This window comes from Heptranchias perlo, unplaced genomic scaffold, assembly GCF_035084215.1.
Source record: "Heptranchias perlo isolate sHepPer1 unplaced genomic scaffold, sHepPer1.hap1 HAP1_SCAFFOLD_169, whole genome shotgun sequence".
Taxonomy (NCBI): domain Eukaryota; kingdom Metazoa; phylum Chordata; class Chondrichthyes; order Hexanchiformes; family Hexanchidae; genus Heptranchias; species Heptranchias perlo.
Genome location: NW_027138958.1, coordinates 57198 through 129286, shown reverse-complemented (window position 1 = coordinate 129286; position 72089 = coordinate 57198). Strand labels below are relative to the sequence as shown.

General features: G+C 51.9%; 1 long non-coding RNA gene across 1 annotated transcript; it reads right to left on the bottom strand.

Moving 5' to 3' along the window:
* Window positions 1–22569: 22569 nt before the first annotated feature.
* LOC137309566 (uncharacterized) lies at window positions 22570–66075 on the bottom strand. Its single transcript, XR_010959895.1, has 3 exons — window positions 65998–66075; window positions 26832–26874; window positions 22570–22899 (listed from the first exon to the last, which is right to left on the bottom strand). It is a non-coding gene; the product is annotated as an uncharacterized lncRNA (long non-coding RNA).
* Between the last annotated feature and the right edge of the window lie 6014 nt (window positions 66076–72089).

The following is a 72089-nucleotide window of genomic DNA, read 5'->3' as shown; positions in this document are numbered from 1 at the left end:
CGGTACAGGGGCCCTTTGACCAATGGTGGTGATCTCACCCTCCAATACACACGGTACAGGGGCCCTTTGACCAATGGTGGTGGTCTCACCCTCCAATACACACGGAACAGGGGCCCTTTGACCAATGGTGATGATCTCACCCTCCAATACACACGGTACAGGGGCCCTTTGACCAATGGTGATGATCTCACCCTCCAATACACACGGTACAGGGGCCCTTTGACCAATGACGGTGGTGATCTCACCCTCCAATACACACGGTACAGGGGCCCTTTGACCAATGACGGTGGTGATCTCACCCTCCAATACACACGGTACAGGGGCCCTTTGACCAATGGTGGTGATCTCACCCTCCAATACACACGGTACAGGGGCCCTTTGACCAATGACGGTGATCTCACCCTCCAATACACACGGTACAGGGACCCTTTGACCAATGGTGGTGATCTCACCCTCCAATACACACGGTACAGGGGCCCTTTGACCAATGACGGTGATCTCACCCTCCAATACACACGGTACAGGGGCCCTTTGACCAATGACGGTGGTGATCTCACCCTCCAATACACACTGTACAGGGGCCCTTTGACCAATGACGGTGATGATCTCACCCTCCAATACACACGGTACAGGGGCCCTTTGACCAATGACGGTGGTGATCTCACCCTCCAATACACACGGTACAGGGGCCCTTTGACCAATGGTGGTGATCTCACCCTCCAATACACACTGTACAGGGACCCTTTGACCAATGGTGATGATCTCACCCTCCAATACACACGGTACAGGGACCCTTTGACCAATGGTGGTGATCTCACCCTCCAATACACACGGTACAGGGGCCCTTTGACCAATGACGGTGATGATCTCACCCTCCAATACACACGGTACAGGGGCCCTTTGACCAATGGTGATGATCTCACCCTCCAATACACACGGTACAGGGACCCTTTGACCAATGGTGGTGATCTCACCCTCCAATACACACGGTACAGGGGCCCTTTGACCAATGACGGTGATCTCACCCTCCAATACACACGGTACAGGGGCCCTTTGACCAATGGTGGTGATCTCACCCTCCAATACACACGGTACAGGGGCCCTTTGACCAATGACGGTGGTGATCTCACCCTCCAATACACACGGTACAGGGGCCCTTTGACCAATGGTGGTGATCTCACCCTCCAATACACACGGTACAGGGGCCCTTTGACCAATGACGGTGGTGATCTCACCCTCCAATACACACGGTACAGGGGCCCTTTGACCAATGACGGTGATCTCACCCTCCAATACACACGGTACAGGGGCCCTTTGACCAATGACGGTGATCTCACCCTCCAATACACACGGTACAGGGACCCTTTGACCAATGGTGGTGATCTCACCCTCCAATACACACGGTACAGGGGCCCTTTGACCAATGACGGTGGTGATCTCACCCTCCAATACACACGGTACAGGGGCCCCTTGACCAATGACGGTGATCACACCCTCCAATACACACGGTACAGGGGCCCTTTGACCAATGGTGGTGATCTCACCCTCCAATACACACGGTACAGGGGCCCTTTGACCAATGGTGGTGGTCTCACCCTCCAATACACACGGTACAGGGGCCCTTTGACCAATGGTGATGATCTCACCCTCCAATACACACGGTACAGGGGCCCTTTGACCAATGGTGATGATCTCACCCTCCAATACACACGGTACAGGGGCCCTTTGACCAATGACGGTGGTGATCTCACCCTCCAATACACACGGTACAGGGGCCCTTTGACCAATGACGGTGGTGATCTCACCCTCCAATACACACTGTACAGGGGCCCTTTGACCAATGGTGGTGATCTCACCCTCCAATACACACGGTACAGGGGCCCTTTGACCAATGGTGGTGATCTCACCCTCCAATACACACGGTACAGGGGCCCTTTGACCAATGACGGTGATCTCACCCTCCAATACACACGGTACAGGGACCCTTTGACCAATGGTGGTGATCTCACCCTCCAATACACACGGTACAGGGGCCCTTTGACCAATGGTGGTGATCTCACCCTCCAATACACACGGTACAGGGGCCCTTTGACCAATGACGGTGATCTCACCCTCCAATACACACGGTACAGGGGCCCTTTGACCAATGGTGGTGATCTCACCCTCCAATACACACGGTACAGGGGCCCTTTGACCAATGGTGGTGATCTCACCCTCCAATACACACGGTACAGGGGCCCTTTGACCAATGACGGTGATCTCACCCTCCAATACACACGGTACAGGGGCCCTTTGACCAATGACGGTGGTGATCTCACCCTCCAATACACACTGTACAGGGGCCCTTTGACCAATGACGGTGATGATCTCACCCTCCAATACACACGGTACAGGGGCCCTTTGACCAATGGTGATGATCTCACCCTCCAATACACACGGTACAGGGACCCTTTGACCAATGGTGGTGATCTCACCCTCCAATACACACGGTACAGGGGCCCTTTGACCAATGACGGTGATCTCACCCTCCAATACACACGGTACAGGGGCCCTTTGACCAATGGTGGTGATCTCACCCTCCAATACACACGGTACAGGGGCCCTTTGACCAATGGTGGTGATCTCACCCTCCAATACACACGGTACAGGGGCCCTTTGACCAATGACGGTGGTGATCTCACCCTCCAATACACACGGTACAGGGGCCCTTTGACCAATGACGGTGATCTCACCCTCCAATACACACGGTACAGGGGCCCTTTGACCAATGACGGTGATCTCACCCTCCAATACACACGGTACAGGGGCCCTTTGACCAATGGTGGTGATCTCACCCTCCAATACACACTGTACAGGGGCCCTTTGACCAATGGTGATGATCTCACCCTCCAATACACACGGTACAGGGACCCTTTGACCAATGGTGGTGATCTCACCCTCCAATACACACGGTACAGGGGCCCTTTGACCAATGGTGGTGATCTCACCCTCCGATACACACGGTACAGGGGCCCTTTGACCAATGACGGTGGTGATCTCACCCTCCAATACACACGGTACAGGGGCCCCTTGACCAATGACGGTGATCACACCCTCCAATACACACGGTACAGGGGCCCTTTGACCAATGGTGGTGATCTCACCCTCCAATACACACGGTACAGGGGCCCTTTGACCAATGGTGGTGATCTCACCCTCCAATACACACGGTACAGGGGCCCTTTGACCAATGGTGGTGGTCTCACCCTCCAATACACACGGTACAGGGGCCCTTTGACCAATGGTGATGATCTCACCCTCCAATACACACGGTACAGGGACCCTTTGACCAATGGTGGTGATCTCACCCTCCAATACACACGGTACAGGGGCCCTTTGACCAATGACGGTGGTGATCTCACCCTCCAATACACACGGTACAGGGGCCCTTTGACCAATGACGGTGGTGATCTCACCCTCCAATACACACTGTACAGGGGCCCTTTGACCAATGGTGGTGATCTCACCCTCCAATACACACGGTACAGGGGCCCTTTGACCAATGACGGTGATCTCACCCTCCAATACACACGGTACAGGGACCCTTTGACCAATGACGGTGGTGATCTCACCCTCCAATACACACGGTACAGGGGCCCTTTGACCAATGGTGGTGATCTCACCCTCCAATACACACGGTACAGGGGCCCTTTGACCAATGACGGTGATCTCACCCTCCAATACACACGGTACAGGGACCCTTTGACCAATGGTGGTGATCTCACCCTCCAATACACACGGTACAGGGGCCCTTTGACCAATGACGGTGATCTCACCCTCCAATACACACGGTACAGGGGCCCTTTGACCAATGACGGTGGTGATCTCACCCTCCAATACACACTGTACAGGGGCCCTTTGACCAATGACGGTGATGATCTCACCCTCCAATACACACGGTACAGGGGCCCTTTGACCAATGGTGATGATCTCACCCTCCAATACACACGGTACAGGGACCCTTTGACCAATGGTGGTGATCTCACCCTCCAATACACACGGTACAGGGGCCCTTTGACCAATGGTGGTGATCTCACCCTCCAATACACACGGTACAGGGGCCCTTTGACCAATGACGGTGATCTCACCCTCCAATACACACGGTACAGGGGCCCTTTGACCAATGATGGTGATCTCACCCTCCAATACACACGGTACAGGGACCCTTTGACCAATGGTGGTGATCTCACCCTCCAATACACACGGTACAGGGGCCCTTTGACCAATGGTGGTGATCTCACCCTCCGATACACACGGTACAGGGGCCCTTTGACCTATGACGGTGGTGATCTCACCCTCCAATACACACGGTACAGGGGCCCTTTGACCAATGACGGTGATCTCACCCTCCAATACACACGGTACAGGGGCCCTTTGACCAATGGTGGTGATCTCACCCTCCAATACACACGGTACAGGGGCCCTTATACCAATGGTGGTGATCTCACCCTCCAATACACACGGTACAGGGGCCCTTTGACCAATGACGGTGGTGATCTCACCCTCCAATACACACCTACAAACTGACGTGCTGCAGTCAGAAGCTGACTCAGCTGACAGAGCATTTACAGATCGTGATGTTCCAATTGAGTTCACCCAATGGGAAAGCTGAGTGGAAATGAAGCTACAGAGCTCGTGAACATGGTACAAATTTGCTTTCTAACTCAACGTATTAGGCCCAGCTGGAGGTGGCCTGCATCTGACAAGTGATGAGAATAATGTTGTGCAAGTTTAATCGTACTGCAGTCCCTGGAGGCAGCAATATCGATGGTGGTAATCCATTGAATATAGGTCGATTGGAAAATCCAAGCTAATGTGTTTAACCGCAAAAGAATAATGAAGGAATTAACTGAGTTTGCCATGGTACTGCAGGCCTGGAAGCAAATGCCATATGAAGGTTTAAGAATGGTCGCATATCAGACCCTGGCAAGTGCAAGCCATTCTCTGAATGTCACCAACGGACAAACTAAGGCGTTGTCTGGAGGAGGACCTGAGGTGTGGGAACAGTCAATGTGGAATTGTCAAGCAGGATCGTCCCCTTCAAAACTACCTTAATTTCTTGGAGGATGTTACATATATATATAGGAGCAAACCCTGTCGTATCATTTCAGCAGGAGATTTGCAAGTGGAATACTGTGAGCAGATATGGGAAACTTTAATTAAACTGAGAGCCACAGGAATGCAGGGGTTGTGTAAGAGGCGGCCACAGAGAGCGGTCTGTGACAGCTGTTCAGTGTACTGTCATTTTTAAAAATTCATTCTCTGGACGTGGGCGTCGCTGGCGAGGTTGACATTTATTGCCCATCCTTAATTGCCCTCGAGAAGGTGGTGGTGAGCCGCCTTCTTGAACCGCTGCAGTCCGTGTGGTGAAGGTTCTCCCACAGTGCTGTTAGGAAGGGAGTTCCAGGATTTTGACCCAGCGACAATGAAGGAACGGCGATATATTTCCAAGTCAGGAAGGTGTGTGACTTGGAGGGGAACGTGCAGGTGGTGTTGTTCCCATGTGCCTGCTGATCTTGTCCTTCTAGGTGGTAGAGGTCGCGAGTTTGGGAGGTGCTGTCGAAGAAGCCTTGGCGAGTTGCTGCAGTGCATCCTGTGGATGGTACACACTGCAGCCACAGTGCGCCGGTGGTGAAGGGAGTGGATGTTTAAGGTTTTGGATGGGACATTTCTCAATGTTAAAGGCACCACATAAATGTAAGTTGTTGTTGTGGCAATCCGATGGAGTTCCGCAGGCTCAGTGATTGGATTTCTATTGCTTCGAATCCACCTGAATGACCTTGAAGCCAACACCGAATGTAACCTTGTGAAATTTGCTGATGATACTAAAATAGGGAGAGCAGTGGAGAGAGGGGATGCAGATTTGCAGGAAGATCTCGATCAGTTGTACAGACAAGCAGCAACTTTGCAGCTATCAATGTTAAATTTCAAGTGTTACACATTGCCTATTGTTTAAGCAATGACTGGAATCAGCAGAGGGAGATTGAGGGCATGAAATCGCCCCCTTAGTACATCACTGGCACAGGGGGCACTTTGCACCATGGGGGCACTGAGATGTCTCTGCATTAGCTACGCTGCCAGCACACTTTGCCTGGCTCATAGGGAGCACAGAGTCGAGTGGTGGGTGGGATTCTGGAGCAGAACCATAAAAGTGCAGGTTAAGCAGAGTAAGCGTCCTGTGGGGCATGGGGGTTGGTATGAAGATAGTGTTGGAAAATGTGTCCAAAGTCTGTCAATTCGCAGGGTACAGAAAGGAATGCTCCCTTTACTGAGAGGAGCTCAGAAAGGAAGGAGTGACAGCCGAGGAGACTTGCCCTTCTTCATCAAAATATGGCTGGATGGGAGGAGGTGGTGGAGCAGGTGAGGACATTTTTCCCCTTGATAGAAGAAAATCCCCTCCAGAAATTGGCCTTCTGTTTGTAGTGGTCTGCAATGCCATGACTGAGCCATGTGCACGTCTACCTTCACCAGCTCAATCACCTGGAATAGGTTCCCATCTTTACACATCCCTTGGTTGGAACCCTGTCACTGTTTACCCATTAAAAAATCCCTCACTGCTTACTAGTGTCAGCCTAGTATCAGTGGTAGCACTCTCACCTCTGGGTCTGAAGGTTGTGGGTGCAAATCCCACTCCATGAGACTTGAGCACAAAATCCAGGCTGACACTTCAGTGCAGTACTGAGGCAGTGCTGCACTGTCGGAGGTGCCATCTTTTGGATGAGACTTAAACTGAGGCCCCATCTGCCCCCTCAGATGGACGTAAAGATCCCATGGCACTATTTCAAATAAGACCAGGGGAGTTATCCCCAGTATCCTGGTCCATATTTATTCCTCAACCAACATCACGAACAGATTATCTGGTCATTAACACGTTGCTGTTTGTGGGTCCTTGCTGTGAGCAAATTGGCTGCTGTGATTCCGACATTACAACAGTGACTACACTTCAAAAAAAATACTTCATTGGTTGTAAAGCGCTTTGGGACAGCCTAAGGTCATGAAAGACGCTAAATGAATGCAAGTCTTTCTTTACCCTTTTGCACGCTGTCTGTTCTTGCAATCCTGACGAGCGCAGCACACTGCCCAATTGAATAGCACTGAGCCCCCTCAGAAAACAGTCACTCATTCAGTATTAATTTACAGGCTGTGTGTCGGAGGGTGAGATCACCAACAGGAGACAGCAGGAGATGTGACAGAAAGTTTGGTTGAAGAGATTGCTTTTGAGGTTTTTAAAAGGCAGTGTGGTCCACAGGGACCGTCCAAGAGAGTGTAGGACCCAGACGACTGAAGGGGAGGGGAAAGATTGGAAGGTTTGAATCAGAGCAACGGTGGGGTTATAGGGCTCGAGGAGCTATAGGGTGGGGCCAGGCTGTGGAAGGATTTATAGTTGTGGACAAGGAGCCAGTGAAGGTCAGTGAGGATGAATGGCAGGTCAAGACATGAGCAGCAGAGTTTTGGGCAGTTTGAGGTCATGGATGGTGGAGGATGGCAGGCCAGTAAGGATGGCATTGGAGTTAGTTGAAGTGACAAAGCAAGTATAAGGGTTTCAATGGTGGAGGGGCTGAGATAGGCAAAAAATGTTGCAGAGGTGATAGTAAGTGGATCTTGATGATGGATAGGATGTGGGTTTTAAAGCTAGCTCAGGGTCGAATGCCAAGATTGAGGACTGTTTGGTCCAGCGTGAGAGAGTGGCTGGGGCGTAGGATGGAGTCAGTAGCACGAGAGCAGAGTTTATAGTGAGTGTCAAAGACGATTGTTTTGTTCTTCCCAACATTGAGCTGGAGGAAGTTAAGCCTCATCCAGTACCTGATGTCGGGCAAGCAATTGAGGAGTTGAGGGAGGTGAAAATGATGCAGAGCTGGGTATCATCGGCAAACTCCATATCTAAAGATAATGTCGCAGGGGGGGCAGCATACAAATCCTGGGGAGGAAGATGGCTGAGGTTAAGCCTTTTGGGGAACTCTAGAGGTGACAGTGTGAGGCAGGGAAGAGAAGTCTTTGTTGGAGATGTGCCGGCTGCATTCGGATGGATAGGAATGGAACCAGACAAGGGCAGTCCCACGGAGCTGGAGGACAGAGGCAAGGTGTTGGATGAACCATGTCAAATACCGCAGATGGGTCCAGAAGGAAAAGGAGAGATAATGCACTCCAATCACAGAGGATATCATTCATCACTTTGACAAGAGCCATTTCAGTGCAATGAGAGGAGCAGAAGACAGAACAAAGAGGTTTGAATAGAGTTTCAGGGGAGATGGGCACAGAGCTGGAAAGTGACAATACCGTCAAGGACTTAACAAGGAAAGGGATGTTGGAGATGGGAGAGAACGGATGAGGCACGAGTGGGGTGTTTGAGGAGGGGAGAGTTGATGGCAGTTTGGAAAGGGAGAGGGTGCCTGAGGAAAGGGGAACATTGACTATATGGCATGGGGACTAGGAAGGAGAGGGGATTGTCTCACTAGGAGGTGGGTCTCCTGGGGAATGGGTTTGGAGAAGGTGAGGGAAGATCAAGGGGAAACTGCAGTGTTAAAATGGACAGGATATTGTGGGAGATCTTAAGGGCTGGGGTCATGGGGTGGAGGAAGTGGTAGAAACAGCTGCAAGGACAGTCTCAATTTTAAATATGAAGGAATCGATGAGCTCTCTGCACTTGGGGTTAGTTGTGACGGGTAGGAGTGGGAAAGTGGGGGCGGGGGGTGGAGTTTAAGGAGGAGGCTGGTCATTGAAAAATGGAGCCTAGCATTGTCTTTACCCTCGGAGATCCTGGAGTAGTATGTAGTTTGCGCCGAGGAGATCGAGCCATGGTGACGATGGACATGGTCAAGAAGCCAGATGTGGCGGCTGATGACTAGGCCAGTAGTGTGCCACAAACATTCAAGTTGGTGCCTCTTGGTCTTGCAGGTGCGTGGGTGGGGGCTGCATGGTAGCAGGGATGGGAAACAGTGCTGGGAAGAGGGGTGCTGTGGAGGAGAAGGAGCAGTTAAGCAATCAAGCAGCAGCAGCAGAGATATGAAGATGGATGGAGAGCCAAAGGCATGGAGGTTAGAGAGTGAGTTTGTGAAGGAACTGCAAGAGAGTTTTCTCCAGAGACGGGTGATGAGGAAAATGGAAGTGAGGGAGGGTAGGGAAAATGAATGGAGAGACAAGACGTGGTTGACGATCAGAGTCTCGGAAACAAGAGGTCGCGAGAGAGGACAAGGTCAAGAGGAGGATCAAAGATATGTGTGGGGATATATGAAGGGGGAGGTTGAGGGAAGACAGGAGACCATTTAAGTGAGAGGAGGGGGCTATGGGAATTAAGGTGTAGGTTGAAATCACTGAGATAGAAGTTGCTCAGCGCAGCAGCTAAGGGAAGAGAGAAGGGAAGAGAGAAGGGAAGAGATGTATGGAAGGAAGTTATTAATAGAATTGGGAGGGTGGTAAATGGTGAGGAGTTTAAATGAGAGAAATGAGAGATGGATAATGGGGATTTGTTCAAAGGAGGAGCAGGTGTGGGCAGGAGGTGACAAGGTGGGGCTTGCCTAATGGCCATACCCGCACGGGATGATTAAGGCGGGGCGAATGGTGGGAAGTATAGCCAGGCAGGAAAGCTTCTGTGAATGCAAAGAAATTGATGGATTTATCCATGATGAGATTGTGAATGACAAGGACCTTATTCACAAGTGAGTGAATGCTCAGGAGCAGAGGAGGGATGTTTGCAGATCTGCTGTGGGGTCTGGGTAGGCAGCAATTACAGAGGTGAGCATGGAGGGGAGGAGGTTGGTGGAATCTGCTCCTGAGGTACACTTCAGGCAAGCTGATTGGTAAAATCCACAAGATGCTTGTATTTGAATTGATTGCTTCACTCCTCCACGTCACAATGTCTGTACTCTGGCTATTGTATGAAAACAAGCTGATCCATTTTCTGGGAAACTGGACCCCCTCGTGGTGGGGCCACCATTGTTTGATGGCCGAGTTGGCAGGAAGACCCCTTGGCCAGGATAGGAAGGGCCTTCTGAAAAGTACAGACTACCAGGGCTTGCCTGTAGTGCTCACTGTGTCAACGGCTGCTTTGGGAACTGGCGCTCTGTTTTCGTCCTGTTCGTTTAAGCTTGTTGCAAACATGTCCCCTAACAGAATCCAGAGTGCTAATGTCAGTCGAATGTATCAATCTCCCCACCCAACCCTACTCCCCCCATCCACACAGGACGGCAAACAGCAACTGACCACTCGGCCTCGGGCTGCCCAGCACTCACAGACAGTCAGCCAGCGGACGACAGGTCTATCCAGAACAAATCCCAGCACAATGTCAATCACAGACTGTAGCAGGCGAGCTCTCAGTCTTTCGGCTTTAGTCAGCACCCCGATAAGATTCTCCACGGGCAATTGCAGCAGCTGTACAAAGTCCTCAGGACGATAAAACCCTAAACAAATCACAAAGTAATTGACAGAAATCTCCCTGTCCTTATTGCAGTCATTGCAGGTAACGAGCAAGCTCTGTAGTGGGGCATCAGAGCCCTGTGGGATAATGGAAAGTGACCCTTACTTGTTCTCCGTTAAAACAGGCAGTCAGGTTAATTAGACAGCACGGTCTGATTCTCAATCTGTTTATCTGCTCCTCGTACTAAATTCGGCCCAATTGCTAACACTTTGGCTTTGACATTTGGTAAAGTCTTGACAGTAAATAAGAATGCAAGGGGGAGGGGGAAAAATCTAGCCCTTGAATCAGTCCTGGATTGCAACGAATTCCCTTGCTTTGAAGCAGTAGGAGTGAGGAATCCCAGTCACACATCAAGTTCAGATAGCACAGAGCACTCACCTGGGAGTCAATGATGAAAAGGGATAGATTCCCGCTGCTCCCGGCTGGTTTAAATTTACTGCACCTTCTGATCCTGTTGTGATGTTTCCTAATAGAGTTAGAAGGAAAGAAGTCTGACTGCCAAGAGTTTAATTATTGGCCTGCACGCTTTCCTAATAATCATGAATAACCCAGAGTGTGGAAAGATAAGACGAGTCACAGGCGGGAAAAGGCTGTTAGGTACCGGAGGGCTGAGCTTTGAAGAAACTAACTTCTGCATCCAACTGTATTTAAACAAAACATCCCTACAGGCCTGCCTGGTAAATTCAATCTTAAACTGAAGTTCTTTTGATATGCTCAGATTGGTGTAAACATCCCCTGGTCCCCTTCGCTGCCTGCTCCACTCATCGGTAAAGGACGGGGGCCGCATCATGACCTTATAATTGCACCACAGTGAAAAACACCAACTAATGGCCTGTGTATCTGAACTCCACATTTCAGCTCCAGACGTCAAACAAGACCATGCCCAACAAAAGCAGTGTTTGGTACGGTGCAGGGTGGAGTCATTGATAAAGAAGGGGCAAAGCGGCACGCACATGAAATGTTTACATTGTACGCGGGGTGAGACTCCTGCCCAGCCAGCACTGCTCTCCCTGTTTCTCTCTTACAGTCGCTGTTGGGCTTGTGGGAGAGACAATAGGACGGGGGCCTGCCTATCAGACTGCCTGTGGCATCCAGGACCTAGATATTCATGGTCCCCGAAAGGAACAATTAGACACATGGAGTGCAGCTCATTTATATTGTCGGGCTTCGTAGGATAATAACAGACTTCAGGACATAGACAGACTGGTGAAATGGGCAGACACGTGGCAGATGCAATTTAACGCAGAGAAGTGTGAAGTGATACATTTTGGTAGGAAGTATGAGGAGAGACTATATAAACTAAAAGGTACAATTTTAAAGGGGGTGCAGGAACAGAAATCTTTGAAGGTGATAGGACAAGTTGAGAAGGCTGTTAAAAAGCATAAGGGATCCCGGGCTTTATAAATAGAGGCATAGAGTACAAAAACAAGGAAGTTATGCTAACCCTTTATAGAACACTGGTTAGGCCTCAGCTGGAGTATTGTGTTCAATTCTGGGCATCACACTTTAAGAAGGATGTCAAGGCCTTGAAGAGGGTGCAGAGGAGATTTACTAGAATGATACCAGGGATGAGGGACTTCAGTTGTGTGGAGAGACTGGAGAAGCTGGGATTATTCTCCTCAGAGCAGAGAAGGTTAAGGGGAGATTTAATAAAGGTGTACAAAATCATGAAGGGTTTTGATAGAGTAAATAAGGAGAAACTGTTTCCAGTGGCAGAAGGGCCGATAACCAGAGGACACTGATTTAAGGTAATTGGCAAAAGAGCCAGAGGCGACATGAAGAATTTTTTTTTTAAGTAGCGAGTTGTTATGATCTGGAATTCACTACCTGATTTTTAAAAGGGAATTGGATAAATATTGAAGGGGAAAAATTTGCAGGGCAATGGGGAAAGAGTAGGGAGTGGGACTAATTGAACAGCTCTTTCAAAGAGCCAGCACTGTGCTGTATCATTCTATGATTCAAGGTGATGTTACCATGAGAATATCTCCTGACCTAATAAACAGGTGCTTTCTTGATCGCACTCCCACCCTTCTGTGCAAGTCAATACACACAGTGAACTCTGTTAATGCACTCTCTGGCCCTCTCTCCTCAGTCTGTCTCTACATTGACTCCAGGTCCAGCAACAGCTCGATTTAAAAATTCTCATTCTTGTTTTCAAATCCCTCCATGATCTCGCCCCTCCCTATCTCTGTAACCTCCTCCAGACCTATAACCCTCCAAGATCTCTGGGCTCCTCCAATTCTGGCCCCTTGTGCATCCCCGATTTTCATCGCTCCACCATTGGCGGTCGTGTCTTCAGCTGCCTAGACCCTAAGCTCTGGAATTCCCTCCTTAAACCTCTCCACATTTGAGAAGCTCCTTACAAACACTTTGACCAAGCTTTTGGTCACCTGTCCTAACATCGCCTCGGTGTCAAATTTTGTCTGATAACGTTTCTGTGAAGTGCCTCGGGATGTTTTACTGTGTTAAAGGCACTAGATAAATGCAAGTTGTTGTCTCAGCCAGAGTCTCCATCTCTCCACTCCCCTCAATGCCGGGATCGTCCACACACCCTCTCCCCTCATCTCCCAGTGCCATCTTTCTTGTTCAATGTTGGTAACACAAACAAACAGTGGTGTTCCTCTCAATCTTCCACCTACTTTTACCTCCATTTTCTTTCTCTTTCCCAAAATGCACTACTGCACAGGACTGCTTTCAGTCACAGTGACCATGAAGCTGTCGGATTGTCGTAAAAACCCAACTGGTTCATTAATGTCCTTTCGGGAAGGAAACTACCATCCTTACCCGGTCTGGTCTATATGTGACTCCATTCCCACACCAACGTGACTGACTCTTAACTGCCCTCTGAAGTGGCCTAACAAACCACTCAGTTGTATCAAATCAGGGCAACTAGGGATGGGCAATAAATGCTGGCCTTGCCGGCAACGCCCACATCCCGAGAATGAATTTTTAAAAAATCCTGAGTTGAGAAGACTCAGCCAACTAGAACAGGCAAAGAATTAAACATAAACGGAAGACTGAATCTGGAGACACGCAATAGGTCAGGCAGCACCTGGAGAGGAAACACCAGTCAGCTGATGTTTCAAGTACAAACCCTTCCTCAGAAATGATATTGCGGAATGAAACCCAACGCTTTGGGAGTCCCACTGACCTCAGGCATCCAACACCATGTAGATAAAGACGCGGTCCCCTTTCTGGAAATATTTGACCTATCTTTGCTCCAGTTGGTTTTGTACTTGAAGAGAGGGGATGCCACCTTGATCCTGAGCCCGACCTCCCGCCCAGGTTCTGGTTGGAATACCCCAGGAAGTGCTTGTGCTATCTATACGAATGCCTCACGCTTCACAACCAATGGCAGTCACTGTTGTTATGTAGGCAAACGTGGCAGCCAGATCCCAGATCAGCACAGCAAGATCCCATAAGCAGCGAATGAAATAAACGGTCAGCCTATCTGTTTGTGGTGGTGATGGTTGAGGGGGAATGTTGGCCAGGACACCAGTACTTCCAAATAGCGCCAGGTGGCTTTTAAACATTCACCCGCAACACCGGAATAAGGCAGACAGGGTCAGATTATAGTCTCACTTCATAGACATTTCAATAGCAAGGATATACAAGCAATGGAAAGGGCAGAGTATCGAACTACTAGAATGGTACTGGGGATAATGGGTTAGACGTGAAGAGACTGGAGAGGTTGGGGCTATTTAACTGGAGTGGAGAAGGTTAAGGTGACCTGATATGAAAGGTTAAAATATGGTAACTAGTGATAGATTTCTCATTATCTCATCAACAAGTGGAAGTAGAAGGCACAGTGTAAGAATCACAAGAATTAAAGGGGAGGTTTAAGACTGGGTATAATTTACCCCGAACTGTGTTGAAGCAGAGTCAATATAAATTCTTTTAACAAAGAATTAGCTATTACTTGACAATAAGGAATATTAAAGGATATGGGGAGTGAGCTGGAGCGTGGGATCATACTGGGTGGGATATTAAAGGGTACGGGGAGCGAGCTGATGCTGGTATTATACTGGATGGGATATTAAAGGGTACGGGGAGCGAGCTGATGCGTGGGATTATACTGGGTGGGATATTAAAGGGTACGGGGAGCGAGCTGATGCGTGGGATTATACTGGGTGGGATATTAAAGGGTACGGGGAATGAGCTGATGCTGGGATTATACTGGGTGGGATATTAAAGGGTACGGGGAGTGAGCTGATGCTGGTACTATAGTGGGTGGGATATTAAAGGGTATAGGGAATGAGCTGGAGCGTGGGATTATACTGGGTGGGATATCAAAGGGTACGGGGAGTGAGCTGGAGCGTGGGATTATACTGGGTGGGATATTAAAGGGTACGGGGAGTGAGCTGATGCTGGGATTATACTGGGTGGGATATTAAAGGGTACGGGGAGTGAGCTGGAGCGTGGGATCATACTGGGTGGGATATTAAAGGGTGCGGGGATTGAGCTGATGCTGGTATTACACTGGGTGGGATATTAAAGGGTACGGGGAATGATCTGATGCTGGTATTATACTGGGTGGGATATTAAAGGGTACGGGGAGTGAGCTGATGCTGGGATTATACTGGGTGGGATATTAAAGGGTACGGGGATTGAGCTGATGCTGGTATTACACTGGGTGGGATATTAAAGGGTACGGGGAATGATCTGATGCTGGTATTATACTGGGTGGGATATTAAAGGGTACGGGGAGTGAGCTGATGCTGGGATTATACTGGGTGGGATATTAAAGGGTACGGGGAATGAGCTGATGCTGGTATTATACTGGGTGGGATATTAAAGGGTACGGGGAATGATCTGATGCTGGTATTATACTGGGTGGGATATTAAAGGGTACGGGGAGTGAGCTGATGCTGGGATTATGCTGGGTGGGATATTAAAGGGTACGGGGAATGATCTGATGCTGGTATTATACTGGGTGGGATATTAAAGGGTACGGGGAGTGAGCTGATGCTGGGATTATGCTGGGTGGGATATTAAAGGGTACGGGGAATGAGCTGATGCTGGTATTATACTGGGTGGGATATTAAAGGGTACGGGGAATGAGCTGATGCTGGTATTATACTGGGTGGGATATTAAAGGGTACGGGGAATGAGCTGATGCTGGGATGATACTGGGTGGGATATTAAAGGGTACGGGGAATGAGCTGATGCTGGGTTGATACTGGGTGGGATATTAAAGGGTACGGGGAATGAGCTGATGCGTGGGATTATACTGGGTGGGATATTAAAGGGTACGGGGATTGAGCTGATGCTGGTACTATAGTGGGTGGGATACTAAAGGGTACAGGGAGTGAGCTGATGCGTGGGATTATACTGGGTGGGATATCAAAGGGTACGGGGAGTGAGCTGATGCTGGTATTATACTGGGTGGGATATTAAAGGGTACGGGGAGTGAGCTGATGCTGGTATTATACTGGGTGGGATATTAAAGGGTACGGGGAATGAGCTGATGCTGGTATTATACTGGGTGGGATATTAAAGGGTACGGGGAATGAGCTGATGCTGGTATTATACTGGGTGGGATATTAAAGGGTACGGGGAATGAGCTGATGCTGGGATGATACTGGGTGGGATATTAAAGGGTACGGGGAATGAGCTGATGCTGGGTTGATACTGGGTGGGATATTAAAGGGTATAGGGAGTGGGCTGGAGCGTGGGATTATACTGGGTGGGATATTAAAGGGTACGGGGATTGAGCTGATGCGTGGGATTATACTGGGTGGGATATTAAAGGGTACGGGGAATGAGCTGATGCTGGGATTATACTGGGTGGGATATTAAAGGGTACGGGGAATGAGCTGATGCTGGGATTATACTGAGTGGGATATTAAAGGGTATAGGGAGTGAGCTGGAGCGTGGGATTATACTGGGTGGGATATTAAAGGGTACGGGGATTGAGCTGATGCTGGTATTATACTGGGTGGGATATTAAAGGGTACGGGGATTGATCTGATGCGTGGGATTATACTGGGTGGGATATTAAAGGGTACGGGGAATGAGCTGATGCTGGGATTATACTGGGTGGGATATTAAAGGGTACGGGGAATGAGCTGATGCTGGTACTATAGTGGGTGGGATATTAAAGGGCACAGGGAGTGAGCTGATGCTGGTATTATACTGGGTGGGATATTAAAGGGTACGGGGAATGAGCTGATGCTGGTATTATACTGGGTGGGATATTAAAGGGTACGGGGAGCGAGCTGATGCTGGGATTATACTGAGTGGGATATTAAAGGGTACGGGGAATGAGCTGATGCTGGGATTATACTGAGTGGGATATTAAAGGGTACGGGGATTGAGCTGATGCTGGTATTATACTGGGTGGGATATTAAAGGGTACGGGGAGTGAGCTGATGCTGGTATTATACTGGGTGGGATATTAAAATGCACGGGGAGTGAGCTGGAGCGTGGGATCATACTGGGTGGGATATTAAAGGGTACGGGGAATGATCTGATGCTGGGATTATACTGGGTGGGATATTAAAGGGCACGGGGAATGAGCTGATGCTGGGATTATACTGGGTGGGATATTAAAGGGCACGGGGAGTGAGCTGATGCTGGGATTATACTGGGTGGGACATTAAAGGGTACGGGGAGTGAGCTGATGCTGGGATTATACTGGGTGGGATATTAAAGGGCACAGGGAGTGAGCTGATGCTGGTATTATACTGGGTGGGATATTAAAGGGCACAGGGAGTGAGCTGATGCTGGTATTATACTGGGTGGGATATTAAAGGGCACAGGGAGTGAGCTGATGCTGGTATTATACTGGGTGGGATATTAAAGGGCACAGGGAGTGAGCTGATGCTGGGATTATACTGGGTGGGATATTAAAGGGTACGGGGAAGTGAGCTGGAGCGTGGGATTATACTGGGTGGGATATTAAAGGGTACGGGGAGTGAGCTGATGCTGGTATTATACTGGATGGGATATTAAAGGGCACAGTGAGTGAGCTGATGCTGGAATTATACTGGGTGGGATATTAAAGGGCACAGGGAGTGAGCTGATGCTGGAATTATACTGGGTGGGATATTAAAGGGCACAGGGAGTGAGCTGATGCGTGGGATTATACTGGGTGGGATATTAAAGGGCACAGGGAGTGATCTGATGCTGGGATTATACTGGGTGGGATATTAAAGGGTCCAGGGAGTGAGCTGATGCGTGGGATTATACTGGGTGGGATATTAAAGGGTACGGGGATTGAGCTGATGCTGGTATTATACTGGGTGGGATATTAAAGGGTACGGGGAGTGAGCTGATGCTGGGATTATACTGGGTGGGATATTAAAGGGTACGGGGAGTGAGCTGATGCTGGTACTATAGTGGGTGGGATATTAAAGGGTATAGGGAATGAGGTGGAGCGTGGGATTATACTGGGTGGGATATTAAAGGGTACGGGGATTGAGCTGATGCTGGGATTATACTGGGTGGGATATTAAAGGGTACGGGGAGTGAGCTGATGCTGGGATTATACTGGGTGGGACATTAAAGGGTACGGGGAGTGAGCTGATGTGTGGGATTATGCTGGGTGGGATATTAAAGGGCACCGGGAGTGAGCTGATGCTGGTATTATACTGGGTGGGATATTAAAGGGCACAGGGAGTGAGCTGATGCTGGGATTATACTGGGTGGGATATTAAAGGGCACAGGGAGTGAGCTGATGCTGGGATTATACTGGGTGGGATATTAAAGGGCACAGGGAGTGAGCTGATGCTGGGATTATACTGGGTGGGATATTAAAGGGTACAGGGAATGAGCTGATGCTGAGATTATACTGGGTGGGATATTAAAGGGTACGGGGAATGAGCTGATGCTGGGATTATACAGGGTGGGATATTAAAGGGTACGGGGAGTGAGCTGATGCTGGTATTATACTGGGTGGGATATTAAAATGCACGGGGAGTGAGCTGGAGCGTGGGATTATACTGGGTGGGATATTAAAGGGTACGGGGAATGAGCTGATGCTGGGATTATACTGGGTGGGATATTAAAGGGCACGGGGAATGAGCTGATGCTGGTATTATACTGGGTGGGATATTAAAGGGCACGGGGAGTGAGCTGATGCTGGGATTATACTGGGTGGGACATTAAAGGGTACGGGGAGTGAGCTGATGCTGGGATTATACTGGGTGGGATATTAAAGGGCACAGGGAGTGAGCTGATGCTGGTATTATACTGGGTGGGATATTAAAGGGCACAGGGAGTGAGCTGATGCTGGTATTATACTGGGTGGGATATTAAAGGGCACAGGGAGTGAGCTGATGCTGGTATTATACTGGGTGGGATATTAAAGGGCACAGGGAGTGAGCTGATGCTGGTATTATACTGGGTGGGATATTAAAGGGCACAGGGAGTGAGCTGATGCTGGGATTATACTGGGTGGGATATTAAAGGGTACGGGGAAGTGAGCTGGAGCGTGGGATTATACTGGGTGGGATATTAAAGGGTACGGGGAGTGAGCTGATGCTGGTATTATACTGGATGGGATATTAAAGGGCACAGGGAGTGAGCTGATGCTGGAATTATACTGGGTGGGATATTAAAGGACACAGGGAGTGAGCTGATGCTGGAATTATACTGGGTGGGATATTAAAGGGCACAGGGAGTGAGCTGATGCTGGTATTATACTGGGTGGGATATTAAAGGGCACAGGGAGTGAGCTGATGCTGGGATTATACTGGGTGGGATATTAAAGGGTCCAGGGAGTGAGCTGATGCGTGGGATTATACTGGGTGGGATATTAAAGGGTACGGGGATTGAGCTGATGCTGGTATTATACTGGGTGGGATATTAAAGGGTACGGGGAGTGAGCTGATGCTGGGATTATACTTGGTGGGATATTAAAGGGTACGGGGAGTGAGCTGATGCTGGTACTATAGTGGGTGGGATATTAAAGGGTATAGGGAATGAGGTGGAGCGTGGGATTATACTGGGTGGGATATTAAAGGGTACGGGGATTGAGCTGATGCTGGGATTATACTGGGTGGGATATTAAAGGGTACGGGGAGTGAGCTGATGCTGGGATTATACTGGGTGGGACATTAAAGGGTACGGGGAGTGAGCTGATGTGTGGGATTATGCTGGGTGGGATATTAAAGGGCACAGGGAGTGAGCTGATGCTGGTATTATACTGGGTGGGATATTAAAGGGCACAGGGAGTGAGCTGATGCTGGGATTATACTGGGTGGGATATTAAAGGGCACAGGGAGTGAGCTGATGCTGGGATTATACTGGGTGGGATATTAAAGGGCACAGGGAGTGAGCTGATGCTGGGATTATACTGGGTGGGATATTAAAGGGTACAGGGAATGAGCTGATGCTGAGATTATACTGGGTGGGATATTAAAGGGTACGGGGAATGAGCTGATGCTGGGATTATACAGGGTGGGATATTAAAGGGTACGGGGAGTGATCTGATGCTGGGATTATACTGGGTGGGATATTAAAGGGTACGGGGAAGTGAGCTGGAGCGTGGGATTATACTGGGTGGGATATTAAAGGGTACGGGGAGTGAGCTGACGCGTGGGATTATACTGGGTGGGATATTGAAGGGCACAGGGAGTGAGCTGATGCTGGAATTATACTGGGTGGGATATTAAAGGGCACAGGGAGTGAGCTGATGCGTGGGATTATACTGGGTGGGATATTAAAGGGCACAGGGAGTGATCTGATGCGTGGGATTTTACTGGGTGGGATATTAAAGGGCACAGGGAGTGAGCTGATGCTGGGATCATACTGGGTGGGATATTAAAGGGTACGGGGATTGAGCTGATGCTGGTATTACACTGGGTGGGATATTAAAGGGTACGGGGAATGATCTGATGCTGGTATTATACTGGGTGGGATATTAAAGGGTACGGGGAGTGAGCTGATGCTGGTACTATCGTGGGTGGGATATTAAAGGGTATTGGGAGTGAGCTGGAGCGTGGGATTATACTGAGTGGGATATTAAAGGGTACAGGGAATGATCTGATGCTGGTATTATACTGGGTGGGATATTAAAGGGTACGGGGAGTGAGCTGATGCTGGTACTATAGTGGGTGGGATATTAAAGGGTATTAGGAGTGAGCTGGAGCGTGGGATTATACTGAGTGGGATATTAAAGGGTATGGGGATTGAGCTGATGCTGGTATTATACTGGGTGGGATATTAAAGGGTACGGGGATTGAGCTGATGCTGGGATTATACTGGGTGGGATATTAAAGGGTACGGGGATTGAGCTGATGCTGGGATTATACTGGGTGGGATATTAAAGGGTACGGGGAATGAGCTGATGCTGGGATTATACTGGGTGGGATATTAAAATGCACGGGGAGTGAGCTGATGCTGGGATTATACTGGGTGGGATATTAAAGGGTACGGGGAGTGAGCTGATGCTGGGATTATACTGGGTGGGACATTAAAGGGTACGGGGAGTGAGCTGATGTGTGGGATTATGCTGGGTGGGATATTAAAGGGCACAGGGAGTGAGCTGATGCTGGTATTATACTGGGCGTGATATTAAAGGGTACGGGGAGTGAGCTGATGCTGGGATTATACTGGGTGGGATATTAAAGGGAACGGGGAGTGAGCTGATGCTGGTATTATACTGGGTGGGATATTAAAGGGCACAGGGAGTGAGCTGATGCTGGGATTATACTGGGTGGGATATTAAAGGGCACAGGGAGTGAGCTGATGCTGGAATTATACTGGGTGGGATATTAAAGGGCACAGGGAGTGAGCTGATGCTGGGATTATACTGGGTGGGATATTAAAGGGCACAGGGAGTGAGCTGATGCTGGTATTATGCTGGGTGGGATATTAAAGGGTACAGGGAGTGAGCTGATGCTGGGATTATACTGGGTGGGATATTAAAGGGCACAGGGAGTGAGCTGATGCTGGAATTATACTGGGTGGGATATTAAAGGGCACAGGGAGTGAGCTGATGCGTGGGATTATACTGGGTGGGATATTAAAGGGCACAGGGAGTGAGCTGATGCTGGAATTATACTGGGTGGGATATTAAAGGGCACAGGGAGTGAGCTGATGCGTGGGATTATACTGGGTGGGATATTAAAGGGCACAGGGAGTGAGCTGATGCTGGGATTATACTGGGTGGGATATTAAAGGGCACAGGGAGTGAGCTGATGCGTGGGATTATGCTGGGTGGGATATTAAAGGGCACAGGGAGTGAGCTGATGCTGGGATTATACTGGGTGGGATATTAAAGGGCACAGGGAGTGAGCTGATGCGTGGGATTATGCTGGGTGGGATATTAAAGGGCACAGGGAGTGAGCTGATGCTGGGATTATACTGGGTGGGATATTAAAGGGCACAGGGAGTGAGCTGATGCTGGGATTATACTGGGTAGGATATTAAAGGGTACGGGGAGTGAGCTGATGCTGGGATTATACTGGGTGGGATATTAAAGGGTACGGGGAGTGAGCTGATGCTGGCATTATACTGGGTGGCCCATGTGGAGGGAAACACTAGCACAGACCTGATGCGCCAAACGGCCACTTTCTGTGCTGCAATGTTCCACAATGTGCCACACACTAAATGCTGCAGTAAGGTGTCGGACATGGAACAAAGTTAGCACAAGTCCTGGAAATGGGACTTGAACTCACAACGTGCCAACAGAGGCGGGAGTGCAGCCAACTGAGCCAAGGAGGACACACCAGTGGTTCTCCTGCCACCTTTTCAGCAGCAACACCTTGACTCGACTTTTCACACAAGCAAGACCATAAAGGTCATGTCCCTCCCCGGATAGCAAGCTCTGGGATTGATCCTCACTGATCCATTCTCAGAAGCAGCCCAGTTACTTCCTGGAGATGAAAGATGTCCAGTTACTCAGCCCCCTCCCCAGGTTTGAAAGTAGCATTCAGCTCAGGTCTATCGCCCACAGGGTCTGGGCTCAATGCACTGAGAAACCCTTTATTTGAGTCGGGATTTCATCCCATCTCCAGTGGATTTCAGTACCAGAACCACACACAACTGGGACTCCCACACTGTGTTAGATCAGCCCAAGAAACTGGTGATTGGAAGTTTGTCTTATTGTGGAGAACAAAGGGATATAGAATGTAACTTAAGTTCTCATTTCATTAAAAAAGAAACCAGAGTGTTCCAGAAACGTTTATTCAAAGAGAGGCTTTGGGAACTGGACTTTTGGTCCCAGGTCAGAGTTTCAATATTTGTTTCAACTTCAAATTCTTCCTGAAATTCAGCCAGAAGAACCGTTTACTTTGCTGTGTAAAGTGACACCATGATTGGTTCCGGTCATCTTGTGGGCCGCTTGTAAACGCAGGCTCAAAGCTGTCAAGGTTGTGTCCTTGTGCTGTTCAGCAGCCTTTTCACAGCAAGTCGTAGAAATAGTCCAGCCCCTGTCCCAGTTCCCAGATAGATATCCCGGTGCCCAACTTTTTAGCCAGTTCCAACCGTGCCTCAATAGACTGGAAAAGAAGAATGGAAGGGATGAGCAGGCCTGCTTTACACACTGCACCGTGCCCTGTGGTTTTAGGCATCAGTACACCTGACTGATTACAATGTACCACCTTCTCCTCCGACGTGAGGTCAGAATGTGGATCCAATAAACGTACAGTTCAACCACAGCAGGCTCCAGCCACCCATTCATCAGCTCTCTCCGTGCCTCAGGCACTAACTGCTCACTCAGGTCAAGCTGCGTGGTGCACAGTGCTGGTGTCCCCGAGCTCCACCTGTGCAGTACTGCCCACTTAACCCACCCATCTCACCTCCTACACCTCGAGCATCAATGTGTGAGTGACTTCAGCCAATAAAGCCACTCCTGATTAGCACTTATTACTCTAATAGAACATAAGACAGTAACACGTTTCAGCACAGGAGCTGAAAACATACTGAAGCGGTCAGCCCAGGGAGACTGCAGACTTCCTTGGACCCTGTTGGGAGCTAAATGGTTTGAATTGACAGCGAGCAGTGGATTTTTAAAAAAAAAGCTTTTTATTAAAATGTTGTCGTTTCCACTTCTGGCCACTGTTAACAAATAGTCTTTAAACTGCAGAATTGGAGGGCAAGGAGGCAGCTTGTGGGGAGAGCCGCTCGAGAATATTCTGAATGGACTGTTGACATTCAGAGGAAATGAAACCATAAACTCGCTGAGCAGACCAAGCTATGGGCTCCTGTTTGGTTCAGTTTCTCACTCTGAATTTACACAGACAGGCCAGGCAGGTCTCCACTTTGACCAGCAGTCTGTGCTGAGTTAGGCAATATCAGCCAGGGCAATGGGAGAGGCACGACAACCGGTCTCAATGGCCCTGGGTTAAGGAGGGAAAAATAAGTGCGAAATTGTAGCTGGTGATTTTTATGCAGTGTACCTCACTGAAAGAAGCAGTTCAGCGAAGGAAATCAGGAGGAAGATGTACAGTGAATACGGAACACAAAGTTCAGCCTCTGCCAGTGATGCACTCCAATAACTTGCATTCAGTATCTTTAATAGAATAAAACATCCCAAGGCATTTCTCACAGGAGAGAACAGGCTGAGCGGCAGTGGAAGAATTCTGAGTGCTAACCAGGCACACGGTCAAAATGTTAGGTGTTGAGGACACTGGGAGAAGCAGCAAGACCAAAACGGATTAGCGATGGAACACCAGAGCGTAAGACATGGGCAGCTGAAAACTCTGCCTCCAAGTGAGCCTTGTGAGGGGATTTATAGGAGATATCCCATTGCCACAGGGACCGGGGGCACTGAACTCAGGACATATCCCATTTCCACAGGGACCGGGGGCATTGAACTCAGGACATATCCCATTACCACAGGGACCGGGGGCACTGAACTCAGGAGATATCCCATTACCACAGGGACTGGAGGCACTGAATTCAGGAGATATCCCATTACCACAGGGACCGGGGGCACTGAATTCAGGAGATATCCCATTACCACAGGGACTGGAGGCACTGAACTCAGGAGATATCCCATTACCACAGGGACCGGGGGCACTGAACTCAGGAGATATCCCATTACCACAGGGACCGGGGGCACTGAATTCAGGAGATATCCCATTATCACAGGGACTGGAGGCACTGAATTCAGGAGATATCCCATTACCACAGGGACTGGAGGCACTGAATTCAGGAGATATCCCATTACCACAGGGACTGGAGGCACTGAATTCAGGAGATATCCCATTACCACAGGGACCGGGGGCACTGAATTCAGGAGATATCCCATTACCACAGGGACTGGAGGCACTGAACTCAGGAGATATCCCATTACCACAGGGACTGGAGGCACTGAATTCAGGAGATATCCCATTACCACAGGGACCGGGGGCACTGAATTCAGGAGATATCCCATTACCACAGGGACTGGAGGCACTGAATTCAGGAGATATCCCATTACCACAGGGACTGGAGGCACTGAATTCAGGAGATATCCCATTACCACAGGGACTGGAGGCACTGAATTCAGGAGATATCCCATTACCACAGGGACTGGAGGCACTGAATTCAGGAGATATCCCATTACCACAGGGACTGGAGGCACTGAATTCAGGAGAGATCCCATTACCACAGGGACTGGAGGCACTGAATTCAGGAGATATCCCATGACCACAGGGACTGGAGGCACTGAATTCAGGAGATATCCCATTACCACAGGGACTGGAGGCACTGAATTCAGGAGATATCCCATTACCACAGGGACTGGAGGCACTGAATTCAGGAGATATCCCATTACCACAGGGACTGGAGGCACTGAATTCAGGAGCTATCCCATTACCACAGGGACCGGGGGCACTGAATTCAGGAGATATCCCATTACCACAGGGACTGGAGGCACTGAATTCAGGAGATATCCCATTACCACAGGGACTGAAGGCACTGAATTCAGGAGATATCCCATTACCACAGGGACTGGAGGCACTGAATTCAGGAGATATCCCATTACCACAGGGACTGGAGGCACTGAATTCAGGAGATATCCCATTACCACAGGGACTGGGGGCACTGAATTCAGGAGATATCCCATTACCACAGGGACCGGGGGCACTGAACTCAGGAGATATCCCATTACCACAGGGACCGGGGGCACTGAATTCAGGAGATATCCCATTACCACAGGGACCGGAGGCACTGAATTCAGGAGATATCCCATTACCACAGGGACTGGAGGCACTGAATTCAGGAGATATCCCATTACCACAGGGACTGGAGGCACTGAATTCAGGAGATATCCCATTACCACAGGGACTGGAGGCACTGAATTCAGGAGATATCCCATTACCACAGGGACTGGGGGCACTGAATTCAGGAGATATCCCATTACCACAGGGAGCGGGGGCACTGAATTCAGGAGATATCCCATTACCATAGGGACTGGGGACACTGAATTCAGGCGATATCTCATTACCACAGGGACTGGGGGCACTGAATTCAGGAGATATCCCATTACCACAGGGACTGGGGGCACTGAATTCAGGAGATATCCCATTACCACAGAGACCGGGAGCACTGAATTCAGGAGATATCCCATTACCACAGGGACAGGGGGCACTGAATTCAGGAGATATCCCATGACCACAGGGACCGGGGGCACTGAACTCAGGAGATATCCCATTACCACAGGGACTGGGGGCACTGAATTCAGGAGATATCCCATTACCACAGGGACTGGGGGCACTGAATTCAGGAGATATCCCATTACCACAGGGACAGGGGGCACTGAATTCAGGAGATATCCCATTACCACAGGGACAGGGGGCACTGAATTCAGGAGATATCCCATTACCACAGGGACAGGGGGCACTGAATTCAGGAGATATCCCATGACCACAGGGACCGGGGGCACTGAATTCAGGAGATATCCCATGACCACAGGGACCGGGGGCACTGAACTCAGGAGATATCCCATTACCACAGAGACCGGGAGCACTGAATTCAGGAGATATCCCATTACCACAGGGACAGGGGGCACTGAATTCAGGAGATATCCCATGACCACAGGGACCGGGGGCACTGAACTCAGGAGATATCCCATTACCACAGGGACTGGGGGCACTGAATTCAGGAGATATCCCATTACCACAGGGACTGGGGGCACTGAATTCAGGAGATATCCCATTACCACAGGGACAGGGGGCACTGAATTCAGGAGATATCCCATTACCACAGGGACAGGGGGCACTGAATTCAGGAGATATCCCATTATCACAGGGACTGGGGGCACAGGTGGCACTGAATTTTTCCAGTTCGGATTCTTCCCAATCAACACCCAGGGAATGCTGGGAAGAATGCCAAACCGCAGTCGTCCTGATGGACCGTTTACGAATACAGCCAGGTACAATAGAATTTAATAACCAACCACAGCAGGAACTGTTGAACTGTTTGTCAGACCGATGAATTTTCTTACCTTTAATGTAGGGTAAAAGACAACATGTTTCCCACCCTGGTATCTGAAAAAAGTGACATTTTTTTTTCAGGTTTAGAGCAGTTTTGAAATGATTCACAATCATCATTTACACATCCCGATACCTGGCTCACTCCCACTGACATCCCGATACCCGGCTCACCCCCACTGACATCCCCAGACCTGGCTCACTCCCACTGACATCCCGATACCCGGCTCACTCCCACTGACATCCCGATACCCGGCTCACTCCCACTGACATCTCGATACCTGGCTCACTCCCACTGACATCTCGATACCCGGCTCACCCCCACTGACATCTCGATACCCGGCTCACTCCCACTGACATCTCGATACCCGGCTCACTCCCACTGACATCCCGATACCCGGCTCACTCCCACTGACATCTCGATACCTGGCTCACTCCCACTGACATCCCGATACCCGGCTCACTCCCACTGACATCTCGATACCCGGCTCACTCCCACTGACATCCCGATACCCGGCTCACTCCCACTGACATCTCGATACCCGGCTCACTCCCACTGACATCTCGATACTCGGCTCACTCCCACTGACATCTCGATACCTGGCTCACTCCCACTGACATCCCGATACCTGGCTCACTCCCACTGACATCTCGATACCTGGCTCACTCCCACTGACATCCCCAGACCTGGCTCACTCCCACTGACATCCCGATACCTGGCTCACTCCCACTGACATCTCGATACCCGGCTCACTCCCACTGACATCCCGATACCCGGCTCACTCCCACTGACATCTCGATACCCGGCTCACTCCCACTGACATCTCGATACCCGGCTCACTCCCACTGACATCTCGATACCCGGCTCACTCCCACTGACATCTCGATACCCGGCTCACTCCCACTGACATCCCGATACCTGGCTCACTCCCACTGACATCCCGATACCTGGCTCACTCCCACTGACATCTCGATACCTGGCTCACTCCCACAGACATCCCGATACCCGGCTCACTCCAACTGACATCTCGATACCCGGCTCACTCCCACTGACATCTCGATACCTGGCTCACTCCCACTGACATCCCGATACCTGGCTCACTCCCACAGACATCCCGATACCCGGCTCACTCCCACAGACATCCCGATACCCGGCTCACTCCAACTGACATCTCGATACCCGGCTCACTCCCACTGACATCTCGATACCTGGCTCACTCCCATAGACATCTCGATACCTGGCTCACTCCCACTGACATCTCGATACCCGGCTCACTCCCACTGACATCCCGATACCTGGCTCACTCCCACTGACATCTCGATACCCGGCTCACTCCCACTGACATCCCGATACCCGGCTCACTCCCACTGACATCCCGATACCCGGCTCACTCCCACTGACATCCCGATACCCGGCTCACTCCCACTGACATCTCGATACCCGGCTCACTCCCACAGACATCTCGATACCCGGCTCACTCCCACAGACATCCCGATACCCGGCTCACTCCCACTGACATCTCGATACCTGGCTCACTCCCACTGACATCTCGATACCTGGCTCACTCCCACTGACATCCCGATACCTGGCTCACTCCCACTGACATCCCGATACCCGGCTCACTCCCACTGACATCCCGATACCCGGCTCACTCCCACTGACATCCCGATACCCGGCTCACTCCCACTGACATCCCGATACCCGGCTCACTCCCACTGACATCTCGATACCCGGCTCACTCCCACTGACATCTCGATACCTGGCTCACTCCCACTGACATCCCGATACCTGGCTCACTCCCACTGACATCTCGATACCTGGCTCACTCCCACTGACATCCCGATACCTGGCTCACTCCCACTGACATCCCGATACCCGGCTCACTCCCACTGACATCTCGATACCTGGCTCACTCCCACTGACATCCCGATACCCGGCTCACTCCCACTGACATCTCGATACCTGGCTCACTCCCACTGACATCTCGATACCTGGCTCACTCCCACTGACATCTCGATACCTGGCTCACTCCCACTGACATCCCGATACCTGGCTCACTCCCACTGACATCCCGATACCCGGCTCACTCCCACTGACATCCCGATACCCGGCTCACTCCCACTGACATCCCGATACCCGGCTCACTCCCACTGACATCCCGATACCCGGCTCACTCCCACTGACATCTCGATACCCGGCTCACTCCCACTGACATCTCGATACCTGGCTCACTCCCACTGACATCTCGATACCTGGCTCACTCCCACTGACATCTCGATACCTGGCTCACTCCCAATGACATCCCGATACCTGGCTCACTCCCACTGACATCTCGATACCCGGCTCACTCCCACTGACATCTCGATACCCGGCTCACTCCCACTGACATCCCGATACCCGGCTCACTCCCACTGACATCCCGATACCCGGCTCACTCCCACTGACATCTCGATACCCGGCTCACTCCCACTGACATCTCGATACCCGGCTCACTCCCACTGACATCTCGATAGTCGGCTCACTCCCACTGACATCTCGATACTCGGCTCACTCCCACTGACATCCCGATACCCGGCTCACTCCCACTGACATCTCGATACCCGGCTCACTCCCACTGACATCTCGATACCCGGCTCACTCCCACTGACATCCCGATACCCGGCTCACTCCCACTGACATCTCGATACCTGGCTCACTCCCACTGACATCTCGATACCCGGCTCACTCTCACTGACATCCCGATACCCGGCTCACTCCCACTGACATCCCGATACCCTGCTCACTCCCACTGACATCTCGATACCCGGCTCACTCCCACTGACATCCCGATACCTGGCTCACTCCCACTGACATCCCGATACCTGGCTCACTCCCACTGACATCCCGATACCTGGCTCACTCCCACTGACATCCCGATACCCGGCTCACTCCCACTGACATCTCGATACCCGGCTCACTCCCACTGACATCTCGATACCCGGCTCACTCCCACTGACATCTCGATACCCGGCTCACTCCCACTGACATCTCGATACCCGGCTCACTCCCACTGACATCCGGATACCCGGCTCACTCCCACTGACATCCCGATACCTGGCTCACTCCCACTGACATCTCGATACCTGGCTCACTCCCACAGACATCCCGATACCTGGCTCACTCCCACTGACATCTCGATACTCGGCTCACTCCCACTGACATCCCGATACCCGGCTCACTCCCACTGACATCTCGATACTCGGCTCACTCCCACTGACATCCCGATACCCGGCTCACTCCCACTGACATCCCGATACCTGGCTCACTCCCACTGACATCTCGATACCTGGCTCACTCCCACTGACATCTCGATACCTGGCTCACTCCCACAGACATCCCGATACCTGGCTCACTCCCACAGACATCCCGATACCTGGCTCACTCCCACTGACATCCCGATACCTGGCTCACTCCCACTGACATCCCGATACCTGGCTCACTCCCACTGACATCCCGATACCCGGCTCACTCCCACTGACATCCCGATACCTGGCTCACTCCCACTGACATCTCGATACCTGGCTCACTCCCACTGACATCTCGATACCTGGCTCACTCCCACAGACATCCCGATACCTGGCTCACTCCCACTGACATCTCGATACTCGGCTCACTCCCACTGACATCCCGATACCCGGCTCACTCCCACTGACATCCCGATACCTGGCTCACTCCCACAGACATCCCGATACCTGGCTCACTCCCACTGACATCCCGATACCCGGCTCACTCCCACTGACATCTCGATACCTGGCTCACTCCCACTGACATCTCGATACCCGGCTCACTCCCACTGACATCCCGATACCCGGCTCACTCCCACTGACATCTCGATACCCGGCTCACTCCCACTGACATCTCGATACCCGGCTCACTCCCACTGACATCCCGATACCTGGCTCACTCGCACTGACATCTCGATACCCGGCTCACTCCCACTGACATCTCGATACCTGGCTCACTCCCACTGACATCTCGATACCTGGCTCACTCCCACTGACATCTCGATACCCGGCTCACTCCCACTGACATCCCGATACCCGGCTCACTCCCACTGACATCTCGATACCCGGCTCACTCCCACTGACATCTCGATACCCGGCTCACTCCCACTGACATCTCGATACCCGGCTCACTCCCACTGACATCTCGATACCCGGCTCACTCCCACTGACATCCCGAGACCCGGCTCACTCCCACTGACATCCCGATACCTGGCTCACTCCCACTGACATCTCGATACCTGGCTCACTCCCACTGACATCTCGATACCCGGCTCACTCCCACTGACATCTCGATACCTGGCTCACTCCCACTGACATCCCGATACCTGGCTCACTCCCACTGACATCTCGATACCCGGCTCACTCCCACTGACATCCCGATACCTGGCTCACTCCCACTGACATCCCGATACCCGGCTCACTCCCACTGACATCCCGATACCTGGCTCACTCCCACTGACATCTCGATACCCGGCTCACTCCCACTGACATCCCGATACCCGGCTCACTCCCACTGACATCTCGATACCTGGCTCACTCCCACTGACATCCCGATACCTGGCTCACTCCCACTGACATCCCGATACCTGGCTCACTCCCACTGACATCCCGATACCTGGCTCACTCCCACTGACATCTCGATACCCGGCTCACTCCCACTGACATCCCGATACCCGGCTCACTCCCACTGACATCTCGATACCCGGCTCACTCCCACTGACATCCCGATACCCGGCTCACTCCCACTGACATCTCGATACCCGGCTCACTCCCACTGACATCTCGATACCTGGCTCACTCCCACTGACATCTCGATACCTGGCTCACTCCCACTGACATCCCGATACCCGGCTCACTCCCACTGACATCCCGATACCTGGCTCACTCCCACTGACATCTCGATACCCGGCTCACTCCCACTGACATCCCGATACCTGGCTCACTCCCACTGACATCTCGATACCCGGCTCACTCCCACTGACATCCCGATACCTGGCTCACTCCCACTGACATCTCGATACCCGGCTCACTCCCACTGACATCTCGATACCCGGCTCACTCCCACTGACATCTCGATACCCGGCTCACTCCCACTCACATCTCGATACCTGGCTCACTCCCACTGACATCTCGATACCCGGCTCACTCCCACTGAGATCCCGATACCTGGCTCACTCCCACTGACATCTCGATACCCGGCTCACTCCCACTGACATCCCGATACCTGGCTCACTCCCACTCACATCTCGATACCTGGCTCACTCCCACTGACATCCCGATACCCGGCTCACTCCCACTGACATCCCGATACCTGGCTCACTCCCACTGACATCCCGATACCTGGCTCACTCCCACTGACATCCCGATACCCGGCTCACTCCCACTGACATCCCGATACCTGGCTCACTCCCACAGACATCCCGATACCCGGCTCACTCCCACTGACATCCCAATAACTGGCTCACTCCCACTGACATCCCGATACCTGGCTCACTCCCACTGACATCTCGATACCCGGCTCACTCCCACTGACATCTCGATACCCGGCTCACTCCCACTGACATCCCGATACCCGGCTCACTCCCAATGACATCTCGATACCTGGCTCACTCCCACCGACATCTCGATACCCGGCTCACTCCCACTGACATCCCGATACCCGGCTCACTCCCACTGACATCTCGATACCTGGCTCACTCCCACTGACATCTCGATACCCGGCTCACTCCCACTGACATCCCGATACCCGGCTCACTCCCACTGACATCCCGATACCCGGCTCACTCCCACTGACATCCCGATACCCGGCTCACTCACACTGACATCTCGATACCCGGCTCACTCCCACTGACATCTCGATACCTGGCTCACTCCCACTGACATCCCGATACCCGGCTCACTCCCACTGACATCCCGATACCTGGCTCACTCCCACTGACATCTCGATACCTGGCTCACTCCCACTGACATCCCGATACCTGGCTCACTCCCACTGACATCTCGATACCTGGCTCACTCCCACTGACATCCCGATACCCGGCTCACTCCCACTGACATCCCGATACCCGGCTCACTCCCACTGACATCCCGAGACCTGGCTCACTCCCACTGACATCCCGATACCTGGCTCACTCCCACTGACATCTCGATACTCGGCTCACTCCCACTGACATCTCGATACCTGGCTCACTCCCACTGACATCTCGATACCCGGCTCACTCCCACTGACATCTCGATACCCGGCTCACTCCCACTGACATCCCGATACCTGGCTCATTCCCACAGACATCCCGATACCTGGCTCACTCCCACTGACATCTCGACACCCGGCTCACTCCCACTGACATCTCGATACCCGGCTCACTCCCACTGACATCTCGATACCCGGCTCACTCCCACTGACATCCCGATACCCGGCTCACTCCCACTGACATCCCGATACCCGGCTCACTCCCACTGACATCTCGATACCCGGCTCACTCCCAATGACATCCCGATACCCGGCTCACTCCCACTGACATCTCGATACCTGGCTCACTCCCACTGACATCCCGATACCCGGCTCACTCCCACTGACATCTCGATACCTGGCTCACTCCCACAGACATCCCGATACCCGGCTCACTCCCACTGACATCCCGATACCTGGCTCACTCCCACTGACATCCCGATACCCGGCTCACTCCCACTGACATCTCGATACTCGGCTCACTCCCACTGACATCTCGATACCTGGCTCACTCCCACTGACATCCCGATACCCGGCTCACTCCCACTGACATCTCGATACCCGGCTCACTCCCACTGACATCCCGATACCTGGCTCACTCCCACTGACATCCCGATACCCGGCTCACTCCCACTGACATCCCGATACCCGGCTCACTCCCACTGACATCTCGATACCCGGCTCACTCCCACAGACATCTCGATACCTGGCTCACTCCCACTGACATCCCGATACCCGGCTCACTCCCACAGACATCTCGATACCTGGCTCACTCCCACTGACATCCCGATACCCGGCTCACTCCCACTGACATCTCGATACCTGGCTCACTCCCACTGACATCTCGATACCTGGCTCACTCCCACAGACATCTCGATACCCGGCTCACTCCCACTGACATCCCGATACCCGGCTCACTCCCACTGACATCTCGATACCTGGCTCACTCCCACTGACATCTCGATACCCGGCTCACTCCCACTGACATCCCGATACCTGGCTCACTCCCACTGACATCCCGATACCCGGCTCACTCCCACTGACATCTCGATACCCGGCTCACTCCCACTGACATCCCGATACCTGGCTCACTCCCACTGACATCTCGATACCCGGCTCACTCCCACTGACATCCCGATACCCGGCTCACTCCCACTGACATCTCGATACCTGGCTCACTCCCACTGACATCTCGATACCTGGCTCACTCCCACAGACATCTCGATACCCGGCTCACTCCCACTGACATCCCGATACCCGGCTCACTCCCACTGACATCCCGATACCTGGCTCACTCCCACTGACATCCCGATACCTGGCTCACTCCCAATGACATCTCGATACCTGGCTCACTCCCACTGACATCCCGATACCCGGCTCACTCCCACTGACATCTCGATACCTGGCTCACTCCCACAGACATCTCGATACCCGGCTCACTCCCACTGACATCTCGATACCCGGCTCACTCCCACTGACATCTCGATACCCGGCTCACTCCCATAGACATCTCGATACCTGGCTCACTCCCACTGACATCCCGATACCTGGCTCACTCCCACTGACATCCCGATACCCGGCTCACTCCCACTGACATCCCGATACCTGGCTCACTCCCACTGACATCCCGATACCCGCTCACTCCCACTGACATCCCGATACCTGGCTCACTCCCACTGACATCCCGATACCCGGCTCACTCCCACTGACATCCCGATACCTGGCTCACTCCCACTGACATCCCGATACCCGGCTCACTCCCACTGACATCCTGATACCCGGCTCACTCCCACTGACATCCCGATACCCGGCTCACTCCCACTGACATCCCGATACCTGGCTCACTCCCACTGACATCCCGATACCCGGCTCACTCCCACTGACATCCCGATACCTGGCTCACTCCCACTGACATCCCGATACCCGGCTCACTCCCACTGACATCTCGATACCTGGCTCACTCCCACTGACATCTCGATACCTGGCTCACTCCCACTGACATCCCGATACCCGGCTCACTCCCACTGACATCCCGATACCCGGCTCACTCCCACTGACATCTCGATAACCGGCTCACTCCCACTGACATCCCGATACCCGGCTCACTCCCACTGACATCCCGATACCCGGCTCACTCCCACTGACATCTCGATACCCGGCTCACTCCCACTGACATCCCGATACCTGGCTCACTCCCAATGACATCTCGATACCTGGCTCACTCCCAATGACATCTCGATACCTGGCTCACTCCCACTGACATCCCGATACCCGGCTCACTCCCACTGACATCCCGATACCCGGCTCACTCCCACTGACATCTCGATACCTGGCTCACTCCCACTGACATCCCGATACCCGGCTCACTCCCACTGACATCCCGATACCTGGCTCACTCCCAATGACATCTCGATACCTGGCTCACTCCCACTGACATCTCGATACCCGGCTCACTCCCAATGACATCCCGATACCCGGCTCACTCCCAATGACATCTCGATACCCGGCTCACTCCCACTGACATCTCGATACCCGGCTCACTCCCATAGACATCTCGATACCCGGCTCACTCCCACTGACATCCCGATACCTGGCTCACTCCCACTGACATCCCGATACCCGGCTCACTCCCACTGACATCCCGATACCTGGCTCACTCCCAATGACATCTCGATACCCGGCTCACTCCCACTGACATCTCGACACCCGGCTCACTCCCACTGACATCTCGATACCCGGCTCACTCCCACTGACATCCCGATACCTGGCTCACTCCCAATGACATCTCGATACCTGGCTCACTCCCACTGACATCCCGATACCTGGCTCACTCACACTGACATCCCGATACCTGGCTCACTCCCACTGACATCCCGATACCTGGCTCACTCCCACTGACATCCCGATACCCGGCTCACTCCCACTGACATCTCGATACCTGGCTCACTCCCACTGACATCCCGATACCTGGCTCACTCCCACTGACATCTCGATACCCGGCTCACTCCCACTGACATCCCGATACCTGGCTCACTCCCACTGACATCCCGATACCTGGCTCACTCCCACTGACATCTCGATACCCGGCTCACTCCCACTGACATCTCGAGACCCGGCTCACTCCCACTGACATCCCGATACCTGGCTCACTCCCACTGACATCCCGATACCTGGCTCACTCCCACTGACATCCCGATACCCGGCTCACTCCCACTGACATCTCGAGACCCGGCTCACTCCCACTGACATCCCGATACCTGGCTCACTCCCACTGACATCCCGATACCCGGCTCACTCCCAGACATCCCGATACCCGGCTCACTCCCACTGACATCCCGATACCCGGCTCACTCCCACTGACATCCCGATACCTGGCTCACTCCCACTGACATCTCGATACCGGGCTCACTCCCACTGACATCCCGATACCTGGCTCACTCCCACTGACATCTCGATACCTGGCTCACTCCCACTGACATCCCGATACCTGGCTCACTCCCACAGACATCTCGATACCCGGCTCACTCCCACTGACATCTCGATACCCGGCTCACTCCCACTGACATCCCGATACCCGGCTCACTCCCACTGACATCTCGATACCTGGCTCACTCCCACTGACATCCCGATACCCGGCTCACTCCCACTGACATCCCGATACCTGGCTCACTCCCAATGACATCTCGATACCTGGCTCACTCCCACTGACATCTCGATACCCGGCTCACTCCCAATGACATCCCGATACCCGGCTCACTCCCAATGACATCTCGATACCCGGCTCACTCCCACTGACATCCCGATACCCGGCTCACTCCCACTGACATCTCGATACCTGGCTCACTCCCACTGACATCCCGATACCCGGCTCACTCCCACTGACATCCCGATACCCGGCTCACTCCCACTGACATCTCGATACCTGGCTCACTCCCATAGACATCCCGATACCTGGCTCACTCCCACTGACATCCCGATACCCGGCTCACTCCCACTGACATCCCGATACCTGGCTCACTCCCACTGACATCTCGATACCCGGCTCACTCCCACTGACATCTCGATACCTGGCTCACTCCCACTGACATCCCGATACCCGGCTCACTCCCACTGACATCCCGATACCCGGCTCACTCCCACTGACATCCCGATACCCGGCTCACTCACACAGACATCTCGATACCTGGCTCACTCCCACAGACATCTCGATACCTGGCTCACTCCCACTGACATCCCGATACCCGGCTCACTCCCACTGACATCTCGATACCCGGCTCACTCCCACTGACATCCCGATACCTGGCTCACTCCCACTGACATCCCGATACCCGGCTCACTCCCACTGACATCTCGATACCCGGCTCACTCCCACTGACATCCCGATACCTGGCTCACTCCCACTGACATCTCGATACCCGGCTCACTCCCACTGACATCCCGATACCCGGCTCACTCCCACTGACATCTCGATACCCGGCTCACTCCCAATGACATCTCGATACCTGGCTCACTCCCACTGACATCTCGATACCTGGCTCACTCCCACTGACATCCCGATACCCGGCTCACTCCCACTGACATCTCGATACCCGGCTCACTCCCAATGACATCTCGATACCTGGCTCACTCCCACTGACATCTCGATACCTGGCTCACTCCCACAGACATCTCGATACCTGGCTCACTCCCACTGACATCTCGACACCTGGCTCACTCCCACTGACATCTCGATACCTGGCTCACTCCCACTGACATCCCGATACCCGGCTCACTCCCACTGACATCTCGATACCTGGCTCACTCCCACTGACATCCCGATACCTGGCTCACTCCCACTGACATCCCGATACCCGGCTCACTCCCACTGACATCTCGATACCCGGCTCACTCCCACTGACATCCCGATACCCGGCTCACTCCCACTGACATCCCGATACCCGGCTCACTCCCACTGACATCCCGATACCCGGCTCACTCCCACTGACATCTCGATACCCGGCTCACTCCCACTGACATCCCGATACCCGGCTCACTCCCACTGACATCTCGATACCTGGCTCACTCCCACTGACATCTCGATACCTGGCTCACTCCCACAGACATCTCGATACCCGGCTCACTCCCACTGACATCCCGATACCCGGCTCACTCCCACTGACATCCCGATACCTGGCTCACTCCCACTGACATCTCGATACCTGGCTCACTCCCACTGACATCCCGATACCTGGCTCACTCCCAATGACATCTCGATACCTGGCTCACTCCCACTGACATCCCGATACCCGGCTCACTCCCACTGACATCTCGATACCTGGCTCACTCCCACAGACATCTCGATACCCGGCTCACTCCCACTGACATCTCGATACCCGGCTCACTCCCATAGACATCTCGATACCCGGCTCACTCCCACTGACATCCCGATACCTGGCTCACTCCCAATGACATCTCGATACCTGGCTCACTCCCACTGACATCCCGATACCTGGCTCACTCCCACTGACATCCCGATACCTGGCTCACTCCCACTGACATCCCGATACCTGGCTCACTCCCACTGACATCCCGATACCCGGCTCACTCCCACTGACATCCCGATACCTGGCTCACTCCCACTGACATCCCGATACCCGGCTCACTCCCACTGACATCCCGATACCTGGCTCACTCCCACTGACATCCCGATACCCGGCTCACTCCCACTGACATCCTGATACCCGGCTCACTCCCACTGACATCCCGATACCCGGCTCACTCCCACTGACATCCCGATACCTGGCTCACTCCCACTGACATCCCGATACCCGGCTCACTCCCACTGACATCCCGATACCTGGCTCACTCCCACTGACATCTCGATACCTGGCTCACTCCCACAGACATCCCGATACCCGGCTCACTCCCACTGACATCCCGATACCCGGCTCACTCCCACTGACATCCCGATACCCGGCTCACTCCCACTGACATCCCGATACCCGGCTCACTCCCACTGACATCCCGATACCCGGCTCACTCCCACTGACATCCCGATACCCGGCTCACTCCCACTGACATCTCGATAACCGGCTCACTCCCACTGACATCCCGATACCCGGCTCACTCCCACTGACATCCCGATACCCGGCTCACTCCCACTGACATCTCGATACCCGGCTCACTCCCACTGACATCCCGATACCTGGCTCACTCCCAATGACATCTCGATACCTGGCTCACTCCCAATGACATCTCGATACCTGGCTCACTCCCACTGACATCCCGATACCCGGCTCACTCCCACTGACATCCCGATACCCGGCTCACTCCCACTGACATCTCGATACCTGGCTCACTCCCACTGACATCCCGATACCCGGCTCACTCCCACTGACATCCCGATACCTGGCTCACTCCCAATGACATCTCGATACCTGGCTCACTCCCACTGACATCTCGATACCCGGCTCACTCCCAATGACATCCCGATACCCGGCTCACTCCCAATGACATCTCGATACCCGGCTCACTCCCACTGACATCTCGATACCCGGCTCACTCCCATAGACATCTCGATACCCGGCTCACTCCCACTGACATCCCGATACCTGGCTCACTCCCACTGACATCCCGATACCTGGCTCACTCCCACAGACATCCCGATACCTGGCTCACTCCCAATGACATCTCGATACCCGGCTCACTCCCACTGACATCTCGACACCCGGCTCACTCCCACTGACATCTCGATACCCGGCTCACTCCCACTGACATCCCGATACCTGGCTCACTCCCAATGACATCTCGATACCTGGCTCACTCCCACTGACATCCCGATACCTGGCTCACTCCCACTGACATCCCGATACCTGGCTCACTCCCACTGACATCCCGATACCTGGCTCACTCCCACTGACATCCCGATACCCGGCTCACTCCCACTGACATCTCGATACCTGGCTCACTCCCACTGACATCCCGATACCTGGCTCACTCCCACTGACATCTCGATACCCGGCTCACTCCCACTGACATCCCGATACCTGGCTCACTCCCACTGACATCCCGATACCTGGCTCACTCCCACTGACATCTCGATACCCGGCTCACTCCCACTGACATCTCGAGACCCGGCTCACTCCCACTGACATCCCGATACCTGGCTCACTCCCACTGACATCCCGATACCTGGCTCACTCCCACTGACATCCCGATACCCGGCTCACTCCCACTGACATCTCGAGACCCGGCTCACTCCCACTGACATCCCGATAACTGGCTCACTCCCACTGACATCCCGATACCCGGCTCACTCCCACTGACATCCCGATACCCGGCTCACTCCCACTGACATCCCGATACCCGGCTCACTCCCACTGACATCCCGATACCTGGCTCACTCCCACTGACATCTCGATACCGGGCTCACTCCCACTGACATCCCGATACCTGGCTCACTCCCACTGACATCTCGATACCTGGCTCACTCCCACTGACATCCCGATACCTGGCTCACTCCCACAGACATCTCGATACCCGGCTCACTCCCACTGACATCTCGATACCCGGCTCACTCCCACTGACATCCCGATACCCGGCTCACTCCCACTGACATCTCGATACCTGGCTCACTCCCACTGACATCCCGATACCCGGCTCACTCCCACTGACATCCCGATACCTGGCTCACTCCCAATGACATCTCGATACCTGGCTCACTCCCACTGACATCTCGATACCCGGCTCACTCCCAATGACATCCCGATACCCGGCTCACTCCCAATGACATCTCGATACCCGGCTCACTCCCACTGACATCTCGATACCTGGCTCACTCCCACTGACATCCCGATACCTGGCTCACTCCCACTGACATCTCGATACCTGGCTCACTCCCACTGACATCCCGATACCCGGCTCACTCCCACTGACATCCCGATACCCGGCTCACTCACACAGACATCTCGATACCTGGCTCACTCCCACAGACATCTCGATACCTGGCTCACTCCCACTGACATCCCGATACCCGGCTCACTCCCACTGACATCTCGATACCCGGCTCACTCCCACTGACATCCCGATACCTGGCTCACTCCCACTGACATCCCGATACCCGGCTCACTCCCACTGACATCTCGATACCCGGCTCACTCCCACTGACATCCCGATACCCGGCTCACTCCCACTGACATCTCGATACCCGGCTCACTCCCACTGACATCCCGATACCCGGCTCACTCCCACTGACATCTCGATACCCGGCTCACTCCCAATGACATCTCGATACCTGGCTCACTCCCACTGACATCTCGATACCTGGCTCACTCCCACTGACATCCCGATACCCGGCTCACTCCCACTGACATCTCGATACCCGGCTCACTCCCAATGACATCTCGATACCTGGCTCACTCCCACTGACATCTCGATACCTGGCTCACTCCCACAGACATCTCGATACCTGGCTCACTCCCACTGACATCTCGATACCTGGCTCACTCCCACTGACATCTCGATACCTGGCTCACTCCCACTGACATCTCGATACCTGGCTCACTCCCACTGACATCCCGATACCCGGCTCACTCCCACTGACATCTCGATACCTGGCTCACTCCCACTGACATCCCGATACCTGGCTCACTCCCACTGACATCCCGATACCCGGCTCACTCCCACTGACATCTCGATACCCGGCTCACTCCCACTGACATCCCGATACCCGGCTCACTCCCACTGACATCCCGATACCCGGCTCACTCCCACTGACATCCCGATACCCGGCTCACTCCCACTGACATCTCGATACCCGGCTCACTCCCACTGACATCCCGATACCTGGCTCACTCCCACTGACATCCCGATACCCGGCTCACTCCCACTGACATCTCGATACCTGGCTCACTCCCACTGACATCTCGATAACCGGCTCACTCCCACTGACATCCCGATACCCGGCTCACTCCCACTGACATCCCGATACCCGGCTCACTCCCACTGACATCCCGATACCTGGCTCACTCCCACTGACATCTCGATACCTGGCTCACTCCCACTGACATCCCGATACCTGGCTCACTCCCACTGACATCCCGATACCCGGCTCACTCCCACTGACATCCCGATACCTGGCTCACTCCCACTGACATCCCGATACCTGGCTCACTCCCACTGACATCCCGATACCCGGCTCACTCCCACTGACATCTCGATACCTGGCTCACTCCCACTGACATCCCGATACCTGGCTCACTCCCACTGACATCCCGATACCTGGCTCACTCCCACTGACATCCCGATACCTGGCTCACTCCCACTGACATCCCGATACCTGGCTCACTCCCACTGACATCCCGATACCCGGCTCACTCCCACTGACATCCCGATAACTGGCTCACTCCCAATGACATCTCGATACCCGGCTCACTCCCACTGACATCTCGATACCCGGCTCACTCCCACAGACATCCCGATACCCGGCTCACTCCCACTGACATCCCGATACCCGGCTCACTCCCACTGACATCCCGATACCCGGCTCACTCCCACTGACATCCCGATACCTGGCTCACTCCCACGGACATCTCGATACCCGGCTCACTCCCACTGACATCTCGATACCTGGCTCACTCCCACTGACATCCCGATACCTGGCTCACTCCCACTGACATCTCGATACCTGGCTCACTCCCACTGACATCCCGATACCTGGCTCACTCCCACTGACATCCCGATACCTGGCTCACTCCCACTGACATCCCGATACCCGGCTCACTCCCACTGACATCTCGATACCCGGCTCACTCCCACTGACATCCCGATACCCGGCTCACTCCCACTGACATCCCGATACCCGGCTCACTCCCACTGACATCTCCATACCTGGCTCACTCCCACTGACATCCCGATACCCGGCTCACTCCCACTGACATCCCGATACCCGGCTCACTCCCACTGACATCTCCATACCCGGCTCACTCCCACTGACATCCCGATACCCGGCTCACTCCCACTGACATCCCGATACCCGGCTCACTCCCACTGACATCTCCATACCTGGCTCACTCCCACTGACATCCCGATACCCGGCTCACTCCCACTGACATCCCGATACCCGGCTCACTCCCACTGACATCCCGATACCCGGCTCACTCCCACTGACATCTCGATACCCGGCTCACTCCCACTGACATCCCGATACCCGGCTCACTCCCACTGACATCCCGATACCCGGCTCACTCCCAATGACATCTCGATACCTGGCTCACTCCCACTGACATCTCGATACCTGGCTCACTCCCACTGACATCCCGATACCCGGCTCACTCCCACTGACATCCCGATACCCGGCTCACTCCCACTGACATCCCGATACCTGGCTCACTCCCACTGACATCCCGATACCTGGCTCACTCCCACTGACATCTCGATACCTGGCTCACTCCCACTGACATCCCGATACCTGGCTCACTCCCACTGACATCTCGATACCTGGCTCACTCCCACTGATATCCCGATACCTGGCTCACTCCCACTGACATCTCGATACCCGGCTCACTCCCACTGACATCCCGATACCCGGCTCACTCCCACTGACATCCCGATACCCGGCTCACTCCCACTGACATCTCGATACCTGGCTCACTCCCACTGACATCTCGATACCCGGCTCACTCCCACTGACATCTCGATACCCGGCTCACTCCCACTGACATCTCGATACCCGGCTCACTCCCACTGACATCTCGATACCCGGCTCACTCCCACTGACATCCCGATACCTGGCTCACTCCCACTGACATCTCGATACCCGGCTCACTCCCACTGACATCCCGATACCCGGCTCACTCCCACTGACATTTCGATACCTGGCTCACTCCCACTGACATCTCGATACCCGGCTCACTCCCACTGACATCCCGATACCCGGCTCACTCCCACTGACATCTCGATACCTGGCTCACTCCCACTGACATCTCGATACCTGGCTCACTCCCACTGACATCTCGATACCTGGCTCACTCCCACTGACATCTCGATACCCGGCTCACTCCCACTGACATCTCGATACCCGGCTCACTCCCACTGACATCCCGATACCTGGCTCACTCCCACTGACATCTCGATACCTGGCTCACTCCCACTGACATCTCGATACCTGGCTCACTCCCACTGACATCCCGATACCCGGCTCACTCCCACTGACATCTCGATACCCGGCTCACTCCCACTGACATCCCGATACCTGGCTCACTCCCACTGACATCTCGATACCCGGCTCACTCCCACTGACATCTCGATACCCGGCTCACTCCCACTGACATCTCGATACCCGGCTCACTCCCACTGACATCCCGATACCTGGCTCACTCCCACTGACATCTCGATACCCGGCTCACTCCCACTGACATCTCGATACCCGGCTCACTCCCACTGACATCTCGATACCCGGCTCACTCCCACTGACATCTCGATACCCGGCTCACTCCCACTGACATCTCGATACCCGGCTCACTCCCACTGACATCCCGATACCTGGCTCACTCCCACTGACATCCCGATACCCGGCTCACTCCCACTGACATCTCGATACCTGGCTCACTCCCACTGACATCTCGATACCCGGCTCACTCCCACTGACATCCCGATACCTGGCTCACTCCCACTGACATCTCGATACCTGGCTCACTCCCACTGACATCTCGATACCTGGCTCACTCCCACTGACATCCCGATACCCGGCTCACTCCCACTGACATCTCGATACCCGGCTCACTCCCACTGACATCTCGATACCTGGCTCACTCCCACTGACATCTCGATACCCGGCTCACTCCCACTGACATCCCGATACCCGGCTCACTCCCACTGACATCCCGATACCTGGCTCACTCCCACTGACATCCCGATACCCGGCTCACTCCCACTGACATCCCGATACCAGGCTCACTCCCACTGACATCTCGATACCCGGCTCACTCCCACTGACATCCCGATACCCGGCTCACTCCCACTGACATCCCGATACCTGGCTCACTCCCACTGACATCCCGATACCTGGCTCACTCCCACTGACATCTCGATACCTGGCTCACTCCCACTGACATCTCGATACCCGGCTCACTCCCACTGACATCCCGATACCCGGCTCACTCCCACTGACATCTCGATACCCGGCTCACTCCCACTGACATCCCGATACCCGGCTCACTCCCAATGACATCTCGATACCCGGCTCACTCCCACTGACATCTCGATACCTGGCTCACTCCCACTGACATCCCGATACCCGGCTCACTCCCAATGACATCTCGATACCCGGCTCACTCCCACTGACATCTCGATACCCGGCTCACTCCCACTGACATCTCGATACCCGGCTCACTCCCACTGACATCCCGATACCCGGCTCACTCCCACTGACATCTCGATACCTGGCTCACTCCCACTGACATCTCGATACCCGGCTCACTCCCACTGACATCCCGATACCCGGCTCACTCCCATAGACATCTCGATACCCGGCTCACTCCCAATGACATCTCGATACCCGGCTCACTCCCAATGACATCTCGATACCCGGCTCACTCCCACTGACATCTCGATACCTGGCTCACTCCCACTGACATCCCGATACCCGGCTCACTCCCAATGACATCTCGATACCCGGCTCACTCCCACTGACATCCCGATACCTGGCTCACTCCCACTGACATCTCGATACCTGGCTCACTCCCACTGACATCCCGATACCTGGCTCACTCCCAATGACATCTCGATACCTGGCTCACTCCCACTGACATCCCGATACCCGGCTCAATCCCACTGACATCCCGATACCCGGCTCACTCCCACTGACATCCCGATACCCGGCTCACTCCCACTGACATCTCGATACCCGGCTCACTCCCAATGACATCTCGATACCCGGCTCACTCCCACTGACATCTCGATACCCGGCTCACTCCCACAGACATCCCGATACCCGGCTCACTCCCACTGACATCCCGATACCCGGCTCACTCCCACTGACATCCCGATACCCGGCTCACTCCCACTGACATCCCGATACCCGGCTCACTCCCACTGACATCTCGATACCTGGCTCACTCCCACTGACATCCCGATACCTGGCTCACTCCCACTGACATCTCGATACCTGGCTCACTCCCACTGACATCTCGATACCCGGCTCACTCCCACTGACATCTCGATACCTGGCTCACTCCCACTGACATCCCGATACCTGGCTCACTCCCACTGACATCCCGATACCTGGCTCACTCCCACTGACATCTCGATACCCGGCTCACTCCCACTGACATCCCGATACCCGGCTCACTCCCACTGACATCCCGATACCCGGCTCACTCCCACTGACATCCCGATACCCGGCTCACTCCCACTGACATCTCCATACCCGGCTCACTCCCACTGACATCCCGATACCCGGCTCACTCCCACTGACATCCCGATACCCGGCTCACTCCCACTGACATCTCCATACCTGGCTCACTCCCACTGACATCCCGATACCCGGCTCACTCCCACTGACATCCCGATACCCGGCTCACTCCCACTGACATCCCGATACCCGGCTCACTCCCACTGACATCTCGATACCCGGCTCACTCCCACTGACATCCCGATACCCGGCTCACTCCCACTGACATCCCGATACCCGGCTCACTCCCAATGACATCTCGATACCTGGCTCACTCCCACTGACATCTCGATACCTGGCTCACTCCCACTGACATCTCGATACCTGGCTCACTCCCACTGACATCTCGATACCCGGCTCACTCCCACTGACATCTCGATACCCGGCTCACTCCCACTGACATCCCGATACCTGGCTCACTCCCACTGACATCCCGATACCCGGCTCACTCCCACTGACATCCCGATACCTGGCTCACTCCCACTGACATCTCGATACCCGGCTCACTCCCACTGACATCCCGATACCTGGCTCACTCCCACTGACATCCCGATACCCGGCTCACTCCCACTGACATCCCGATACCTGGCTCACTCCCACTGACATCCCGATACCTGGCTCACTCCCACTGACATCTCGATACCCGGCTCACTCCCACTGACATCCCGATACCTGGCTCACTCCCACTGACATCCCGATACCCGGCTCACTCCCACTGACATCCCGATACCTGGCTCACTCCCACTGACATCTCGATACCTGGCTCACTCCCACAGACATCCCGATACCTGGCTCACTCCCACTGACATCTCGATACCTGGCTCACTCCCACAGACATCCCGATACCTGGCTCACTCCCACTGACATCTCGATACCCGGCTCACTCCCACAGACATCCCGATACCTGACTCACTCCCACTGACATCCCGATACCCGGCTCACTCCCACTGACATCTCGATACCCGGCTCACTCCCACTGACATCCCGATACCTGGCTCACTCCCACTGACATCCCGATACCCGGCTCACTCCCACAGACATCCCGATACCCGGCTCACTCCCACTGACATCCCGATACCTGGCTCACTCCCACTGACATCTCGATACCTGGCTCACTCCCACAGACATCCCGATACCCGGCTCACTCCCACTGACATCTCGATACCCGGCTCACTCCCACTGACATCTCGATACCCGGCTCACTCCCACTGACATCTCGATACCTGACTCACTCCCACTGACATCTCGATACCTGGCTCACTCCCACAGACATCCCGATACCTGGCTCACTCCCACTGACATCCCGATACCTGGCTCACTCCCACTGACATCTCGATACCTGGCTCACTCCCACTGACATCTCGATACCCGGCTCACTCCCACTGACATCTCGATACCCGGCTCACTCCCACTGACATCTCGATACCCGGCTCACTCCCACTGACATCTCGATACCTGGCTCACTCCAACTGACATCCCGATACCCGGCTCACTCCCACTGACATCTCGATACCTGGCTCACTCCCACTGACATCCCGATACCTGGCTCACTCCCACTGACATCCCGATACCCGGCTCACTCCCACTGACATCCCGATACCCGGCTCACTCCCAATGACATCTCGATACCCGGCTCACTCCCACTGACATCTCGATACCTGGCTCACTCCCACTGACATCCCGATACCCGGCTCACTCCCACTGACATCCCGATACCCGGCTCACTCCCACTGACATCTCGATACCCGGCTCACTCCCACTGACATCTCGATACCTGGCTCACTCCCACTGACATCCCGATACCCGGCTCACTCCCACTGACATCCCGATACCCGGCTCACTCCCACTGACATCCCGATACCCGGCTCACTCCCACTGACATCTCGATACCCGGCTCACTCCCACTGACATCTCGATACCTGGCTCACTCCCACTGACATCCCGATACCTGGCTCACTCCCACTGACATCCCGATACCCGGCTCACTCCCACTGACATCCCGATACCCGGCTCACTCCCACTGACATCCCGATACCTGGCTCACTCCCACTGACATCTCGATACCTGGCTCACTCCCACTGACATCTCGATACCCGGCTCACTGCCACTGACATCTCGATACCTGGCTCACTCCCACTGACATCCCGATACCCGGCTCACTCCCACTGACATCTCGATACCCGGCTCACTCCCACAGACATCCCGATACCCGGCTCACTCCCACTGACATCCCGATACCTGGCTCACTCCCACTGACATCCCGATACCCGGCTCACTCCCACTGACATCCCGATACCCGGCTCACTCCCACTGACATCTCGATACCCGGCTCACTCCCACTGACATCTCGATACCTGGCTCACTCCCACTGACATCCCGATACCCGGCTCACTCCCACTGACATCCCGATACCCGGCTCACTCCCACTGACATCCCGATACCCGGCTCACTCCCACTGACATCTCGATACCCGGCTCACTCCCACTGACATCTCGATACCTGGCTCACTCCCACTGACATCCCGATACCTGGCTCACTCCCACTGACATCCCGATACCCGGCTCACTCCCACTGACATCCCGATACCCGGCTCACTCCCACTGACATCCCGATACCTGGCTCACTCCCACTGACATCTCGATACCTGGCTCACTCCCACTGACATCTCGATACCCGGCTCACTCCCACTGACATCTCGATACCTGGCTCACTCCCACTGACATCCCGATACCCGGCTCACTCCCACAGACATCTCGATACCTGGCTCACTCCCACTGACATCCCGATACCCGGCTCACTCCCACTGACATCCCGATACCTGGCTCACTCCCACTGACATCCCGATACCCGGCTCACTCCCACAGACATCTCGATACCTGGCTCACTCCCACTGACATCCCGATACCCGGCTCACTCCCACTGACATCCCGATACCCGGCTCACTCCCACTGACATCCCGATACCTGGCTCACTCCCACAGACCTCCCGATACCCGGCTCACTCCCACAGACCTCCCGATACCCGGCTCACTCCCACAGACCTCCCGATACCCGGCTCACTCCCACAGACATCCCGATACCTGGCTCACTCCCACAGACATCCCGATACCTGGCTCACTCCCACTGACATCTCGATACCCGGCTCACTCCCACTGACATCCCGATACCTGGCTCACTCCCACTGACATCTCGATACCCGGCTCACTCCCACTGACATCTCGATACCTGGCTCACTCCAACTGACATCTCGATACCCGGCTCACTCCCACTGACATCCCGATACCCGGCTCACTCCCACTGACATCTCGATACCTGGCTCACTCCAACTGACATCCCGATACCTGGCTCACTCCCACTGACATCTCGATACCTGGCTCACTCCCACTGACATCTCGATACCCGGCTCACTCCCACTGACATCTCGATACCCGGCTCACTCCCATAGACATCCCGATACCTGGCTCACTCCCACTGACATCCCGATACCCGGCTCACTCCCACTGACATCTCGATACCTGGCTCACTCCCACTGACATCTCGATACCCGGCTCACTCCCACTGACATCCCGATACCCGGCTCACTCCCACTGACATCCCGATACCTGGCTCACTCCCACTGATATCCCGATACCTGGCTCACTCCCACTGACATCCCGATACCCGGCTCACTCCCACTGACATCTCGATACCTGGCTCACTCCCACTGACATCTCGATACCCGGCTCACTCCCACTGACATCCCGATACCTGGCTCACTCCCACTGACATCTCGATACCCGGCTCACTCCCACTGACATCTCGATACCTGGCTCACTCCCACTGACATCCCGATAACTGGCTCACTCCCACTGACATCTCGATACCCGGCTCACTCCCACTGACATCCCGATACCCGGCTCACTCCCACTGACATCCCGATACCTGGCTCACTCCCACTGACATCTCGATACCTGGCTCACTCCCACTGACATCTCGATACCCGGCTCACTCCCACTGACATCTCGATACCTGGCTCACACCCACTGACATCTCGATACCCGGCTCACTCCCACTGACATCCCGATACCTGGCTCACTCCCACTGACATCCCGATACCCGGCTCACTCCCACTGACATCTCGATACCTGGCTCACTCCCACTGATGTCCCGATACCTGGCTCACTCCCACTGACATCTCGATACCTGGCTCACTCCCACTGACATCCCGATACCCGGCTCACTCCCACTGACATCCCGAAACCTGGCTCACTCCCACTGACATCCCGATAACTGGCTCACTCCCACTGACATCTCGATACCTGGCTCACTCCCACTGACATCCCGATACCCGGCTCACTCCCACTGACATCCCGATACCTGGCTCACTCCCACTGACATCCCGATACCTGGCTCACTCCCACTGACATCCCGATACCTGGCTCACTCCCACTGACATCTCGATACCTGGCTCACTCCCACAGACATCTCGATACCTGGCTCACTCCCACTGACATCTCGATACCTGGCTCACTCCCACTGACATCCCGATACCTGGCTCACTCCCACTGACATCTCGATACCTGGCTCACTCCCACTGACATCTCGATACCTGGCTCACTCCCACTGACATCCCGATACCTGGCTCACTCCCACTGACATCCCGATACCTGGCTCACTCCCACTGACATCCCGATACCTGGCTCACTCCCACTGACATCTCGATACCTGGCTCACTCCCACTGACATCTCGATACCTGGCTCACTCCCACAGACATCTCGATACCTGGCTCACTCCCACTGACATCCCGATACCTGGCTCACTCCCACTGACATCCCGATACCCGGCTCACTCCCACTGACATCCCGATACCCGGCTCACTCCCACTGACATCTCGATACCCGGCTCACTCCCACTGACATCTCGATACCCGGCTCACTCCCACTGACATCCCGATACCCGGCTCACTCCCACTGACATCTCGATACCCGGCTCACTCCCACTGACATCCCGATACCCGGCTCACTCCCACAGACATCTCGATACCTGGCTCACTCCCACTGACATCCCGATACCCGGCTCACTCCCACAGACATCTCGATACCTGGCTCACTCCCACTGACATCCCGATACCCGGCTCACTCCCACAGACATCTCGATACCTGGCTCACTCCCACTGACATCCCGATACCCGGCTCACTCCCACTGACATCTCGATACCCGGCTCACTCCCACTGACATCCCGATACCCGGCTCACTCCCACAGACATCCCGATACCCGGCTCACTCCCACTGACATCCCGATACCTGGCTCACTCCCACTGACATCCCGATACCCGGCTCACTCTCACTGACATCCCGATACCTGGCTCACTCCCACTGACATCCCGATACCCGGCTCACTCCCACTGACATCCCGATACCCGGCTCACTCTCACTGACATCTCGATACCTGGCTCACTCCCACAGACATCCCGATACCTGGCTCACTCCCACTGACATCTCGATACCCGGCTCACTCCCACTGACATCTCGATAGTCGGCTCACTCCCACTGACATCCCGATACCCGGCTCACTCCCACTGACATCCCGATACCTGGCTCACTCCCACTGACATCTCGATACCCGGCTCACTCCCACTGACATATCGATACCCGGCTCACTCCCACTGACATCTCGATACCTGGCTCACTCCCACTGACATCTCGATACCCGGCTCACTCCCACTGACATCTCGATACCCGGCTCACTCCCACTGACATCCCGATACTCGGCTCACTCCCACTGACATCCCGATACCCGGCTCACTCCCACTGACATCCCGATACCCGGCTCACTCCCACTGACATCCCGATACCCGGCTCACTCCCACTGACATCTCGATACCTGGCTCACTCCCACTGACATCTCGATACCCGGCTCACTCCCACTGACATCCCGATACCTGGCTCACTCCCACTGACATCCCGATACCCGGCTCACTCCCACTGACATCTCGATACCTGGCTCACTCCCACTGACATCTCGATACCTGGCTCACTCCCACTGACATCTCGATACCTGGCTCACTCCCACTGACATCCCGATACCCGGCTCACTCCCACTGACATCTCGATACCTGGCTCACTCCCACTGACATCTCGATACCCGGCTCACTCCCACTGACATCTCGATACCTGGCTCACTCCCACTGACATCTCGATACCCGGCTCACTCCCACTGACATCCCGATACCCGGCTCACTCCCACTGACATCTCGATACCTGGCTCACTCCCACTGACATCCCGATACCTGGCTCACTCCCACTGACATCTCGATACTCGGCTCACTCCCACTGACATCCCGATACCTGGCTCACTCCCACTGACATCTCGATACCCGGCTCACTCCCACTGACATCCCGATACCCGGCTCACTCCCACTGACATCTCGATACCCGGCTCACTCCCACTGACATCCCGATACCTGGCTCACTCCCACAGACATCCCGATACCCGGCTCACTCCCACTGACATCTCGATACCTGGCTCACTCCCACTGACATCTCGATACCTGGCTCACTCCCATAGACATCCCGATACCCGGCTCACTCCCACTGACATCCCGATACCCGGCTCACTCCCACTGACATCCCGATACCTGGCTCACTCCCACTGACATCCCGATACCTGGCTCACTCCCACTGACATCCCGATACCCGGCTCACTCCCACTGACATCCCGATACCTGGCTCACTCCCACTGACATCCCGATACCTGGCTCACTCCGACTGACATCCCGATACCCGGCTCACTCCCACTGACATCCCGATACCTGGCTCACTCCCACTGACATCCCGATACCTGGCTCACTCCCACTGACATCCCGATACCTGGCTCACTCCCACTGACATCTCGATACCCGGCTCACTCCCACTGACATCTCGATACCCGGCTCACTCCCACTGACATCCCGATACCTGGCTCACTCCCACTGACATCTCGATACCCGGCTCACTCCCACTGACATCTCGATACCCGGCTCACTCCCACTGACATCCCGATACCAGGCTCACTCCCACTGACATCCCGATACCCGGCTCACTCCCACTGACATCTCGATACCCGGCTCACTCCCACTGACATCTCGATACCTGGCTCACTCCCACTGACATCCCGATACCTGGCTCACTCCCACTGACATCCCGATACCCGGCTCACTCCCACTGACATCCCGATACCTGGCTCACTCCCACTGACATCTCGATACCTGGCTCACTCCCACTGACATCCCGATACCCGGCTCACTCCCACTGACATCCCGATACCCGGCTCACTCCCACTGACATCCCGATACCCGGCTAACTCCCACTGACATCCCGATACCTGGCTCACTCCCAAAGACATCCCGAGACCCGGCTCACTCCCACTGACATCCCAATAACTGGCTTACCTCTCATTAACACCTCTATACCTGGCTCATCTCTCATTTACACCTCTATACCTGTCTCATCTCCCATTTACACCTCGATACCAGGCTCATCTCTCATTTACACCTCGAAACCTGTCTCATCTCCCATTTACACCTCGATACCAGGCTCATCTCTCATTTACACCTCTATACCTGTCTCATCTCCCATTTACACCTCTATACCTGTCTCATCTCTCATTTACACCTCTATACCTGTCTCATCTCCCATTTACACCTCGATACCAGGCTCATCTCTCATTTACACCTCTATACCTGTCTCATCTCTCATTTACACCTCTATACCTGTCTCATCTCTCATTTACACCTCGAAACCTGTCTCATCTCTCATTTACACCTCTATACCTGTCTCATCTCCCATTTACACCTCGATACCAGGCTCATCTCTCATTTACACCTCGAAACCTGTCTCATCTCCCATTTACACCTCGATACCAGGCTCATCTCCCATTTACACCTCGATACCAGGCTCATCTCTCATTTACACGTCTATACCTGTCTCATCTCCCATTTACACCTCTATACCTGACTCATCTCTCATTTACACCTCTATACCTGACTCATCTCTCATTTACACCTCTATACCTGACTCATCTCTCATTTACACCTCTATACCTGACTCATCTCTCATTTACACCTCTATACCTGACTCATCTCTCATTTACACCACTATACCTGACTCATCTCTCATTTACACCTCTATACCTGGCTCACCTCTCATTTACACCCTCTTTCCCTGGCTCACCTCTCATTTACACCTCAAAACCTGGCTCATCTCCCATTTACACCTCGATACCTGGCTCATGTCTCATTTGCACCTTGATACCTGGCTCATCTCTCATTTACACCTCTATACCTGACTCATCTCTCATTTGCACCTCCATACCAGGCTCATCTCTCACTTACACCTCTATACCTGGCTCATCTCTCATTTACACCCTCTATACCTGGCTCATCTCTCATTTGCACCTCGAGACAAGGCTCATCTCTCATTTACACCTCCATACCTGGCTCATCTCTCAATTGCACCTCGAAACCTGGTTCATCTGTCATTTACACCTCTATACCTGACTGATCTCTCATTTACACCTCTATACCTGGCTCATCTCTCATTAACACCTCAAAACATGGTTCATGTCTCATTCACACCTCTATACCAGGCTCATCTCTCATTTACACCTCGACACCTGGCTCATCTCTCATTGACACCTCTATACCTGACTCATCTCTCATTTACACCTCTATACCTGGCTCGTCTCTCATTTACACCTCCATACCTGGCTCATCTCTCATTTACACCTCTATACCTGACTCATGTCTCAGTTGCACCTCTATACCTGGCTCATCTCTCATTTACACCTCCATACCTGGCTCATCTCTCATTTACACCTCTATAGCTGGCTCATCTCCCATTTACACCTCTATACCTGGCTCATCTCTCATTTACACCTCTATACCTGGCTCATCTCTGATTTACACCTCGAAACCTGGCTCATTTCTCATTTACACCTCTATACCTGGCTCATCTCTCATTTACACCTCTATGCCTGACTCATCTCTCATTTACACCTCTATTCCAGGCTCATCTCTCATTTACACCTCGAAACCTGGCTCATCTCTCATTTACACCTCGAAACCTGGCTCATCTCACAATTACACCTCGAAACCTGGCTCATCTCTCATTTACAACTCAAAACCTGGCTCATCTCACAATTACACCTCGAAACCTGGCTCATCTCTCATTTACACCTCGAAACCTGGCTCATCTCTCATTTACACCTCCATACCTGACTCATCTCTCATTTACACCTCAAAACCAGGCTCAGCTCTCATTTACACCTCTATACCTGGCTCATCTCTAATTTACACCTCTGTACCTGGCTCATCTCCCATTTACACCTCTATACCAGGCTCATCTCTCATTTACACCTCTTTATCTGGCTCATCTCTCATTTACACCTCTATACCTGACTCATCTCCCATTTATACCTCTATACCTGGCTCATCTCTCATTTACACCTCTATACCAGGCTCATCTCTCATTTACACCTCGATAACTGACTCATCTCCCATTTACACCTCTATACCTGACTCATCTCCCATTTACACCTCTATACCTGGCTCATCTCTCATTTACACCTCTATACCTGGCTCATCTCTCATTTACACCTCTATACCTGGCTCATCTCTCATTTACACCTCTATACCTGACTCATCTCTCATTTACACCTCTATACCAGGCTCATCTCTCATTTACACCTCTATACCAGGCTCATCTCTCATTTACACCTCTATACCTGGCTCATCTCTCATTTACACCTCTGCACCCGGCTCATCTATCATTCACACCTCTATACCAGGCTCATATCTCATTTACACCTCTATACCAGGCTCATCTCTCATTTACAGCTCTATACCTGGCTCATCTCTCATTTACACCTCGATACCAGGCTCATCTCTCATTTACACCTCTATACCTGGCTCATCTCTCATGTCCCCCTCTATACCTGGCTCAGCTCTCATTTACACCTCTATACCTGGCTCATCTCTCATCAACACCTCTATACCTGGCTCATCTCTCATTTACACCTCTATACCTGGCTCATCTCTCATTTACACCTCGATACCTGGCTCATCTCTCATGTCCCCCTCTATACCTGGCTCATCTCTCATTTACACCTCTATACCTGGCTCATCCCTCATTTATTCCTCTATACCTGACTCATCTCCCATTTGCACCTCTATACCTGGCTCATCTCTCATTTACACCTCTATACCAGGCTCATCTCTCATTTCCACCTCGATACCTGGCTCATCTCTCATTTACACCTCTATACCAGGCTCATCTCTCATTTACACCTCTATACCTGGCTCATCTCTCATTTACACCTCCATAACTGGCTCATTTCTCATTTACACCTCTATACCTGGCTCATCTCTCATTTAAACCTCCATACCTGGCTCATCACTCATTTACACCTCTATACCTGGCTCGTCTCTCATTTACACCTCTATACCTGGCTCATCTCTCATTTACACCTCTATACCAGGCTCATCTCTCATTTACACCTCGATACCTGGCTCATCTCCCATTTACACCTCTATACCTGGCTCATCTCTAATTTACACCTCTATACCTGGCTCATCTCCCATTTACACCTCTATACCTGGCTCATCTCTCATTTACACCTCTATACCTGACTCATCTCTCATTTACACCTCTATACCTGGCTCATCTCCCATTTACACCTCTATACCTGACTCATCTCTAATTTACACCTCGATACCTGGCTCATCTCCCATTTACACCTCTATACCTGGCTCATCTCTCATTTTCACCTCTATACCAGGCTCATCTCTCATTTACACCTCTATACCTGGCTCATCTCTCATTTGCACCTCTATACCTGGCTCATCTCTCATTTGCACGTCGACAACTGGCTCATCTCCCATTTAGACCTCTATACCTGTCTCATCTCCCATTTACACCTCTATACCTGGCTCATCTCTCATTTGCACGTCGACAACTGGCTCATCTCCCATTTAGACCTCTATACCTGTCTCATCTCCCATTTACACCTCTATACCAGGCTCATCTCTCATTTACACCTCGATACCTGTCTCATCTCCCATTTACACCTCTATACCAGGCTCATCTCTCATTTACACCTCTATACCTGGCTCATCTCCCATTTACACCTCTATACCTGGCTCATCTCTCATTTACACGTCGACAACTGGCTCATCTCTCATTTAGACCTCTATACCTGTGTCATCTCCCATTTACACATCTATACCAGGCTCATCTCTCATTTACACCTCCATACCAGGCTCATCTCTCATTTACACCTCTATACCTGGCTCATCTCTCATTTACACCTCAACACCTGGCTCATCTCTCAGTTACACCTCGATACCTGGCTCATCTCTCATTTACACGTCTATACCTGGCTCATCTCTCATTTACACCTCTATACCTGGCTCATCTCTCATTTACACGTCGACAACTGGCTCATCTCTCATTTACACCTCCAGACCTGGCTCATCTCTCATTTACACGTCTATACCTGGCTCATCTCTCATTTACACCTCTATACCTGGCTCATCTCTCATTTACACGTCGACAACTGGCTCATATCTCATTTACACCTCTATACCTGTCTCATCTCCCATTTACACCTCTATACCAGGCTCATCTCTCATTTACACCTCGATACCTGGCTCATCTCTCATTTACACCTCAACACCTGGCTCATCTCTCAGTTACACCTCTACACCTGGCTCATCTCTCATTTACACCTCTATACCTGGCTCATCTCTCATTTGCACCTCAACACCTGGCTCATCTCTCAGTTACACCTCTACACCTGGCTCATCTCCCATTTGCAACTCTATACCTGGCTCATCTCCCATTTACACCTCTATACCTGGCTCATCTCCCATTTAAACCTCTATACCTGGCTCATCTCCCATTTAAACCTCTATACCTGACTCATCTCTCATTTACACCTCTATACCTGGCTCATCTCCCATTTACACCTCTATACCTGGCTCATCTCCCATTTACACCTCTATACCTGACTCATCTCTCATTTACACCTCTATACCTGGCTCATCTCTCATTTACACCTCTATACCTGGCTCATTTCTCATTAACAACACCACTATACCTGGCTCATCTCTCATTTACACCTCTAGACCTGGCTCACCTCTCATTTACACCCTCTTTCCCTGGCTCATCTCTCATTTACACCTCTATACCTGGCTCATCTCTCATTTACACCTCTATACCTGGCTCATCTCTCATTTACACCTCGATACCTGGCTCATGTCTCATTTACACCTTGATACCTGGCTCATCTCCCAATTACACCTCTATACCTGACTCATCTCTCATTTACACCTCTATCCCAGGCTCATCTCTCATTTACACCTCTCCACCAGGCTCATCTCTCATTTACACCTCTATACCAGGCTCATCTCTCATTTACACCTCTATACCTGGCTCATCTTTCATTTACACCTCCAGACCTGGCTCATCTCTCAATTGCACCTCGAAACCTGGTTCATCTCTCATTTACACCTCTATACCTGACTGATCTCTCATTTACACCTCGACACCTGGCTAATCTCTCATTTACACCTCTATACCTGGCTCATCTCTCATTAACACCTCAAAACATGGTTCATCTCTCATTTACACCTCCATACCTGGCTCATCTCTCATTTACACCTCTATACCTGGCTCATTTCTCATTAACACCTCTATACCTGGCTCACCTCTCATTTACACCCTCTATACCTGGCTCAACTCTCATTTACACCTCTATACCTGGCTCATCTCTCATTAACACCTCTATACCTGGCTCATCTCTTATTTACACCTCTGCACCCGGCTCATCTCTCATTTACACCTCAATACCTGGCTCATCTCTCATTGACACCTCGACACCTGGCTCATCTCTCATTCACACCTCTATACCAGGCTCATCTCTCATTTACACCTCGACACCTGGCTCATCTCTCATTTACACCTCTATACCTGGCTCGTCTCTCATTTACACCTCCATACCTGGCTCATCTCTCATTTACACCTCTATACCTGACTCATCTCTCAGTTGCACCTCTATACCTGGCTCATCTCTCATTTACACGTCTATACCTGGCTCATCTCTCATTTACACCTCCATCCCTGGCTCATCTCTCATTTACACATCTATACCTGGCTCATCTCTCATTTACACGTCTGTACCTGGCTCATCTCTCATTTACACCTCTATACCTAGCTCATCTCTCATTTACACCTCAACACCTGGCTCATCTCTCATTTACACCTCTCTACCTGACTCATCTCTCATTTACACCTCAAAACCTGACTCATCTCTCATTTACACCTCTATACCTGGCTCATCTCTCATTTACACCTCTTTTCCTGACTCATCTCTCATTTGCAACTCTTTTCCTGGCTCTTCTCTCATTTTCACCTCAAAACCAGGCTCAGCTCTCATTTACACCTCGATACCTGGCTCATTTCCCATCAACACCTCGATACCTGGCTCATCTCTCATTTACAGCTCTAAACCTGGCTCATCTCTCATTTACACCTCTATACCTGGCTCATCTCTCATTTACACCTCTATACCTGGCTCATCTCTCATTTACACCTCTATACCTGGCTCATCTCCCATTTACACCTCTATACCTGACTCATCTCTCATTTACACCTCTATACCTGGCTCATCTCCCATTTACACCTCCATACCTGGCTCATCTCTCATTTACACGTCGACAACTGGCTCATCTCTCATTTACACCTCTATACCTGTCTCATCTCCCATTTACACATCTATACCAGGCTCATCTCTCATTTACACCTCCATACCAGGCTCATCTCTCATTTACACCTCTATACCTGGCTCATCTCTCATTTACACCTCAACACCTGGCTCATCTCTCAGTTACACCTCTATACCTGGCTCATCTCTCATTTACACGTCTATACCTGGCTCATCTCTCATTTACACCTCTATACCTGGCTCATCTCTCATTTACACCTCAATACCTGACTCATCTCTCATTTACACGTCGACAACTGGCTGATATCTCATTTACACCTCTATACCTGTCTCATCTCCCATTTACACCTCGATACCAGGCTCATCTCTCATTTACACCTCGATACCTGGCTCATCTCTCATTTACACCTCAACACCTGGCTCATCTCTCAGTTACACCTCTACACCTGGCTCATCTCTCATTTACACCTCTACACCTGGCTCATCTCCCATTTGCACCTCTATACCTGGCTCATCTCCCATTTACACCTCTATACCTGGCTCATCTCTCATTTACACCTCAACATCTGGCTCATCTCTCAGTTACGCCTCTATACCTGGCTCATCTCCCATTTACACCTCAACATCTGGCTCATCTCTCAGTTACACCTCTATACCTGGCTCATCTCCCATTTACACATCTATACCTGGCTCATCTCCCATTTAAACCTCTATACCTGACTCATCTCTCATTTACACCTCTATCCCTGGCTCATCTCCCATTTACACCTCTATACCTGGCTCATCTCCCATTTACACCTCTATACCTGACTCATCTCTCATTTACACCTCTATACCTGGCTCATCTCTCATTTACACCTCTATACCAGGCTCATTTCTCATTAACAACACCACTATACCTGGCTCATCTCTCATTTACACCTCTATACCTGGCTCACCTCTCATTTACACCCTCTTTCCCTGGCTCATCTCTCATTTACACCTCTATACCTGGCTCATCTCTCATTTACACCTCTATACCTGGCTCATCTCTCATTTACACCTCGATACCTGGCTCATGTCTCATTTACACCTTGATACCTGGCTCATCTCCCAATTACACCTCTATACCTGACTCATCTCTCATTTACACCTCTATCCCAGGCTCATCTCTCATTTACACCTCTCCACCAGGCTCATCTCTCATTTACACCTCTATACCAGGCTCATCTCTCATTTACACCTCTATACCTGGCTCATCTTTCATTTACACCTCCATACCTGGCTCATCTCTCAATTGCACCTCGAAACCTGGTTCATCTCTCATTTACACCTCTATACCTGACTGATCTCTCATTTACACCTCGACACCTGGCTCATCTCTCATTTACACCTCTATACCTGGCTCATCTCTCATTAACACCTCAAAACATGGTTCATCTCTCATTTACACCTCCATACCTGGCTCATCTCTCATTTACACCTCTATACCTGGCTCATTTCTCATTAACACCTCTATACCTGGCTCACCTCTCATTTACACCCTCTATACCTGGCTCAACTCTCATTTACACCTCTATACCTGGCTCATCTCTCATTAACACCTCTATACCTGGCTCATCTCTTATTTACACCTCTGCACCCGGCTCATCTCTCATTTACACCTCAATACCTGGCTCATCTCTCATTGACACCTCGACACCTGGCTCATCTCTCATTTACACCTCGACACCTGGCTCATCTCTCATTTACACCTCTATACCTGGCTCGTCTCTCATTTACACCTCCATACCTGGCTCATCTCTCATTTACACATCTATACCTGGCTCATCTCTCATTTACACGTCTATACCTGGCTCATCTCTCATTTACACCTCTATACCTAGCTCATCTCTCATTTACACCTCAACACCTGGCTCATCTCTCATTTACACCTCTCTTCCTGACTCATCTCTCATTTACACCTCAAAACCTGACTCATCTCTCATTTACACCTCTATACCTGGCTCATCTCTCATTTACACCTCTTTTCCTGACTCATCTCTCATTTGCAACTCTTTTCCTGGCTCTTCTCTCATTTTCACCTCAAAACCAGGCTCAGCTCTCATTTACACCTCGATACCTGGCTCATTTCCCATCAACACCTCGATACCTGGCTCATCTCTCATTTACAGCTCTAAACCTGGCTCATCTCTCATTTACACCTCTATACCTGGCTCATCTCTCATTTACACCTCTATACCTGGCTCATCTCTCATTTACACCTCTATACCTGGCTCATCTCTCATTTACACCTCTATACCTGACTCATCTCTCATTTACACCTCTATACCTGGCTCATCTCTCATTTACACCTCTATACCTGGCTCATCTCTCATTTACACCTCTATACCTGGCTCATCTCTCATTGACACCTCTACACCTGACACATCTCTCATTTACACCTCTGCACCTGACTCATCTCTCATTTACACCTCCATACCTGGCTCATCTCCCATTTACACCTCTATACCTGGCTCATCTCTCATTAACACCTCGATACCTGGCACATTTCGCATTAACACCACTATACCTGGCTCATCTCTCAATTACACCTCTATACCTGGCTCATCTCTCATTTACACCCTCGATACCTGGCTCATCTCTCATTTACACCTCTATACCATGCTCATCTCTCATTTACACCTCTATACCTGGCTCGTCTCTCATTTACACCTCTATACCTGGCTCATCTCTCAGTCACACCTCTATACCTGGCTCATCTCTCATTGACACCTCTATACCTGGCTCATCTCTCATTTACACATCTATACCTGGCTCATCTCTCATTTACACCTCTATACCTGGCTCATCTCTCATTTACACCTCTATACCTGGCTCATCTCTCATTTACACCTCTATACCTGGCTCATCTCTCATTTACACCTCAACAACTGGCTCATCTCTCATTTACACCTCTATACCTGACTCATCTCTCATTTACACCTCGAAACCTGGCTCATCTCTCATTTACACCTCTATACCTGGCTCATCTCTCATTTACACCTCTATACCTGGCTCATCTCTCATTTACACCTCCGTACATGGCTCATCTCTCATTTACACCTCTACACCTGGCTCATCTCTCATTTACACCTCTACAACTGGCTCATCTCTCATTTATACCTCCATACCTGGCTCATCTCCCATTTACACCTCTATACCTGGCTCATCTCTCATTTACACCTCTATACCTGACTTAGCTCTCATTTACACCTCTATACCTGGCTCATCTCTCATTTACACCTCTATACCTGGCTCATCTCTCATTTACACCTCTATAACTGACTCATCTCTCATTTATACCTCTATACCTGACTCATCTCCCATTTACACCTCTATACCTGGCTCATCTCTCATTTACACCTCTATACCTGACTCATCTCCCATTTACACCTCTATACCTGGCTCATCTCTCATTTACACCTCTATACCAGGCTCATCTCTCATTTACACCTCTATACTTGGCTCATCTCTCATTTATACCTTGATACCTGGCTTATCTCTCATTTATACCTCTATACCTGGCTCATCTCTCATTTACACCTCTATACCTGGCTCATCTCCCATTTACACCTCTATACCTGACTCATCTCTCATTTACACCTCTATACCAGGCTCATCTCTCATTTACACCTCTATACCAGGCTCATCTCCCATTTACACCTCTATACCTGGCTCATCTCTCATTTACACCTCTATACCAGGCTCATCTCTCATTTACACCTCTATACCAGGCTCATCTCTCATTTACACCTCTATACCTGGCTCATCTCTCATTTACACCTTGATACCTGGCTCATCTCTCATTTACACCTTGATACCTGGCTCATCTCTCATTTACACCTCCATACCTGGCTCATCTCCCATTTACACCTCTATAACTGGTTCATCTCTCATTTACACCTCGAAACCTGGCTCATCTCTCATTTACACCTTGATACCTGGCTCATCTCCCATTTACACCTCTATACCTGGCTCATCTCTCATTTACACCTCTATACCTGGCTCATCTCTCATTTACACCTCTATACCTGGCTCATCTCTCATTTACACCTCTATACCTGACTGATCTCTCATTTACACCTCTATACCTGGCTCATCTCCCATTTACACCTCTATACCTGGCTCATCTCTCATTTACACCTCTATACCTGACTGATCTCTCATTTACACCTGTATACCTGGCTCATCACTCATTTACACCTCTGAACCTGACTCATCTCTCATTTACACCTCTATAACTGGCTCATCTCCCATTTACACCTCTATACCTGACTCATGTCTCATTTCCACCTCTATACCTGGCTCATCTCTCATTTACACCTCGATACCTGGCTCATCTCTCATTTACACCTCTATACCTGGCTCATCTCCCATTTCCACCTCTATACCTGACTCATGTCTCATTTACACCTCTATACCTGGCTCATCTCTCATTTACACCTCTATACCTGACTCATCTCTCATTTACACCTCTATACCAGGCTCATCTTCCATTTACACCTCTATACCTGACTCATCTCTCATTTACACCTCTATACCTGGCTCATCTCCCATTTACACCTCTATACCTGACTCATGTCTCATTTACACCTCTATACCTGGCTCATCTCTCATTTACACCTCTATCCCTGGCTCATCTCCCATTTACACCTCTATACCTGACTCATCTCTCATTTACACCTCTATACCAGGCTCATCTCTCATTTACACCTCTCTACCAGGCTCATCTCTCATTTACACCTCTATACCAGGCTCATCTCTCATTTACACCTCTATACCAGGCTCATCTCTCATTTACACCTCTATACCTGACTCATCTCTCATTTACACCTCTATACCTGGCTCATCTCTCATTTACACCTCTATACCTGGCTCATCTCCCATTTACACCTCTATACCAGGCTCATCTCTCATTTACACCTCTATACCAGGCTCATCTCTCATTTACACCTCTATACCTGACTCATCTCTCATTTACACCTCTATACCTGACTCATCTCTCATTTACACCTCTATACCAGGCTCATCTCCCATTTACACCTCTATACCAGGCTCATCTCTCATTTACACCTCTATACCTGACTCATCTCTCATTTATACCTCTATACCAGGCTCATCTCTCATTTACACCTCTATACCTGACTCATGTCTCATTTCCACCTCTATACCAGGCTCATCTCTCATTTACACCTCTATACCTGACTCATGTCTCATTTCCACCTCTATACCTGGCTCATCTCTCATTTACACCTCTATACCTGGCTCATCTCCCATTTACACCTCGATACCAGGCTCATCTCTCATTTACACCTCTATACCTGGCTCATCTCTCATTTACACCTCTATACCTGGCTCATCTCTCATTTACACCTCTATACCTGGCTCATCTCTCATTTACACCTCTATACCTGGCTCATCTCCCATTTACACCTCTATACCTGACTCATCTCTGAGTTACACCTCTATACCTGGCTCATCTCTCATTTGCACCTCTATACCAGGCTCATCTCTCATCTACACCTCTATACCTGGCTCGTCGCTCAATTGTTGGTGAAATGTAATGTTCAGTGTAGTGAATAGGCATGAAGGGGAGAATTGGTGAGGTCGAGCAAAGAGGAGAGTGGGCAAGTGGAGAGGAGAGGGTAGAGCAGGGCGACGTGAGGAAAGTGTTTTGATCTGCTTTTTAAGTGAACAGTTTTTGTTTAAACTCACCTTTTATATTCGAAGTAATGCTCAGCAATTTGTTCATCCCAAAGCAGTTTTGTCTTGTGATCTTTCAGAATCTCTATATATCTGAAAAAGTAAAGCTTTGGTCACTCAACAGCTGGTACTGAGTTCAGAGATTAACAGCAGTGGCAATGATCACAATAGCCCTCAGTGTCCAGGCCTGCTCACTCTCAGAGCACAGGCTCCACTTGGTGCTGTCAGGTGCCTGACTGAACTTGCACTTGCTCAGTAACAGCAATTCAACATTGACCCATCACTCTACAGAAAACTAAACGGTCATGAATCTCCTCATTCTGTTGTATGAAGGACTGGGGTCACTCTGGACGTCTGACGAAGGAGTCTAAACTGGTCGAGACTGGAGCAGACAACCCTGACCATGTCATTGGGCTCACGCATACAGGGACCCAAATTTGACTCAGTGTTTTTCATTGCATCATTACCTCACTGTGCTCCTGCCTCAATCACAGACACCCCTGCTCAGAATCACTAACAATGCTCCTCACTGACTGGCATCACATCTTCTGGAGATGAAAACTGTGGGTGGTGTCATGTGGCAGCAGGTACTGTGAGATACACTATCCAATTCTTGTGTCGAGCTCAGTATCTGCAGTCACATTGCTCAGCACAGGGAGACATCACATCAGTAGGTGGCTCAAACATTTCCCACTTATCTACCATACATCGTAACTGAAGTGACACTGGGTGCTAGCTTGATACTGGTAAAGGTACGAGTGCAGCCAGTGGGGACAGTGCGTTCTGATGGGTGTGAGCATTGTCATGCACTCCAACTTTCCCAGTTACAATCACACGAATACAAGCATCAACACAAGCTGCCCACTGAGGTCTCGCCCTCCTCATGGCCACAATTTACAAGCTCATTACAGCCACTGTGAGATACTGACACCCCATCAAACTATAAATCCAAAACAGCAATGGGTCAAACCTCACCATAAAAAGTGAGTTCCTGTTTGACTCTATGTGGATACTTTTAGACAGCTACAGATCACCCCATCACTGTGCGATGCCTCCTTACAGGTACGTACCATTCACTTTGGAAATGATAGGGCTATAAATTGGGCCGTGTTGCGCCCATTTTTCAGGCACTACACGGTCTCCTAAAGTCCCATAATAGCATCTGGAATGCGGCGCATGCTTCTAGCATGACGTGCGCCGGACGCCATCTTGGTAAAGGCGTTTGCGCACGTGCCGATAACGAATGCTGGCATCATGTAAAGTACGGAGAATGTGTGTTAGATCAGTGCATAATGCTGATTTAAAGGGATAGATACCATTTTGGCACTCAACGCTCTAGCCAATGTATTGTCTCAACCACGAACAGCTGAACATGTCTTGGACTGCCTGGAGGATCGCCCACCAGTGCTATTTAAAGGGATCATGCAGGAGTTATAGGTTAGTTGCTGGATTTTTGCTTCTGGCTGCTGGTACAATTGTATGTGTTTGCTGAAGCTTCCTATACTTGGATAAAGTTGCTATAGTATATAGACAGTGGTTAGACAGGTCCTCCATTGCTGTTGGTGTCATTTACAACAGTGCGCGGAACAAGATTCCTGGCAACCATGGGTGGCCTGCTAGGGTTCCCGCTGGGCACAGAACACGACTGGGAGCATGCAGCGAGACCACGCAGAGCAGGTTACGCTGCAAGCAGAAGGAGGTGGAGGTGGATGCGCAGGGCAGTGAGCAGGAGGCCATGTCCCATGAGGGCCTTCAGGGAACAATACTCTTTCCTCAATATGAGTGAAGATCAGTGCATCCGATGGCTGCGGTTCACCAAAGAGGTTGTGACGGAGATATGTCAACTGCTGCAGCCACAACTGCAGCCTCAGAGCAGGGTAGGGAAAGTAATGCTTGTGGCTGTCAAGGTGACCGTGGTGCTGACTTTTATTGCTCTGGATCTTTTCAGGCCTCTGCTGGTGATGTGAGCAACATCTCACAGTGTGCAGTGCACTGCTACATAAGGGAGGTCACGGAGGCACTGTTCGAGTTGGGCAACTGGCTCATCACATTCCGTCTTGATAGAGAGATGTAGAACGAGTGAGCACGAGGGTTTGCTCACATTGCAGGCTTCCCAATGGTGCAGGGTGTCATTGACTGCCCGCATATAGCCATGCACGGTCCACATCTGAACTCAGCCATCTTTATAAACAGAAAGGGGTTCCACTCCCTCATTGTGCAGCTGGTGTGTGACCACACGCTGCACATCATGCAGGTCATTGCCAGCTCCCCTGGCAGCAGTCATGACGCCTTCATTATGCGGCAGTCCAACGTCCCAACTATCTTTCAATCGGCTCGGCAAGTCAAAGGCTGGCTATTGGGTGACAAGGGCTATCACCATAAGGGGTGGCTCATGACTCTGGTCAGGCACACACGCACACGTGCAGAGCAGGCATACAACGAGAGCCGTGCGGCCACACGGATTTGTCGAGCACACCGAAGGCCTCCTAAAGCAACGCTTCCGCTGCCTGGACCGTTCTGGTGGAGCCCTGCAGTCCTTCGCTGAGCTGGTGTCAAGGTTGGTCATGGTATGCTGCATGCTGCATAACCTCGCCCTTATGAGGGAACAGCCCTTCCACCGCCTACCCACCAAGACCCTGGGCCAGAGACAGAGGAGGAGGAGGAGGATGAGGACGAAGAGGCTGAGGGGGAGGAGCAGGAGGAAGTGGAGGAAGACCTAAGGAAGCAAGGAGGTGCACAGCAGGCCCTGCCTGCCAGGGCTCTGTGTGCTCACCTTATTAATGAGTGATATCACTAACCTCAACGACACCTCCCAAGTCAACAACAATCCTACACTCCCCACCCGTCCTCTCCCATATGGTCATCAAACTGCCCTCTGTTTGATTTCACATTACTACCGCCTGCAGCTCATTGCGTACATAAAAACCACCAACGATTGCGACTTCAAGTACACATTTATAATGTTACACATTAACTGTAGTCGCAAACATTAGGCTATTCATCCTTGTGCATTCCCTTAGTGCCTGTTGTTCGTGTGCCTTTATCTATCTTCGTGCTCCTACAAGGTGCTTCCCCAGTGGCTGGAGCGTGGGTGGTGGGAGGCTACTGACCTGCAATGGAGGAGTGTGCAGATGGCCTTGGAGGACGACCTTGAGCAGCTCTGGGCTGGGAGGGTCTCCTGCCACCCTGTGAGTACAGGATGGCTCTCTATTCCTGCACTCCCTCCACTAAGGCCTCCAGTGCGTTGTCGGAGAACCTCGGGGCACGCTCTCTTGCCGCTTCAGCCATTCTGCCTGTCATCCTGCACAGCTTCCATTGACTGTGCACCTCCCCTTTAAGAGGTGCAGGCTGCCTTTAACTAATGCTGGCTATGCCCCAAGTTGGGCCTTCTGCTGGTGCGTGCAGCCACTCCCCGGTGCGGGTAATGCTGGCTGCAAGTACAAATCATGGTAATGAGCCGGCAGCACGAATTCCACATGCTGCCTGCATCAGAAACACTGGACGCGCACCTCGACCCCTGCACCTGGGTTCGGGGGTTATCGAATTTAACCCCCCGATGCATTTGAACCCCCAGGTGTCTCTGTTAGTTGATTATTCAATAAGCCCCCACCACCAGCCCCTCCAGAAAGCGTGTATTGATGTTGAGTCTCGGCTGTGCTGCTCCCCTCACTCAGTCAGGCCAAGATATTACAGGAGCACTGGTACCCCCGTGGTATCATAACTGGCCAGGAATCAACAGCTGCAGGAGAGGTGGCAGAAATAGGGAGGGACTCATGGTAAAATGGAGGCACTTTCTTCGTGTTTGAACACAATTTCACATTGAACGGGGCCGTGCAGCAATAGTACAGTGTTATACACAGCTGGTGCATGGGAACACTGAATGTTAACATTAAATACAGGACAATAAACACAATGGAGAAAAGCCCTGGAAAAACAGCCTCATTGTATGAACAGCTATTTGGTGTGAAATCCTTTAAAAAAACCCCAGTGTGACACGGCTGTTGATAACACTGCCTCACTCATCTGAGTCATTTCAGTCCCAAAGGTGAATTACACAGCTGGTAATTTGTTTTTATGTGGCTCGTTGACAAATTTTGTCTGGTTACATTCCTGTGAAGCGACTTGGGACCTTTTGTCACATTAAAGGCGCTATATAAATTCAAGTTGTTGTTGTTGTTAATGAAAGGTAGTCTGGGAATCACCAATGGGCGAGGGGCAATTTCAATGTCAATGATCCTCCCTTCCCCAGGTCTATTTGGAGACAAATCTTGAGACATTCTTTCATGCAACTTGCAGGCTGATCAACTGTGTCTAGCTGTGCACTAACTGCATTCATACCCCTTGAGCTTAATGTTCAAACAATGAAGTCTACAGATTCAGGGAGTCTCTTACACTTTCTTAGAAAACTAGCAAATTGTCTGTGGTATTATCCACAGTTCACTGATCAATATAAGTTTTTTTTAATATAGAATGCTCAATCCCTAATCTCATCAGCAGAAATCAGGACCAGCTCTTTACCAGCTAACATGTAGTCATTAGAATTCAAAATGATCCAGTGATTTCAATTATAATATACAATGTAATAATTACTGCAGAGCACTGTAGAGGAGGCAGGGGCTCACAGTGTTATAATTACTGCAGAGCACTGTACAGGAGCCAGGGGCTCACAGTGTTATAATTACTGCAGAGCACTGTACAGGAGCCAGGGGCTCATATTGTAATAATTACTGCAGAGCACTGTACAGGAGGCAGGGGCTCACAGTGTTATAATTACTGCAGAGCACTGTACAGGAGCCAGGGGCTCACAGTGTTATAATTACTGCAGAGCACTGTACAGGAGCCAGGGGCTCATATTGTAATAATTACTGCAGAGCACTGTACAGGAGGCAGGGGCTCACAGTGTTATAATTACTGCAGAGCACTGTACAGGAGCCAGGGGCTCACAGTGTTATAATTACTGCAGAGCACTGTACAGGAGCCAGGGGCTCATATTGTAATAATTACTGCAGAGCACTGTACAGGAGGCAGGGGCTCATATTGTAATAATTACTGCAGAGCACTGTACAGGAGGCAGGGGCTCACAGTGTTATAATTACTGTAGAGCACTGTACAGGAGCCAGGGGTTCATATTGTAATAATTATTAGAGAAAACTGTACATAATAATTGTATCCATATGATTCGTATCAATTAGTGATAATTATATCCAGATGGTGCTTATCAATTGGGGCTCTCATATCCATTTACATGGGAGCTTATCTAGGGAGTGCACAGTGGATAATGTGGATCTCTGTGACTAAAGACTTGGAAGCAACTGAAGACCAGGCTCTAGTATTCTATCCTTCACCACTGGGCTATCCAATTTATTACATGTAAGGCAGGGGCTGACAGTGTAATAATTACTGCAGAGTATTGTACAAAAGGCAGGGACTCACAGTGTAATAATTACTGCAGAGCACGGTACAGGAGGCAGGCGCTCAAATTGTAATAATCATTAGAGTACTGTACATAAGGCAGAGGCTCACGGTGTAATAATTACTGCAGAGTACTGTACATAAGGCAGAGGCTCACGGTGTAATAATTACTGCAGAGTACTGTACAGGAGGCAGAGGCTCACAGTGTAATAATTACTGCAGAGTACTGTATAGGAGACAGAGGCTCACATTGTAATAATTACTGCAGAGTACTGTACAGGAGGCAGAGGCTCACAGTGTAATAATTACTGCAGAGTACTGTACAGGAGGCAGAGGCTCACGGTGTAATAATTACTGCAGAGTACTGTACAGGAGACAGAGGCTCACATTGTAATAATTACTGCAGAGTACTGTACATAAGGCAGAGGCTCACATTGTAATAATTACTGCAGAGTACTGTACAGGAGGCAGAGGCTCACAGTGTAATAATTACTGCAGAGTACTGTACAGGAGGCAGAGGCTCACGGTGTAATAATTACTGCAGAGTACTGTACAGGAGGCAGAGGCTCACAGTGTAATAATTACTGCAGAGTACTGTACATAAGGCAGAGGCTCACGGTGTAATAATTACTGCAGAGTACTGTACAGGAGGCAGAGGCTCACAGTGTAATAAATACTGCAGAGCAGTGAAC